General features: G+C 35.8%; 6 protein-coding genes across 6 annotated transcripts in view; 4 read left to right on the forward strand and 2 right to left on the reverse strand.

Moving 5' to 3' along the window:
* The first annotated feature begins 17161 nt into the window (after positions 1-17161).
* LOC117327849 (integumentary mucin C.1-like) lies at positions 17162-24001 on the forward strand. Its single transcript, XM_033885055.1, has 3 exons — positions 17162-18206; positions 20886-21035; positions 22003-24001. The coding sequence occupies exons 1-3, from the start codon at positions 18143-18145 to the stop codon at positions 22767-22769; spliced, it is 981 nt and encodes a 326-aa protein (XP_033740946.1). The 5' UTR covers positions 17162-18142; the 3' UTR covers positions 22770-24001.
* Positions 24002-35133: 11132 nt separating this feature from the next.
* LOC117328423 (pectinesterase inhibitor 10-like) lies at positions 35134-36782 on the forward strand. Its single transcript, XM_033885952.1, has 2 exons — positions 35134-35721; positions 36699-36782. The coding sequence occupies exons 1-2, from the start codon at positions 35134-35136 to the stop codon at positions 36780-36782; spliced, it is 672 nt and encodes a 223-aa protein (XP_033741843.1).
* A 283-nt stretch (positions 36783-37065) lies between these two features.
* Positions 37066-37977, reverse strand: LOC117328424 (loricrin-like). The gene has a single exon (XM_033885953.1). The coding sequence runs from the start codon at positions 37975-37977 to the stop codon at positions 37066-37068; it is 912 nt and encodes a 303-aa protein (XP_033741844.1).
* A 1075-nt stretch (positions 37978-39052) lies between these two features.
* Positions 39053-39622, reverse strand: LOC117328425 (loricrin-like). The gene has a single exon (XM_033885954.1). The coding sequence runs from the start codon at positions 39620-39622 to the stop codon at positions 39053-39055; it is 570 nt and encodes a 189-aa protein (XP_033741845.1).
* A 10882-nt stretch (positions 39623-50504) lies between these two features.
* Positions 50505-59529, forward strand: LOC117327850. Its single transcript, XM_033885056.1, has 4 exons — positions 50505-50597; positions 50935-51109; positions 58235-58613; positions 58903-59529. Exons 1-4 carry the CDS (start codon positions 50552-50554, stop codon positions 59494-59496), a joined length of 1194 nt encoding a protein of 397 aa, XP_033740947.1. The 5' UTR covers positions 50505-50551; the 3' UTR covers positions 59497-59529.
* An 11182-nt stretch (positions 59530-70711) lies between these two features.
* The window catches only part of LOC117328426 (uncharacterized protein YqhO-like), an 8507-nt gene continuing 7129 nt past the window's right edge, over positions 70712-72089 (forward strand). The window contains exons 1-2 of the mRNA XM_033885955.1: positions 70712-70766; positions 71971-72089. The exon at positions 71971-72089 is cut by the window's right edge and continues 24 nt beyond it. Of these exons, the coding sequence (XP_033741846.1) occupies positions 70712-70766; positions 71971-72089 (174 nt within the window). The remainder of the gene's footprint in view (positions 70767-71970) is intronic.

Here is a 72089-nt window from a genome sequence, read left to right on the forward strand (position 1 = left end):
TGATACATGGCATTTTAACATACTATCGGAAATATGATGATACCCACGGAATTCTACGCTATTTCATTTATACACATCAGTAATCCGTTAATCTCATAAACTTGCCGTGTTTGATTGATGCTCAATAATATCCGGCTGCCCTACTGTCAAACGACGAATTTACTATGTTTTTTGTCAAAAATACCTAATAATCGCGATCAAAACACGATGGACATAGTTTTGGTAATAAACATTGACTACAATAAACTATTAGTAATCAACAATTCGTTTGGATTACAGCTATAAAGTACATTAATTGGCTAATTATAATGGCACGAAAAATTCCGACGGGGAAAATCTCTCTCCAATACTTGAGTCCGACGGGGAAAATCAATACACAGGGTTTCATTTGATTTTCATTCAGATATCAACTATTTGTAATCCATATTCCACATGATTTATATTATTTCCAGAATAGAATGGATGCATATGATGTAGGTAATGTGGCGACAGAGGTCGAGGTGACATCAGAACAGTTATATACTTGTGCCATCTGCGAGAGAGTGTTTGGAACGAAACAAGGGCTGAAAAGACACCTGGCGTCTCATTCAGACAAATCAGAGTTTGAATGCCCAAAATGTGGGAAAGTGTTTAAGCACAAGTATTTGTTGAATCGCCATGAGAAAGTACATGGAACACTCGCAAACGTGATGTTATTAATCAAATTGATTAAATTAATTTTCTGCTGTGACATGACATCCGATTTCCAAAAATAGATACTAGAAAACAAGTTTAATACAGGAAAATTCTGGCTTCTCATAGGTGTACAATTCCTGTCATCATTTATACATTGTCAATTGGACATTTTCACTTGTACATACAACATATCAGTAATTCGTTACATACGTGATTAAATCAAAGTTTCACAGAATATCTGACAGTAAATTGTTTTGAAATGTATAATACGACGTTTAAGCGTCCGGGAGAGGCAGTAGCTCCTGGGAGTAGAACAGCCCAACAATGCATCTAACGTATGGAGTAATTGACGAGCACAATTGCAAATTCAAATGATTTCACTTAGCTTACGGAGGAGGTTAGAAACATTTTCTGTTAGATTCGCATGCTCCGTGGAGCTTTATTAATCAAATTGTTGTATACAGTTTTTCAGTTGATTAGCAGTTTCGTCAATTCTGAGCATTAGGATCAAAAGCAACTGGACCAATTCAGTTTTCAGTTAGACTTTTTTGGAAACTGAGCCCTGAACACGCGTGTGGCGCAATACACACACTGTATGATGCTTGACATACTTGTACATGTGTGTGTAAAAGGAGCGGCTTTTCATCTCAAAACGACACCTTTAAAATATTTATACCCAGGTTCGCTGATATTTGGTCCGTCAGAGTCTTACATTCTTGGTCATAATTTGTACGTGAAGTCTGGCAAATAAACACAAACTCAAGATATATTAAGTTCAGGTAGTTTTATTAAGACAACAATATGTAAAGGACAAATTATACAACTCTGCCACACACTCCAACACACATGCTATATGACCTGACAGTAGCGTTTAGTGAAATATCGGCCACATGGCCCTAGTCCTCCGAAATACTAACGGCTACACGGCCATACTCCTATATAATAGACGACGGTATAAAAACTTACAACTAATTCATAGTCTAAATATACTGACTTCTACATGACTGACATGAAACCTACACCTATGACTGTGACTGGTAAACTATTCTATCCTCTATAGCCTAACATTATCATTTCTAGCAGTACCCTACATAATCTACCTACAGCTATTCCTATCAAGTCCTATAAAGACTTTCCATCTGCATCTACAAAGGTGTACCAGGGCAACCGCACGTGCAATATTCGCGCCAAATTATGTGTACTCGGAACACTTCCACTGTCAAATGACTAAGGAGTTCCGAAAAGTATAAACAGCCGGTATATCGAACAATACAGTGTAACTTAAGAAATAATTAACGATGATTCGTGTATTTTTGCAGGATATACAACGAGGACGAGGATATTTTGCAATTGAATTAATAACGAAGGCCGCAGGCCTGAGTTATTAATTAAAATTGCAAAATATCCTCGTCCTCGTTGTATATCCTGCAACAATACACGAGTCAAAGTTGATTATTTCTATTCTACCATGTACTGTTTAGTTCTGAGATCGACCTCTTTGTAATAGAAAAACAGCAAAGAAACCCCGAGAAAACTTTGTAATTTATTTCTTGAGTATTGCATTATTTGTTGATGAAATATACAGGCAATACAGTATTACGATCAAGAGCATCTATCATATAGCATTGATTTTGAAAATTAAAAAAAAGATAAAAAAAGAAAGAAAAAAGAGGGGGGCCTCCGTAGGATTCGAACTCGCGTCGTGATAAAAAATTATTGACAGACTAACCCATTAGCCCACTCGGCTATGGTAACCTTTTATTATAGAGTGAATATTAGATATATAAAATTGTTACAGCCGTGACTCCCGACCGTGTATTATTAGCACGAGCGTGGGTTATTGGAAAATAATACATGGTTTTAAACCAATCAAAACTGGCGTTGCATAGCAAACATGGTAGAATTGTAAGTAAACAGTCACCATATAATCTACTCAATAAAGTTTATAATTTCCTCAACTTTTACATATGTATCACAGTCGCGACTTTGTGTATTGATTTTCCCCGTCGGACTCAAGTATTGGAGAGAGATTTTCCCCGTCGGAATTTTTCGTGCCATTATAATTAGCCAATTAATGTACTTTATAGCTGTAATCCAAACGAATTGTTGATTACTAATAGTTTATTGTAGTCAATGTTTATTACCAAAACTATGTCCATCGTGTTTTGATCGCGATTATTAGGTATTTTTGACAAAAAACATAGTAAATTCGTCGTTTGACAGTAGGGCAGCCGGATATTATTGAGTATCAATCAAACACGGCAAGTTTATGAGATTAACGGATTACTGATGTGTATAAATGAAATAGCGTAGAATTCCGTGGGTATCATCATATTTCCGATAGTATGTTAAAATGTCATGTATCACTATAAAACATACCCCAGCCATGTCTTCACGCCCTTCGGGTAGATACTCCCCGTCAGATTTGTATATACTCCCCGTCGGATTCGTAACTTCCGGTATCACCCGGTGAAAATTCAATCGCTCCTGAAACTATCCTCCGTCCTATCGACTTTTATAGGATTCTTACATTAACGAGATATATTCTGTTTATTTTGTTTGTCGACATGATAACCATGAGATATAGTACCATATAGTCAGCATAATATATCCGTTATGATATAAAATGTGAAAAGGACATCTGATCGAGAGGAGGTAAAATTATATGGAACAGAGATGTGGACGGGGACGGGGACGGGGACGGGGACTGGGACTGGGACTGGGACTGGGACTGGGACGGGGACGGGGACGGTACGGGTACGGGTACGGGTACGGGTACGGGGACGGGGGCTGGGACTGGGACGGGGACGGGGACGGGGACGGGGACAGGGCGGGACGGAACGGACATTGGTAACACTTTATGGCCCCAATTGCATAACAGGGAATGCTTAATTGGAAATGGGGTTAACATGCCTTTCATTATCTTAACGTTTGTTCAGGTCAATTTTAATTTTCATGACTTCTTTAATGATTTCCACGCGATTGGCTTCGCATCTCTGACAAGTCCTAGAAGGACCGGACTCATCGCTTACAAGTCCTAGAAGGACCGGACACATCGCTGACAAGTCCTAGAAGGACCGGACACATCGCTGGCGAGTCCTAAAAGGGTCGGAGACCTCGCTGACAAGAAAGACCGGACACATCGCTGATGAGAAAGACCGGACACATCGCTGACGGGTCCTAGAAGGGTCGGGCACATCGCCGACGGGTCCTAGAAGTGCCGAACACGTCGCTGACGAGACCTTGAAGGAACGAACACATCGCTGACAAATTGAAATTGACTGAATTTAGAAAACATTCTAAATGGCCCTTGTTCACAAAGAAAGAAAAAACCCTTCTTCTTCACGAAATGTTAAAAAATACAAATATTACAACCAAAATAAAAGATGATTTGAAGATTTGTTGTACTGACCGAAATTCAGGTGCCGTTGTTTGATTATTCTAATTTCATTTTTTAACGAAAAAGGAAGTGAAATCAATCAAACATTGATTTTTTGAATACTGATGTATTAATTATTAAGATTTACAATGTAGCAAATCGAAGACGATAGACACGTTTATCATGTATAAATAAATTTCGAATACGTACAAAGATGTATATCCTGATTTTTGTAATCGAGGTCAGTTAATTAATATGTGACAGTGGTTATAAACCTAGCAAGTAAAGTCGGACAAATGGGATACAACCATACATTTATTGATCGGCATCGCATATCAGATATGATAGGGATAATTAAGTTATCAGGATAAAATGTTATTAGTAAAGCGTAACTATGATTCAATCTGGATGGTATAATATACCAAATATCCACTGTGTAACTGTAAAATTACTATAAATGTAAATATTATAAACTGTCCGTTAGATAAACCATTTTCTATTCAACCTAAACATGGGCCTTGGAGACTTTCATGATGGCGAGTTTACTTTTGAATCACCATAATAGGATTGTGTATATTATGGAATAGGTTGGCTATAATTCATATTGAAACCTTACCTGACCCGTTTCTGAGTCTGATTGCCTCGTTTTGTGCATCGCAACTTCTGGAAACTGGACAGTAGTGCGACCACTGTGTTATTGCAATCAATAGCATCATTTTCAATCGTAACTGTAAAATTGGCTATTAAACGATATACATGTTTATGTAGAAAAAATGTTAAAGAACTATCAAGAAAAAATGTCCTTGAAAATATTAGTTCAAAGTGACTTGGCAGATGCAATGAGGGATATGATATACAGGTGTACATTTTACTTGCTTAACTAATCATGATGCTTCTTAGGATAAGTTAATAATTTCTATGTTTGTCATACCAGGTATATATATGAGCGAGATAGAATGTAAACAGTGTATCTTTAGCGTTGTGACAATAAGAACCTTGTTCGTCCAAAAGATTTGTTTTCCCATCCTCCTTGTACTATTTTATAATCACTACGACAAAGGTAATTTCTGATGGAAGATGTCGATGATAATACCTGGACGATCAATGTGATTATGTAAACTTTTTTTTTACAGTTTTGTAGCTATTTAGTATTGTGTTATTACAATATGGATGTTCAATATCATTTTAGTAGCATTAATTACTCAAAAAACTACTTTTTTTTTTACCTTTCTCGTCGATCTAAGCGGTAAGTTCATTTCATTAAAAAAGTAGGTTTTAACACCCGATTTTGCAGTGAAATTAACATGCTGTTTATATACACTGCCATGTTAGAGTCATAATGTGTTAACATTCCTTTCTTCAGTTTTCGCAGACCTTGCTTTTGTAATGTTATTTAATGTCCTTAACTGTTTGGCAATTATTTCAAAATAGCCTCTGCTGCTGATGAGGATAACATATTTACACAAAACAGCCATACATGCCGTTATGCTTAGAAGTGCATAGAGGATGTATAAGGAGCATTTTTTAACCAGCCGTATCTCAATAAAAGTAAGAAATGCATTTTTACCTCAAACTTGATTTAACTCTTTTTCATCAAAATAGCCTTCCTGCTAGGTTCAGAGTTCTTAGTAATGTCTAATAGGAACATTTATAACTAATATACAGCTTTTCATATTTGTATAACATAACACAACAGCCATTTGCATCTCAGAAACAAACAGAATCAATATATACGCTAAAATAAATGTCCCTATTGCATCTGATATGCACTTGTGTGCATAATGGAATGTTTGTTTTGTGCAACATTTATGATCCACACAAGCTGCACAGGTTCAGAAACATGCATTTTTCGCATGCTCAAGTTACATGTCAAAAACAAAGCCCATGGTGAGTCATGCTACAATCTAACACTTAGCTAAGGCTTGTTTAATACCACACGATATGCCTTCAACCTTCCATGTAATAGTGATAGGAGTCGGATAGTTTGTGTAAGTGTTCATTTAGGCATCGCATCAATGCTGTACAACCAGGGAGGACATCTAGCTTTCCTTCCCGACACTTAGTATACAATATTATCATAACACGGAATTGTGTTTCGTAGAAAAGAATAAGATTTGACTATTTTTGCAAAAGTGATATTCTTTGTTTATTTCAGTATTTGATATGTTAGGATATTATCGTTTCCCTTCCTTCTAAACAACGTTCTTCTTCCTATAGTCTCCATTGACTTGTGACTTTGCTTGTATAATATGAGCGTTTCCGCTCCCCCTACTCTTGTTGATATATATAAGACATTCCTAATTGAGGGTTTCGATAAAAATGTTTTGTTGTAGTTCATGCACTAATTACACGAAAGCTAGACACGTACTGGAAATTATTTTACACATTTATTATGCGGTGCGGTTCGTTCATATTTGTCTCCTTGTGAAAGTACGGAGCTAATGTCGACTTTATACTGATTCTTCACTGAAGCATACTGCCAAAGCCATCCTGCATGACACTCAACCCGTTCATATTATACGAGCAAAGTCATAAGCCAAAAGAGACTATAGGAAGAAGAACTTTGTTTAGCAAGAAGGGAAACGATTATATCCCAAAAGTTGGATCTTAAAAATCAGGCATTGGGTGTACTAACTGTCGAAAGTCAGGCATCCTTCATATTTCCTTTCCTGTTACTAAAATGAGGATTTCATCTTGTTGTTTTATATTACTTAGGACAGTACTCATAAGAGCATCAATGTCATTCACAAACCTCGCGTTAAACTTGTATGATTCCGATATTGATTACTCATTTGATTGTGTCTGTGAATTATCACCTATTTGACGTTACATTTCAGTGTTAATGTCCCGTGGGGCCGTTACTAATTTAAATGATGATTTTGTAAGCCAAGTATGCATGATAAAAAAATCGGTTAATAAACAGTTAAAACAACATATAGATTGAAACGCCGTATCATCAAGAGTTCTTTCAGTGTATACATTAATTTCCTTATCCCTACGGACAGCTTTGGAATTAATAATCTATGTCTGAAATTTATGTCATGAAGGGAATCGACACTCAGTACTCATTTTCTGTTAAAGAACTACAGTTTGTATTATGAAGGTTGCGAAGGTTTTTTGTCGAGTATATGTAAACACGGGTCCTTGAGGAGTAAACACAATAATGGTTAGCGGGATTCGACACATTCAGAGCACTGTGCATCATGTATTAAACATTAAAACGGCATTGGAATCACTCTTCCATATGTGTTGATATAAACATGTATATAATGTGAATTCCAGGCAATCCAACTCTTCATCAAGCCACAAATGTAATTTATTACACTGACATCATGGACATAGAAAACGAAACAAAGCGATATTTAGCATATATCCACGGACAATGTTTTCTTTTATTTTAGTATGCGTATTTTCAACTCGCCACAGCCCCTCCCCCTCCAATTCCAGTTAGTTATTACCCTTTATTCCTGCGGCAGTCGATAGGAAACATTCAGCAATTCGGTTTAGTGTTGTAAATCTGTTGTTATCGTCATCATTGTCATCGTCATCATCATCATCGTCGTCGTCGTCGTCATTTCATTATTACATATTTGATTGTGTTATCATTAGTATACTACATGAATGTTACTTCACCAATAGATTATTTTCATTTATCAATTTTTTTTTTATTAATTTCTATTAAAAAAATCCCGTAAAATATGATGGTAGAACCATACCAGACAATAGACACCGAATCATATGATGATTAAATCAAATTATATTTTACCGAAGCTGGACATTCGGTTGTTAGGAACATGCCCCCTCACAAATACTTATTGTATAAATGTCTTATAAATAAATAAATAATGCATCAACAATGTCCGGATAAGGAGTGGTATTGATTTAATTTAAATGTCTTAGGTGGAGAGAAGTAAATGTACACTCACTAATGAAATTAGTATCCTTATACAGAGGGTAATAGATGGCTTTGTTTCCTACATATTGTGTAAATTTTCATATATTCTACTATAATTATGGATGATTATGTCTATAATCCAAATACCCTTCCTATCGTGTGTAGATGTCAAACGATCCTTAGTAAGTTACCCACCTTTTCTAATTTAGTTATTGCTTCCATAAAATTTGCATGGATTGATACAGCATCTGTACTCGATATTTCGATAAAATTAACATTTATTAAGGGAAATCTATATACATTTGACCATACAGTTTTTGCATAGAGCCTCATTACCTGTCCTTTTCCCCCCGTCTCCTTGTTTTTCACTGTTTTACTGTTTCGTTTTTGTATTTTGGTTTACAGTGTACATTATATGTTTTCCTTGTATGTTAAGGCTGTTGTAATTTTTGTTTTATATCTTATTCAAGTTTAACTTGTTTTAAAATTAAGAAATATGAAACATAAAGAACCTATGTTGTAGTACTTTACAAAAACAGCATTAATTTAGGTATCAAAACCATAGTACAGCTGCAATGTCTTTCAAATTCAAGGTTTCCAATCTCTCCACTCGCGATGTATTCTCTGCATCCTTGGAACATGCTATGGAAAAATTAAACCGAATGTTAAGGTTTGAAAAAAAGAAAGGATGGAACAAAAAAGAAGACAAAACTGAATCGACATCAAACTAACATCACATTTGAAAATTCCTCAGACCTCACATATCGTCAATTATTGTTGAAATACTCATCTTAATTATCTTTTCATGATAATTAAACAATAAACTAATCTGTGAGACAAGGTTTTAGAAAGCATTAATATTTCACACAAAGATTGCTCGAAAACGTATTATCAAATCTAACATGAACTAGTGAAGGTCTTAACGTAAAATGATACAGTATTGAACTATTGATAAAGTAATCGTTAAGCTGTATAAAACTACCTAATGTCGCTGCTGTATTCAAGCAAACTCAATTTACGTGTTTGTATTATTGATAGCTCAACAGTATTTAGTATACCCAGCAACGTAATTACTAGGTCCTGTAAAGCAGTTCTACTACAATATAGATGAGTGAATTGGTAAAGAGGAAATTGAATATCAATTGTTTTAGCAAGAGAACATCACATATGTATACAATGATGATACAAAAACAAATTAGAAATACATTATAGCTAAGTATCAAAGTGGAAAACATACTTGCCTCTCAAATCAATACTAAAAATTACCACACGAAAGTTTATAGAATTGTGTTGTTATACTAAAAGGAGTACTGAATCAATTTGCAATACGTTTTATCGATTCATTGATTTTACAGCAATGAACAATTTTCCAATCATAAAGTCATAGTTTCAAAATTTATAGAAAGTTACTATGTCAACATAATTTGATAGCGGTAGTAGATACAACTCGATACTGGACAATTGTAGTAGATCCAACTCGATACCGGACAACTGTAGTAGATCCAACACGATACTGGACAACTGCAGTAGATACAACTCGATACTGGACAACTGTAGTAGATACAACTCGATACTGGACAACTGTAGTAGATACAAGTCGATACCGGACAACTGTAGTAGATCCAACTCGATACTGGACAACTGTACTAGATCTAACTCGATACTGGACAACTGCAGTAGATACAACTCGATACTGGACAACTGTAGTAGATACAACTCGATACTGGACAACTGAAGTAGATACAAGTCGATGCTGGACAACTGTAGTAGATACAACTCGATACCGGACAACTGTAGTAGATACAAGTCGATGTTGGACAACTGTAGTAGATAAAACTCGATACTGGACAACTGTAGTAGATACAACTGGATACTGGACAACTGTAGTAGATACAACTCGATACTGGACAACTGTAGTAGATACAACTCGATACTGGACAACTGTAGTAGATACAACTCGATACTGGACAACTGTAGTAGATACAACTCGATACTGGACAACTGTAGTGAAAATTTATATCCGGAATGAATGAATGAATGAATGAATGAAGTATGTCGAGTGAGAGCCCTCTTGTATGAGGACATTTTTGTAACTGTTTGTGTTTCTCAATAATAAAATATATTTTTGAAACTAAAAAAAAAAAATAATACAAGCGAATGTAGAATATGTATGGTTAACACAACTGGATGCGTCACTGAATCCGAGTCTTAGAACGACAAAAACAGCTAATAGATCAAAGTATTTTTCTGAAATGTATCTTTGTATCCATATAGACAACGAAGCATTTCTTATTCAGCATTTCAGTAAATGTACATCACCCCATATCTATAGATTCACTGAATCAATACCTCTGTAGCAATCAATTATGTACTGTTTATGGCTAAATACAGTTAATTGTGTGTACACTCATAACCTATCGCCGTATACGTAAACATACACTTTTAACACCAAATCGTCTTCATATCCAGAGAGGTTGAACACGGATCCTCAAAAATCAACAAATGACTTCAAGTTAGGGAAGACAAGGACTAATGTACAACCTTAAGGGTCATCTTAACAGCACATCCAGTAAAAATAATGCTATTTTACAAGCCTATAAATTCCTTCTCTGGTGCAAGAAGCAATATCATGAACTTTTAGCATGAATCATTAAATACCGTGGGACTTGTTTTTAACATGTAATTTGTTTAACAGTTTATAAATTTCAACAAAACATGCAAAAACTGCAAGTTTCGTGGGACCATGATTAGCTCATTTGCATCGCATGTATTGCATAAAACAGGAGCATTGGTTTGACAAGATTGGACTTTATGATCTGTATATATCATTGTTTTTATTTTGACCTTGAAATACAAATGGCGGTTGTGAATAATATCACACAAATATGGCACATAAGGAGGTATTTCAAACATCAAAAAATGTTCTTTGTTGACATTAAAAAAGAACCCTAGACTGCTTTTAGAAAAAAATGTTCAACAGTTTAGTTTGAGGCAAAATACGCATATTTCGGAAAAAGGCCCCAAACTCACCAGTTTAACAATTTGTCATAAAAATAGATATTTTCAAAATATGATATTGGAGCATTCTTATTTATTGAAATGCCTCCCTTAATGCCATATTTGTGTGATATTTTTCGCAACCGGCATATGCTTTTCAACAAAATAAGTGTTTATACGTACATAAATTCAACTCAGGTCAAACAAATGCTCCAACCATGTGCTATAGACACTTGTGAGCATAACAGCTTGGCTATTTTTCAGGTTTGGTTATTTGTGTGACTTAGAATTATTCCATGCTACCTCTTACCACGAAATTACCCTTTAGAAAACCCTATTAGCATCTACAGCAAAATATTGGTGATGCTAAGAAATTACATTTTTGGTACATAACATGACTATTTTTTTTAAAGATATTTATTTATGTGTGAAATTCATCATTATTTTCTTATATAGATGATCATTAACAATACCAACCTGGCTAAAGCAGAGTAATGTAAGCGAAAATCTGGCCCCGCATATTTAGTACCTCATACAAACAAAACATTGGTATGTGATTGTACAGACGACACAAAGGAATATTACCTTAACATGCATTCATAAATATTTAGGGTATAAGAAGAGTAGGTAATTAAGAGCTGCACTATGCAGCGAGCATAAATGTACTCATATTATGAAAATATATTTATGTAAGTATACTCAAAATTTAGCGCTTAACCGAATTAACAGATTAGCAAAATGGTGAATTAACGCATTAATCATTGTTGTCATTGAAAACAATGTAAGAAAATAAATTCAGTGTTATGATTTAAAGGAAGGTTTTCATGACGTAAAGCGGTAAAATAATGTTTTACTCTCGATTTACACAAAAGTAGAAAACTTAAAAAGTGATCTTGCAGACAGGGATTTTAATTTGTACCTACTGTCTCCATTGTATAATCCGTAAGATGGGACTAAATCTGGAATGTGGTCATGTTTTGTCTTCTTTTTGTATAATGTTTCGGGATTTGAATAGTATGGTTCAGTGAGATAGCACTATAAAGTCAGCATCAGCTCCTCTATATCTCAAGGAAATGTTTACAGAACATTGCACGTTAGTGTTGGGACAAATTAACGCCCCCCCCCCTTTTTCAATTGCTTTCATTTTGTTTCTCGAACGTTTCATGTATCATCAATTTGTATTTTTTTTTGCATTCACAACAGTGAGTTTTGTGAACAACCTATGACGAACATCAGACAGACAAGGAAATGTCATAAGACACGTTTGCAACTTCAACTAGCTCTCTTTATACAAAACACAACTAAATCACTTGGTAAAAAGCATAACTAACTATATTTGTACAAAACCAAAATAACTTTTTTTGTACAAAACATCTTTATCCAAATACAGCAAACTCTCTTCATACAAAACACAAACTCTCTTTGTACAAAATACTACTTATCATGATTGGACAGACACTACTAGCTCTTTTCTTACAAAAGACAACTAACTTTCTTTGCAAATGTAGGTCAAAACCGTGTTATGTCACATTCTCACAAAAAAAAATAATAAAGATAAAAAATAAGGAGGTAAGGACGGGACCACTGGGCATATCAACAATTATTTAATAAAATGCATTTCTATCATAGCAACAAAATATAACATTCACATTCTGAGTTGATCATGTGGTGTCAAATGCTGCAATATTACTTCTTAAACCCGAGTTGATTAAACAAAAAATGCTACATTTGACTCGCTACATTATACATGTATTCTCTAAAATGTATGGGCTTTCTGTTATCCGATTTGTCGATCAACTTTGCTTGCTTGTTTTATAATTTTACCTGTAATGTATAAAACATGCCTTTTACCGACATCGATACAATATATACGATCACCTATCAAGAACCGTTACATTCATTACGCTGTTGAATAATAGATGGATCAGTAAAGTTGGGCCCGAGACTAGATTGTGGTATGAACAAGGAGATCACATCCAATAAATCAAGCGTGCAAAACCAATCCAGTCCCAGACAACATTTTGACTGATCCAGGACATCACATCCTATAAATCAAGCAAGAATAATCCAACCTGGTCTAGAATCAAGCAAGGACTCCCTGTCCCCGACTAGATTTTAAACTAACAAGGACATTGCGTACAATCAATCAAGCAAGCAAAGCCCACCATGTCCTACATGGAATAAGCACAAACCAATGATATCATGCTTTATTAAGCAAAATTAAGCAAAATCAAGCAAAATCAATAAGGTAATGACGCCCCATCAACAATGTAGGCAAATCCAATCTCACCTGTTGTCCCATACGATAAAAGCTAAAAATTGCATTGCTCTACGTGCCCCACTTCGTTGCTTTTTCTTGATTTGTCTCTTTATTACTAGTTGCCAAGCCATCATTTGCATTATTAATCTTTTGGGACTGACTATGAAACATATTCCCTGATGTTGATTAATACAATAATAGCTCGTTTGCTGCATTGCTCCACGGCAGCAGCCATTTATGTTTTAATGTTAAATTTTTGAGCGAACATTTACAAATTTTACTTTTTCACTCAGCAAAAAATGTTTAAAGTAAGCACCCGTTGTTAGAAACTCGATAACAATAAACAATGTATGATGTTGAGGAATACCGTTATTGATGATATACGGGACAGACCTATTAAAATGGCTATATTTACAGTATGCACAACAGAAAAGGTAGTTGTAGATATTTAAAAGCACATAAAATGAAAACAAATATCGTTTGCTTGGATAGTCCCTTCTAAATATCAATTATTTTACTCTTTTCATATAATTAAAACAAAATGGCGTTAACAAATAGAACGATTGTTTCAAGTGGGATCTTCCCATGGTTGATCCAACAAAACATTCATTTGAAGGACACGTTAACTATATAAAGTAATTAAATTCATTTAGGTTTTTATCGAGTAAAATGTATATTTCCATTTTTTCAATACTGGCCTGGGAAACTACCACCTGTTGATAGGAAGTTAAACCTCTCTGTATCTTCAAGTTGTTGATATATGCGTTTAAAATAATTTAGATCTCGAAGATATTAGTGCAAATAACTATTGATTCGCATGAAAAATGGTCGGCTTTGATGAATTGACAAGCTAATTATATCAAACAGAAAGCATTTATTTTGACTTAATCACATTTATAGATCCTGATAACACAATGCCTGTTATAGATCCTGATAACACAATGACTGTTATAGATCCTGATAACACAATGCCTGTTATAGATCCTGATAACACAATCCTTGTTATAGATCCTGATAACACAATCCTTGTTATAGATCCTGATAACACAATCCTTGTTATAGATCCTGATAACACAATGACTGTTATAGATCCTGATAACACAATGCCTGTTATAGATCCTGATAACACAATCCTTGTTATAGATCCTGATAACACAATCCTTGTTATAGATCCTGATAACACAATCCTTGTTATAGATCCTGATAACACAATGACTGTTATAGATCCTGGTCACACAATGACTGTTATAGATCCCGATAACACAATGCCTGTTATAGATCCTGATAACACAACCCTTGTTATAGATCCTGATAACACCATGCCTGTTATAGATCCTGATAACACAATCCCTGTTATAGATCCTGATCACACAATGCCTGTTATAGATCCTGATAACACAACGACTGTTATAGATCCTGATAACGCTATCCCTGTTATAGATCCTGATAACACAATGCCTGTTATAGATCCTGATAACACAATGACTGTTATAGATCCTGATAACACAATACCTGTTATAGATCCTGATAACACAATACCTGTTATAGATCCTGATAACACAATGACTGTTATAGATCCTGGTCACACAATGACTGTTATAGATCCTGATAACACCATGCCTGTTATAGATCCTGATAACACAATACCTGTTATAGATCCTGACAACACAATCCCTGTTATAGATCCTGATAACACAATGACTGTTATAGATCCTGATAACGCTATCCCTGTTTTATATCCTATAACACCATGCCTGTTATAGATCCTGATAGCACAATCCTTGTTATAGATCCTGATAACACCATGCCTGTTATAGATCCTGGTCACACAATGCCTGTTATAGATCCTGATAGCACCATGACTGTTATATATCCTGACAACACCATGCCTGTTATAGATCCTGATAGCACAATCCTTGTTATAGATCCTGATCACAAAATCCTTGCTATAGATCCTGATAACACAATGACTGTTATAGATCCTGATCACAAAATCCTTGTTATAGATCCTGACAACACAATCCTTGTTATAGATCCTGATAACACAATGCCTGTTATAGATCCTGGTCACACCTTGCCTGTTATAGATCCTGATAACACCATGCCTGTTATCGATCCTGATAACCTAATCCCTGTTAAAGATCCTGACAACACAATGCCTGTTATAGATCCTGATAACACCTTGCCTGTTATAAATCCTGATAACACCATGCCTGTTTTAGATCCTGATAACACCATGCCTGCTATAGATCCTGATAACACAATCCTTGTTATAGATCCTGATAACACAATGCCTGTTATAGATCCTGATAACACAATGCCTGTTATAGATCCTGATAACACCATGCCTGTTTTAGATCCTCATAACACCATGCCTGTTATAGATCCTGTAACACCATGCCTGTTATAGATCCTGATAACACAATCCTTGTTATAGATCCTGATAACACCATGCCTGTTATAGATCCTGATAAAACAATCCCTGTTATAGATCCTGATAACACAATGCCTGTTATAGATCATGACAACACAATGCCTGTTATAGATCCTGATAACACCATGCCTGTTATAGATCCTGATAACACCATGCCTGTTATAGATCCTGATAACACAATCCCTGTTATAGATCCTGATAACACAATGACTGGTATAGATCCTGGTCACACAATGCCTGTTATAGATCCTGATAACACAATGACTGTTATAGATCCTGATAACACAATACCTGTTATAGATCCTGATAACACAATGCCTGTTATAGATCCTGATAACACAATGCCTGTTATAGATCCTGATAACACCATGCCTGTTATAGATCCTGATAACACCATGCCTGTTATAGATCCTGATAACCTAATCCCTGTTAAAGATCCTGACAACACAATGCCTGTTATAGATCCTGATCACACAATCCTTGTTATAGATCCTGACAACACCATGCCTGTTATATATCCTGATAACACAATCCCTGTTATAGATCCTGATCACACAATCCCTGTTATAGATCATGATAGCACAATCCCTGTTATAGATCCTGATAACACAATCCCGGTTATAGATCCTGGTCACACAATCCCTCTGTGTGTGTGTGTGGTTATATTCTAGTTATTTTCATAACTAGTACCAACGCTATGTCTACTTTCGTACAATTTAGCGATGCAAGGAATAGCCTCATTCAGATTCCGGTAGAGGTATAATCGGTAATAATCGCGGGTGATTTAATTTAGCTTTCTTCGCGGCCGTCATGTATAGCGAGTAACTAAATACACATCGGATATCATCATGTAAGTGGAAGCCGTTGTTGACCGAAATTTAATGCCCGCAAACTAGTTCCGACTGTGACACCAAGAAATTAAATTCAATAACTATACAATATCTAGACGAGAGAAAGTACTATCATGACGTCACACTACATTGGCAGGACTGTTCTGAATGGACAGTAGTGACAATTGAATGCTTTAACTTTGTGGAGTTATTACAAAGATGCTTGATTATTCATGAAGAGAGAGTGACTTCATTTCATTCAACTTCTTTCCTTCGATGGGAAAGTGTCTTTATAGTTATTGTAATGTTTGCCGTTGGTTGTTTCGAAACGCATCAGCAATATCGCACACGCGTCATCAGAACGAAACCCCGATAAAAACGTGTCACGTTCTCAGTTAGCTCTTCAATGGTTAATGATGCGTGACAGATTTTTGGCCATTACGTTGACAAGGCCAATTTACTCGCAAACTGCTGATTTGTGGAGTACATCAGAGGACGCATAACGTATATAACATTTTTTTTCATTTGTTCATGGTATTGTCTTTAGCTACAGAAATCACCTATTTGTGATACGCATGATTACCCAACCCGACATATCTGGAATCAATACCATCGTTTAATACAATCCATTGGACGTGGGTGGAACTCTCCTATTTGGTCCGCAAGCGTTTACCTGGCAATATGGATGGTCACGAACTCACAGAAGCCTATTGTTTTATACAGTGTTATATCTTGATTTCCCCAGGCCAACGACAAGCTTTCGTGATAGTTCGTTGAAGTATTCAAAGACTTTTTGACGTCATTCAATGAAGATGGAATTCCTGATACAATAAACATTTTCACATCAAATACGTACAGACGTCGCCCATGTTTTTAATCCACTGTGTATTCGTGAATGTAATATATGGAGCTAGTTGTTTCTACTGTAGACTGAATAAATGTCACTCGATTAGAAATGAGATTCATGCGTGGTTTCCAGACGATACTTAACTCTGGAAAACGTTTACCTACATCGCTAAAGTAATATGCTTCGAACATTTTGTTCGTATACTGAACAAATAACATTGCGGAGTAACTAGACGATATTTGAATATTTATCTTATGATGTTATTAGCTGTAAAGAAACGTGGTAGCCAACCCATATGAATATACGGAAGATAGAACTTTAGTTAATCTTATCATGTATCACATTATTGATTACTTAGTATTATTTGTTTATATCTGTTAACATTGACAGTTGTTTGGATATCATTGCAGCCTACTCCAGAAGGTAGATATACATTTTACTCTCATAGTGTGTTCCTTGTTATAACTTGTACACTGTACAATTTTGGGAAAATCTTGGACGGCAGACAAACATGACAACACAAGAGAATACGTGGACGTATATGAAGATACCGTAAAAGATATTGAATGATTCCTACTAATCGATATATGCATATCTACACAAATCAACAGCACCAAACCATTTTGTCTTTTGTCTAAGAGAGAAAGCTAAGGGGCTTACCTTCTGCGGTGATTTCCACAACAAACGAACTGATCTAATGGAGGGTTGATTAGTTCTGTGACAATAAGACAATTCCACATTTGGTACTGGTGTTTGTATGTTCTGTGGATAGATGAACCACTTGCTGATTCAAATCAAGATATCTAAAAGAAAGTGTTACAACATATGGACATGTCAAAACTACCCGGATTAGTGGTATTGTGGATATGGATGATGACGGATTTTATAGGTAAAATATATGTTTTGTTTTGTACATTTTCAGCTGTAGAAATGATTTAACAAATTGCATGGTCTAACATAGGGCATGTATTTGGTTCAAAGACGGTGACCTTGCAATTTTGAAGTAAAATATACCTTGATAACGTTTATTCAGATTCTTGTTGAAAATAGCATATCTTGATAAGTATTCTACCAACACATATATCAACAGAACATGTTGTTTATACCTTATTTGTGTAACGCAGTGCCATTTTCTAATAAATTAACAACATTTTGTGTTCACAATCGCAAAATTGAATTTAAATACTACAAATCGATCCTGAATCATGTAACAGAAAAAGTGAGTTTTAAAATAAAATCAAGCAAAACTAATATTTCTATTCCAGTGTATACCGATTATCATAAAGAAACATATGACACAATATATATGTATAAGTATTTTAATATCAATGAAAATGTCTCACTTTTTAAAAGTATTCGGCTACTTATCCATCCTCAGGTAAAGACAAACAAGTGGATGTGACTTAGCTGTGTCGTTTGATTTTCTTCCCCTTGGAGGATATGGATTTTGATATGATTATTTTGTTCAGCAGTAAATATTCGTAATCAAGCCTCATTATATTGACAACAATCAGTATTGTATTTATTGATCTATCATTATAAAAATAATGATAATATAAAGACTATAAACGCCTTACCATCACCGGTAAGTCCTGGAAGGACGGAACAGTATTATGGAGCAGTCTAATCAATTTTGGTTGTACTGTGTCTAACTCTCAATTTGATTATCTTGTTTGTTTTTTGTACAATCCTTAGAAAGTAGATTTGCTCCTCGTACACACTACTGGGTGTTTTAATCAATGATCTCTATCATTCTAGAAAAGATAATTCTAAGTGTTAATTATGTCCACAAAATGGTTGATAACAGTTCATAGATCTAAACACTTGATTTAAAAAATCGGAAAAAGAGGATCTTTCACGACTGTTAATTTCATGAATCCTTGCAAAATAGGTTATGAAAATATGTCATTTTCTTGCATCTTTAATTATCAACAGTTGTATCAAAGATGAACGAGCGAAAACCAACGATTCTAAATCTCTGAAACAAGTATTTATACAAGACACATACTTGTGAGTTGGTGTCCATTAAGTTAAATGTTTTTACGCGCTGGACGTGTTATCAGTTCATTCAACAGTTTCATACAGGGGTTAAGAAACCCTGATCACACAATCTATAAGTTTAAGTGAGTATTCAATAAAACCAATGAAATGATATCAAGAAAGCGATATCGAAAAGGTACGTGGTATCTGCTCCATTTAGGGTACGAATGTAATAGAAATTCAAATTCAATCCAAGAACATATTTAAATACTTGTGTTTGCCGTGGATACATTATTCAGAGTTAAAGAAATCAATTAACTAAAAAGAATATATGGAAACTATATTTGCACAGTTAAAGCAAAACTTTCAACGAAATGAGAATATATTTGTTAGGTAGTTATATCGTGATTTGTTAGGTAGTTATATCGTGATTTGTTAGGTAATTATATCGTGATTTGTGTGGTAGTTATATCGTGATTTGTTAGGTAGTTATGTCGTGATTTGTTAGGTAGTTATGTCGTAATTTGTTTGGTAGTTATATCGTGATTTGTTTGGTAGCTATATCGTGATTTGTTTGGTAGTTATATCGTGATTTTTTAGGTAGTTATATCGTGATTTGTTTGGTAGTTATATCGTGATTTGTTTCGTAGTTATATCGTGATTTGTTAGGTACATTGCAGTTATATCGTGATTTGTTAGGTAGTTATATCGTGATTTGTTAGGTAGTTATGTCGTGATTTGTTAGGTAGTTATATCGTGATATGTAAGGTAGTTATGTCGTGATTTGTTTGGTAGTTATATCGTGATTTGTTTGGTAGTTATATCGTGATTTGTTTGGTAGTTATATCGTGATTTGTTAGGTAGTTATATCGTGATTTGTTAGGTAGTTATATCGTGATTTGTTAGGTAGTTATATCGTGATTTGTTTGGTAGTTATATCGTGATTTGTTAGGTAGTTATATCGTGATTTGTTTGGTAGTTATATCGTGATTTGTTAGGTAGTTATATCGTGATTTGTTAGGTAGTTATATCGTGATTTGTTAGGTAGTTATATCGTGATTTGTTTGGTAGTTATATCGTGATTTGTTAGGTAGTTATATCGTGATTTGTTTGGTAGTTATATCGTGATTTGTTAGGTAGTTATATCGTGATTTGTTTGGTAGTTATATCGTGATTTGTTTGGTAGTTATATCGTGATTTGTTTGGTAGCTATGTCGTGATATGTAAGGTAGTTATATTGTGATTTGTTAGGTACATTGCAGTTATATCGTGTACAGAATCACACACGGTATTAGCACCTTTCAAACTGAGCGTTAGATACAGTAGGGAGATAAACCCATTATGACTGTTTCTTCCTTCTAGGACTCATCTGTGAGTGACGGTCCTAAAATGTTGAATAATTGAAGGCGACGAAAAACTCGATACAGGGAGGTGTAAAGACTGATAATTTAGATAAAATGGTTATCGTTCTGGAAATATTTGATATAGTTTACAAAAATATAGGTAAACTGTAAGTAGGATTCGCATTACTGCATTGTTATTAATACTCTTAACATAGTTATTTTAACATAGTTACACTTGTTTACAGGAAGTTCTCCATCAGGTCCGCGAGGCTATCGCTGGAGTGATTGGCAGCCGTGCAGTACGGGATGTACGAGTGCCAACATGCGATTCCGAATCTGTGAATATCAAAACAACAACGGCCAATCACAATGCACTCCTGGTGTAAGAGAGGAAGGTAATGTGTGTTCAACATAGACAGATTGGTTTTCAAATCACCAATCTTCCCATTTGTCGATAATTTGTCAGAGTAGACACTCAATCTACATGTTCAGTACCATAGACATAATCGTTTTGAATGTGATACTCAATAGGATATTTGTATCACAGATTACATCTTTGGTATATTATGGAAATGACATTGTATACCACACATCCAATGTGGAGGTTTGCAAATGTAGCAATATAATTGATGTTCAAAAATATCTATGTTTATTAATGATTTGCAATACAAATGTTTCGATTTGTGCAACACCTTGTAATACTTTGATTATTAGGTATGGTGCTGGTATTGCAAATCTAATATCTGTGAAATTCTGATAATAAATTCTACATTATGTAAGCATACATTTTAGCGCTAAACTGTAACCGCCGCCTAAACCTATTAAAAGGCTAGTTGCATCATCATATTGTGACTGCAACAGCGTTACTGGAAAATCACGTTTTAATTACGTAAGAGAAACATTGATGTACAAACGCTATCTACAGAAATCAAGTAAAATTTCTTTCACGATCTCTAAATAAACTAAAACAATATAAAGAGACCTCCTAGTGTATACCAATCTTGTGGCAAACTAAGGATCTTATAACATGTGTATGAGTTCAATTAAAAAGTCGTAATTTCAGTCCTTGGTTAGACCCATCCCGTTTTGGTAAATAGTTTTAACATGCTAAATTCAAAATATTATACCATGGAATTATATCTGAAATTATGTTATTTTATCTCAAAATGGCAGGACAGATAAAAAAGTTGTTCAATTTGCCATTGTTTCTACTAAAAAATACAAGCAAGTAGCGTTGTCAACGTCAAGAGGTATTAAAACTAAATATAGATTAAGAAACTTAATTTTCCGTGATTACTGATTAAAATATGATCTGTGAACGTGAAAGGCGCTTATTACTACATGTTTTATCTCTACTTGTAGATATCGATCCAAATGTTCCACTAGTTGCTGATGAAATCACCACAACAACTGAAACAACTACCACAACAGAAGTATCAACTACCACAACGGTAAGTGAAACAACTACCACAACAGAAGTAGCAACTACCACAACAGAAGTACCAACAACCACAACAGTAAGTGAAACAACAACCACAACACCAAGTGAAACAACTACTACAACAGCAAGTGAAACAACTACCACAACAGAAGTACCAACTACCACAACAGAAGTAGCAACAACCACAACACCAAGTGAAACAACTACCACAACAGCAAGTGAAACAACTACCACAACAGAAGTACCAACTACCACAACAGTAAGTGAAACAACAACCGCAACAACAAGTGAAACAATGACCCCAACAATGAGCATACTAAGTGTTGATACCACAACCAAAACAGGCAATGCAACAACAGCTTTAAGCACAGTAACCGTTTATGATGTAACTCTGGTTGGGAGTAGTCCAAATACAAGTTGTATGTGTGAATGTTACCAAATAATGTGGTCGGCGGGCGGTTTAAATCTGACTGATGAGGAGGCTGAGAAATTAATTGCTGAACTACGACAACAGCTAGCCGTTAACGTTTCACAACTGTCCTCAACGATCAGAAAGAAAATAAGTGTACCCGACGATCGCATGTCATCAGCCGCCATGGGTTATATCAGTGGAATAGTTTTGGCATTGATAGCTTTCGTTGTGATTGGTGGTGACGTGATTGTCTTAATTAGACGGCTAGGAGGATAGCTGTGACAATTTCATGATTCACATGATCATCGTAGAGATGTTTTAATTTACTCCGTCATCGTCAGATATAATTACAATTAACGCTTTACGTAAATGCAAGATCATGATTACAACTATTACCCTGTAGTTTTGCATTAGCAATAAAAGTAATGTTTTGAGTAACCAACGTATATGTGCAACGTATTATGTTGGTGATAATTTCTACATCATTTGATGTTTAATCGACGTCAATATATATCAAATATGTCTCTTGAACATTCTTGAAAGAAAACCGTTTATTTTACAACAATTACGAAACGAAACAAGCTATATAAACTATATAAATCACTCTTGTTGGTCCGGAACAATCCCATACCTTTTCATGTCCATTCGATGAATTAAACTCCGGCCGCCTAAAGACAAGTATGTAATTACTGTACCCCCAGACTACCCTATATTATGTGCTAATCGGCTGATTTTTAGATAAATCATTGTTTTATCGCGGGAGAGCTCGTCGTGAGAGAAGGAACATTGCAATATATAAATATTCATCTGGACATGGATGGTTATGCCTGAGGCATCTTCCAGTACATTCACATTCTGTGTTGCATTTGCTTATATGCCGCGATTAAACCAAATTGTTGCTATGAGATTATATACTACAATTGACAATTATTCGGTCAGTGTGGGAATACAGTTCCAGGGGTTGTAGATTAATAAACCAGTTGATGGTTGCCAGTTACTTTCAGCATCAACATGCCTAGAGAGCTTTTGAAATTTGTTAGCATTTAGTCACATAAGTCACCACAAATATAAAGCTTGTTAATGATTTAATGAAATTCGTTTAAACTAAAATTTGTATTAACGTTACTGGCAGAATAAATTCAGCTATAGGCGATGTTAAATCGGGCATTCTGATTTTGATAATGGATGAAAGAATCAGATGGCAAAAATTGAACTTAATGTATGTTATAACAGTTTGATTCTGAAAACGTATTTTATCCATTGTTATACTGAACACAATAAGTCGGAATTAATAATATTGTAGATGAAATAAGAAAAGATATATTTTATAAACTATGTTCATCCAGTTAATGTCAGTCTGAAGCCAGACGTTCAATGGTTGCGGATGAGTTTTGTACTGTTATCACCACCCTGATTCTCTTTTTAGGCTGCCCTGCAGGTAGGGCGTAAGAATTGTACCTGCTGCTCCCATTGCATGATCGTAAGAGGCGACTAAATTTGGGATCTTATCTTTTCTCTTCTTTCTGAACAACTTTCTTCTTCCTAATGTCTCCCTTGACAATGCCTCACTTTTAGCCTTTAGTTGAGCGTTCGCCCCTGTGAGGAAGGCTTTGGGTTTTGTCCCCTAGTCGAGACATACCAAAGTCTTCAAAATTGTAGTTGCTGCTCCTGCTTAGCGCTCAGCATATTAGGAGTGTGACGACTGGTGCTCCCGTTGTCAGTATAATGTGACCGGGTGTGGTGTGCTGCTGGGTGTCTTCGGAAGTATGCTTCAGTGAGGTAGCACTATAAATCGGCAAACGTTCCGGCCTATCACAAGGAGCTTAACACGAACATACCGCAGCCTCCCAAAAACACATACGCACTCACCACACGCAGGCATGTCGCACGCACGGGAGGCTGTCCTTAAATGACCTTAGCTGTTAATAGGACGTTAAACAAAATAAACCAAACCAAACTCTTTTTAGGCTTGGTCAATATATATATTGTGCTTATCTCTTTATGGTTACTGTGGGAATCCTACCTGTCACTATTTATGGATACTGTGGTACTGTCGTGTGTTACTGTTTATGGGTACTGTGTGACTGTTTAATGTTACTATTTATGAGTACTGTGTGACGACTATCGTGTGGTACTATTTATGGGTGCTGTTGGACTATCGTGCGTTACTATTTATGGGTACAGTGTGACGACTGTCGTGTGTTGCTATTTATTGGGTACAGTGTGACGACTGTCGTATGTTGCTATATATGGGTACAGTGTGACGACTGTCGTATGTTACTATTGATTGGTACTGTTGGACTGGCGTGTGTTACTATGGATGGTTACTGTCGATTCCGGTGTGTTAGTGTTTATGGGTACTGTGGGACTGACATGTGCTTTTATTGATGGTTACTGTCCGGCTGTCGTGTGTTACTATTCATGGGTACAGTGTGACGACTGTCGTGTGTTACTACTGAGGGTACAGTGTGACGACTGTCGTGTGTTACTATTTATGGGTACAGTTTGACGACTGTCGTGTGTTACTATTTATGGGTACAGTGTGACGACTGTCGTGTGTTACTACTGAGGGTATAGTGTGACGATTGTCGTGTGTTACTATTTATGGATACAGTGTGACGACTGTCGTGGGTTACTACTGAGGGTACAGTGTGACGACTGTCGTGTGTTACTATTTATGGGTACAGTGTGAGGACTGTCGTGTGTTGCTATGTATAGGTACAGTGTGAGGACTGTCGTGTGTTACTACTGAGGGTACAGTGTGAGGACTGTCGTGTGTTACTACTGAGGGTACAGTGTGAGGACTGTCGTGTGTTACTACTGAGGGTACAGTGTGACGACTGTCGTGTGTTACTATTTATGGGTACAGTGTGACGACTGTCGTGTGTTACTACTGAGGGAACAGTGTGACGACTGTCGTGTGTTACTCCTGAGGGTACAGTGTGAGGACTGTCGTGTGTTACTATTTATGGGTACAGTGTGAGGACTGTCGTGTGTTGCTATGTATAGGTACAGTGTGAGGACTGTCGTGTGTTGCTATGTATAGGTACAGTGTGAGGACTGTCGTGTGTTGCTATGTATAGGTACAGTGTGAGGACTGTCGTGTGTTACTACTGAGGGTACAGTGTGAGGACTGCCGTGTGTTACTACTGAGGGTACAGTGTGACGACTGTCGTGTGTTACTACTGAGGGTACAGTGTGACGACTGTCGTGTGTTACTATTTATGGGTACAGTGTGACGACTGTCGTGTGTTACTACTGAGGGAACAGTGTGACGACTGTCGTGTGTTACTCCTGAGGGTACAGTGTGACGACTGTCGTGTGTTACTATTTATGGGTACAGTGTGAGGACTGTCGTGTGTTGCTATGTATAGGTACAGTGTGAGGACTGTCGTGTGTTGCTATGTATAGGTACAGTGTGAGGACTGTCGTGTGTTACTACTGAGGGTACAGTGTGAGGACTGTCATGTGTTACTACTGAGGGTACAGTGTGACGACTGTCGTGTGTTACTATTTATTGGTACAGTGTGACACTGTCGTGTGTTACTATTTATAGATACAGTGTGACGACTACCGTGTGTTGCTATTTATAGATACAGTGTGACGACTGTCGTGTGTTACTATTTTTATATTGTCTGTCTTCCGTTGCTATTTATGTGTGGTATGGAAATGTCCACTTAAACTTATATGTATCGTGGAACTGCAATATCCTGTTAAATGCTTATGACTAATATGCTCTTCATGTGAACATTGAATATTGTTATGATTGATGAGTGGAAATCTTATACCACGTAGCGAGTGTTTTGACCCGCGAACAGCGATAGTTCTTTTAGCTTTTATCCGAGTGACGCTTGAGGCTGTCTCACTAAAACATATAGAGGGTGGCCAAACGTGTTAGAAAGACACACGGCTCAGGGTAGATATTGATACATACCTTACTGATCTACACACGGTGTTGTGGGAGTCCAAGGCATGACCAATGAAGAAATCACGGCCCCTTCCTTTTCAATAATTGCTAGGCTAGTGTAATATATGTTCGCCACAGTTAAACTATTTGTCCGCTTTCGCTTTACTGTAAGAGCGAATGTATCTTGTCGGTGAAAATGCTTATAAATACAATACTTTAGTTTGAAAATGACTGTTTACCTTGTATTAATGGAATATATATAATTTAAGAATTCAACAATATATTGCAAGCGAAAGGTTTTCTGGCATATTAGTATATTTTAGCATTTGATATATTTCATTGTACATGTACATGTATATTATATATTTCATCAAATAATATTGATGTTATTAATGGTATATTTCAGAATTCGAGATATTTCAGTATATGGCATAACTCAATATTAGAACAAATATTTATACCTTGCCTACACTGCTCTGACGACGACCATCTGTCAGAAGTTGTCCGTCTGTCGTCCAGAGCTACGTTATCGCAGCTAAGCTTGATATATAATATATTTTACGGCAGTGAATACAATTATGTACATGTATGATAGTTTTACACGCCCGTTTTATGAATAAATCGTTGAAATTTGGACCTATATTTCTGAGTGGTACTTGTATTTTATTCAACCAGACAACGTTAGCGCCGGATTGATTCCCATGTTTTTGGACATTTAGAGCCAAACCTATTTGAATCATCAATCCACTAGGTTTGTGCCAGTTTTAGATTAATCAATACGAGAATGCTTCAAATATATTTAGTTTACTTTATTTGAAAGCGTTTAATTTCCATATCACTCATTGAATACAGTATATCTGGTACATATTTAGTCGAATACGAGGGCTGATTGATATGTTGTGAACCTCATATTGAAGGATTTGAATATTGCCGGAAGTACATATTGTATTATTTTTCAACATAATCCCCTTCGGTATCTATACACTTTTGCCAGCGGTGTTTAAGGGCCTCAATGTCACTTTTATATAACTCCTTTTTGGCTGTTCAATAAGTCATCCATTGCATATACATGTATATGACGTCATCATCGGACTGAAAGTGGGTGCCTGAAATAGCTGTTTTCAGTTTTGGAAACAGATGAAAGTCTGATGGAGCGAGATCAGGTGAATAAGGTGGATGCTCAATCAATTTAAAGTCATAATCCTGAATGGCAGCCATCGCAATGACAGACTTGTGGGCAGGAGTATTGTCCTGATGGAATAACACACATTTGGTGAGCTTTCCGTGGTGATTAAGTTTAATCTTTTCCCGTAACTGCCTCAGAAGTGAAGCATAGTATGTGTCATTGATTGTTTGTACCTTTTGGAGATAGTTTATCAGCAGAATACCATCTGCATCCCTGAAAACTGAGGCCATAACCTTCCCAGCTGATGGAACAGTCTTTGCCTCCTTTGACAGGGAGAGCCAGGGTGCTTCCATTGTTTCGATTGTTGTTTTGGCCTCTGGTGTAAAATGATGGACCCATGTTTCACCATAGTGACAACTCTCTGAAGAAAGTTGGCAGGATCTTCCTCAAAAAGGTTAAGATTAGCACGCGATAATGTGCGCCTGGTGTGCTTCTGATCAACTGTCAGAAGTCTTGGTACCCATGGGGCCGAAAGCTCTCTCATTGCAAGATCCTCGTTCAGGATGGAATGTATTCTTTCCTGTGAAATGCCAAGTCTACTGGCTAAATATCTTTCTGTGACTCGTCTGTCAGTCATAACAATATCACGAACTTTATTGGCCATTTCTGGGGTTGCAATATTGACAGGTCTTCTAGGACGGGGGTCATCCTCAAGGCTCTTTCGGCAGCGCTTACATTACGCCATCCACCTTTTCACTGTAGCATTTGAAGTGACATCTTTCCCTAGTGTTGCTACCATATCATTATGGATATTTTTATGTGTTAAATATTTTTTTATGAAAATATTGGATCACTGCTCTTTCACCGATTTTGTCCATTTTGCAAAAACCGCTTGTCTTGTTTACTTTAGATTGCTACCTTGTCGATATAAACTAATCAAATGATACCAATCCTTGGGTACACGGCCCTATGTAGTCAGAGAATAGTAGGACTTAAAAAGAACATCCTTGAGTACCTCCTTCAATACGAGGCTCACAACATATAAATCATCCCTCGCATTTTCCATATAAATACTATTTCGCTTGTAGGAGTGATATAATACAATACCATTGTAATTGGATATATATCATCGGTGTGTTATACTTTTAAACCGTTTGGATGTTTTGTGTTCCCTCATGTTAAGGTAAGCATATTTTTAAAAAACCCATTGTATACAGCGCATTCAAACCTACAGTACAGTATTCAGAATTTGTAGTCCGAGAAAATATTGATGATACAGCTTTATATTCCTTATTAGGTATTAATTATTAATAGGACTTAATCTATATTCACTTTTGTAGATTCTTTACAATTGTCTTAACCTAAAAAATATGTAAACAACTATAACATTAATTTATCATTCAAACGATTGAAATGGCGGTGAAAGTTTTGGTAATTTACAAACTCTTCCAAGAAAAAACCTTTACCATTCATTTTGAAAACTACTTTTTATTCTATATCAAAATGTGTTTCCTTAACATTGTATTAAATCAGAACGTAATATCTATTTAATACGAGACTGGTGACATTGTAATAAATTAATAAGCAGGTTGAGTAGGCTTTTAGGTTTTCATTATTCTATGAAAATATGTGCCTCTCTGAGTGTGACACCATAATAGGCAATTTAATTTGATATGCAGCAGAAATGTCTATAAAATAATCAATATAACTATATAATAATCGAAAATGTCAATAACAGTGAAGATACGCTAATGCTGATGTACTTATTTGCATTTCGTTTTCATATACTGAATGGGGGTTTCATTGTCTATTTAAGCGTGTGTATAAGGATATTTCAAGAAAAAAAAATTCATTGACAACACCATAAACAAGTTTAGTAACGATTTGCATATTGGTAATGGCAGTTGTTCACATCAATATCAACTGAACAATATTAGAAGCTGTCCGGTATGAAGATTGATAGTATTTTTCAATTTGTCTGACAGCTACTTTATTAACCGTGTCGTTTGTCTTGGCAGTACATGGAAATCATGTACAGCATTGTAAAGGCTAGACAACGGCTAGAATCATGGTTCAGTACAAGAGTGTAAAGGCTAGACAACAACTAGTACCATGGTTCAGTACAGCATTGTAAAGGCTAGACAACGGCTAGAAATATGGTCCAGTACAGCATTGTGAAGGCTAGACAACAACTAGTACCATGGTTCAGTACAGCATTGTAAAGGATAGACAACGGCTAGAAATATGGTTCAGTACAAGAGTGTAAAGGTTAGACAACAACTAGTAACATGGTTTAGTACAGCATTGTAAAGGCTAGACAACAGCTAGTAACATGGTTCAGTACAGCATTGTAAAGGCTAGACAACAGCTAGTAACATGGTTTAGTACAGCATTGTAAAGGCTAGACAACAACTAGTAACATGGTTCAGTACAGCATTGTAAAGGCTATACAACAACTAGTAACATGGTTCAGTACAGCATTGTAAAGGTTAGACATCAACTAGTAACATCAACTACAGACATATGCCACCCACAGGCATGCCACCTACAGACATGTCAGCTACAGACATATCAGATACAGACATGCCACCTACAGACATGTCACCTACAGACATGTCACCTACAGACAATGTCACCTATATACATGTCAGCTACAGACATGTCACCTACACACAATGTCACCTACATACATGTCAGCTACAGGCATGTCACCTACAGACATATCACCCACAGACATGTCACCCACAGACATGTTACCCACAGATATGTCACCTACAGACATGTCACCCACAGACATGTCACATACAGACATGTCACCAACAGACATGTTACCCACAGACATGTTACCCACAGACATGTCACCCACAGACATGTCACCTACAGACATGTCACCCACAGGCATGTCACCTACAGACATGTCACCCACAGACATGTCACCTACAGACATGTCAACTACAGACATGTGACCCACAGACATGTCACCTACAACATGTGACCTACAGACATGTCACCCACAGACATGTCACCAACAAGCATGTCACCCACAGACATGTCACCTACAGACATGTCACCTACTGACGTGTCACCTACAGACATGTCACCCACAGACATATCACCTACAGACATGTCACCCACAGACATACACCTACAGACATGTCACCCACAGACATACACCTTCAGAAATGTCACCTTCAGACATGCCACATACAGACATGTCATCTACAGACATGTCACCCACAGACATGTGACCTACAGACATGTGACCTACAGACATGTGACCTACAGACATGTGACCTACAGACATGTGACCTACAGACATGTGACCTACAGACATGTGACCTACAGACATGTCACCTACAGACATGTCAGTTACAGACCTGTCGCCTACAGACATGTGACCTACAGACATGTCAGCTACAGACATGTCAGCTACATACATGTCACCTACAGACATGTCACCTACAGAGATGTCAGCTACAGACATGTCACCCACAGACAAGTCACCCTCAGACAAGTTACCCATCGGGTACGATGCTCTCTCTCTCTCTCTCTCTCTCTCTCTCTCTCTCTCTCGTAAACAATTCATGGTACGGCATAGACGACAAGATAGATTCAGAGGAAGATAAACAGTACGATAGCCGACATAAAGGCTTCCTGTTAATAATTAATGCATTGATATTAATTACCTAGGCACGTCAAATATTGACAAGATACATCAATAGAAATTGATCATTTAAATATATTTGCACTGGATCATTCCAATTTTGATAGAAAGGCTTGATGCTATCTGTTTAAATTATCTACTAGGTACTCAAATATGTTCCATCGAGCTTACATTCGATACATCAAGCAGTTCCCTGGAGCTATTGTTTCCAAAACAAAGATTGATGTCTTCTATAATTCATGCTGCGGCTGTATTGATACAAAATTGTCACACGAGACCTACAGTATTTATTAATAGTAATTAATAGCAATTAATAACACCATGTAGTCTACATATATCAAACGAACGCCTGTAAATAGTAAATGACAAAACCTTTTCAAATAAATTTGATAATTAGATTTTATCATGATTTCTATCTGAATGGTTGGATGAAGGCGAAGTGTGTAATTGAGTATGTACTACGTACATTATTGTCGGACGATTAGGACTTTTAATTAAAAATCTGGTGTAAGAATAGATGATAACCTGCCAAATTGAACAAAATAAAACATTTGCGCCCTACAGACGTTAAGTTTAAATTTTCTTTCATTCTTTATTATTTAAGATTTCCAAACTTTTGGTCCCTAGCATCATTGAAAGGTCCAGAGGAACGAATAAAACAGCAGTGTAACAAAGGTTTGTGATTATAATAAATGTTTACAGTGCATATTTTACTAATTCACATCTAAATATACACTTAACTCTGGTTTTACTACTGTTAGTCTAATTTTTGTCTCTTTCCACAATCTTGATAAACAGCATTTCATATCTGTTTAGTATAAGGTATATGTACAGATCATTTAAAAGCAGTTAGTAATTAGTAATATCGCAATCAGAGTAAAATCAGTAGGAATGGAAAATATAAATAAAAATGTACATGAAATATCAGTAAACTGTGGTATACACAATAAAATGTACATAAAATATATCAGTTAACTGCGGTATACCGCGCACAGTAAAAGTGAAATGAAGTATTCGTTAACTGTGATACAATTTCATTACCGAATTTTTTAGTATTGCTTGTGAAAAAACAAAGAAAAAATGATTTTAACATCATCTAAACCTATCGAATGGTGTGCAAATACATGTTTATCTCTCACGATGAATTAATAAAAATGAATTTATTTCATTCGCTTAGTACAATTTACGGGCTAAAAGTATAAGGTCCCCTTGTGACATCCAGTACACCCGTACTGCTGACACTATTACTGATGAGTCAGTCGATCAATGATATAGTCAAATGGATTTGTGTTATTGATGAGCAATTACCATTCTGCCAAACGCCTCAATCATCAGTGGACCTATTCCTAGTTTTTTTTCAATACGTACTGCAGGTGATATACAATTTTTACGAAAAACGAGTCTTTATGTATTTCTTCACTGTCGCAGGCGTGAAAAATACACAATTATCAAAGGTACACCATAGTTCTACCCATTCTTAACAAGCGAAATAATCGTTATTTCAATCCTTGACATCGCAATGATATAAGTAATGATCATAGAAACGTTTTTTAAGATTAATGACTTCTGATATTTACGGAAGAGCATTAGGGCCATGAAGCAAAAAAAATAAATTCATTTTTTCGTGTTAATAACTCGAAATTTCGACTTAATAACTCGAAATTTCGAGATAATAACTCGAAATTTCGACTTAGTAACTCGAAATTTCGAGATAATAACTCGAAATTTCGACTTAATAACTCGAAATTTCGACTTAATAACTCGAAATTTCGACTTAATAACTCGAAATTTCCAGATAATAACTCGAAATTTCGACTTAATAACTCGAAATTTCGAGATAATAACTCGAAATTTCGACTTAATAACTCGAAATTTCGAGATAATAATATTAGTTATGGAGATTGGTAATGCACTAGATTTAGTGTCTTTATTCATCATTTGTGTTTCTATGTTAATCATAAGTATATTCAACACAATCTATCATATTCACTTAAAGGGGGATCTCACGAAAGCAAACTAATTTTACTTTTGGTTATTAAGACGAATTGGCTATAAATCATCCTGACCTAAACTGATAGAGAAGATGAAGTTGATTTCCCATTCTTGTGTGTATATATGTATGTGGGAGGCCACTTAAAAGGGGCCAAGAACTAAGAAGGCTTATAGTAAATTGATAGTGGAGGTAATAATGACTATAAGGAGGGGCCTTTCATCTATGTTTTCAGTCTTAAACAAATCACGGAATTACAAGTACAGATGCTATCGAAGACTTTGATTAAATGAATTTAACAATTCTGCTTAAAACTTCATAAAAGTTGAAAGATGGTCACACATGTACCTGCATATACACGTCATAATGTGGTAACCTAGACGTTGAATAAATGAATCGCCTGAAGATGGCCGTTAGGCCTGAAAACGTTAACAAAACACAACAGTTGTCATGTTGAATTTATATTTTTCAACTATATATACATAAACATACAGTGCATTCCTCTTAATATCATGTCCTATTTGTCAGACAAAAACATGATATTTACAGTAGTGTGAAATTAAGAGAAACATGTTTTTTCACTAAATCTAGTGCATTACCAATCTCCATAACTAAAATTATTATCTCGAAATTAATTTCGAGTCATTATCTCGAAATTTCGAGTTATTAAGTCGAAATTTCGAGTTATTATCTCGAAATTTCGAGTTAGTAAGTCGAAATTTCGAGTTATTATCTCGAAATTTCGAGCTAGTAAGTCGCAATTTTGAGTTATTATCTCGAAATTTCGAGTTAGTAAGTCGAAATTTCAAGTTATTATCTCGAAATTTCGAGTTATTATCTATTATCTTTCGAGTTAGTAAGTCGAAATTTCGAGTTATTATCTCGAAATTTCGAGTTATTAAGTCGAAATTTCGAGTTATTAAGTCGAAATTTCGAGTTATTAACACGAAAAAATGAATTTATTTTTTTTGCTTCATGGCCCTAATGCTCTTCCGTAGATATTTACCAGTGAAAGCAATGGATATATCACCCACAGACATGTGACCTACAGACATGTCACCCACAGTCATGTCACTTACAGACATGTCACCTACAGACATGTCACCCACAGACATGTCATCTACAGACATGTCACCCACAGACATGTGACCTACATACATGTCACCTACAGACATGTCACCCATAGACATGTCACCTACAGACATGTCACCTACAGACATGTGACCTACAGACATGTCAGCTACAGACATGTCACCTACAGACATGTCACCTACAGACATGTCAGCTACAGACATGTCACCTACAGACATGTCAGCTACATACATGTCACCTACAGACATGTCACCCAAAAACATGTCAACTACAGACATGTGACCTACAGACATGTGACCTACAGACATGTCACCTACAGACATGTCACCTACAGACGTGTCACCTACAGACATGTCAGCTACAGACATGTCAGCTACAGACATGTCACCCACAGATATGTCACCTACAGACTTGTCACCCACAGACATGTCAACTACAGACATGTGACCCACAGACATGTCACCTACAACGTGTGACCTACAGACATGTCACCTACAGACATGTCACCAACAAGCATGTCACCCACAGACATGTCACCTACAGACATGTCACCTACTGACGTGTCACCTACAGACATGTCACCTACAGACATGCCACCTACAGACATGTCACCCACAGACATGTCACCCACAGACCTGTCACCTACAGACATGCCACCTACAGACATGTCACTTACAGACATGTCACCCACAGACCTGTCACCTACATACATGCCACCTACAGACATGTCACTTACAGACATGTCACCCACAGACATGTCAACCACAGACATGTCACCAACAGACATATCACCAACAGACATGTTACCCACAGACATGTTACCCACAGACATGTCACCTACACACAATGTCACCTACAGGCATGTCACCTACAGACATGTCACCTACAGACCTGTCACCTACAGACATGCCACCTACAGACATCTCACCCACAGACATGTCACCAACAGACATGTCACCCACAGACATGTCACCTACAGACATGTCACCCACAGACATGTCACCTACAGACATGTCACCCACAGACATGTCACCTACAGATATGTTACCAACAGACATGTCACCTACAGACATGTCAGCTACAGACATTTTACACACAGATATGTTACCTACAGACATGTCACCCACAGACCTGTCACCTACAGACATGTCACCCACAGACCGGTCACCTACAGACATGTCACCTACAGACATGTCACCTACAGACATGCCACCTACAGACATGTCACCCACAGACATGTCACCTACATACATGTCACCTACAGACATGTCACCCACAGACATGTTACCCTCAGACATGTCACGAACAGGCATGTCACCTACAGGCATGTCACGAACAGGCATGTCACCTACAGGCATGTCACGAACAGGCATGTCACCTACAGGCATGTCACGAACAGGCATGTCACCTACAGACATGTCACCTACACACAATGTCACCTACAGGCATGTCAGCTACAGACAGGTCTCCTACAGACATGTCACCTACAGACATGTCACCTACAGACATGTCACCTACAGACATGTCACCCACAGACATGTCACCTACAGACATGTCACGTACAGACATGTCAGCTACAGACATGTCACCTACAGACATGTCACCCACATACATGTCACGAACAGACATGTCACCTACAGACATGTCACCTACAGACATGTCACCTACAGACATGTCACCCACAGACATGTCACCTACATACATGTCACCTACACACAATGTCACCTACAAACATGTCAGCTACAGACATGTCGCCCACATACATGTCATCAACATGCATGTCACCAACAGGCATGTCACCTAGACATGTCACCCACAGACATGTCACCTACATACATGTCACATACACACAATGTCACCTACAGACATGTCACCTACAGATATGTCACCCACGGACATTTCATCCACAGACATGTCACCTACAGACATGTCACCTACAGAAATGTCACCCACAGACATGTCACCTACAGACATGTCAGCTACAGACATGTCACCTACAGACATGTCACCTACAGACATGTCACCCACAGACATGTCACCTACAGACATGTCACCTACAGTCATGTCGGCCATATGATAAAATGATTGACAGAATTGCATTTTCTCACTGTTTTTAATCCATGATCTCGCTCTATCTCTCATATGGAAGTGTGTTATTATAAGTGTAAGTGTTTAACCAGTCAGCACGAGGCTTGCCGAGTTACAGACCGATTTTTGATTATTTTTCTCACATAATTGCAGGCAAATGTAAGTTTTTATGTAAGTAAAACGGTGGCGTTACGTTACTGTGAGCAGCGTCCTATAACGCGTGCCAGCTGTCTTGACCCCCTGTGTGAGATCATTTTTCATTTGCAACCGCGAAATAGTCATGCGAGATGTATGAGCAATAGAGAATATCAACAATATCTGTTTATTACATTTTATAGCAAAATATACTGAAGCTTCTCAATCCCTCCCAGAATTCATTACGGTCATCTGTCAACGGATCACAAATGTACCCCAAATCATGACGTTATGTATACTATCTTCCATTATGAGGACGTATTACATGGCGGAGAGCTATATGAAAATCTTAATTTTCCCAATTGTCGTTTGTAAGCAGTGTTCTGATCGGTCAAATAAAAAAAAGTGATATTCTGCTAGTAAAAAAAAATTTACTTTTATAGAATGAATAATTTTCGATGTTTAACCGGTAAAGATAAAATAAATCCTCACCCCACTTAGTCCTCTACTACACATGGAATTGTCGTCATCATCCCCACTTAGTCCTCCACTAAACATGGAAGTGTTATATTAATCCCCACTTAGTCCTCCACTACACATGGAAGTGTTATCATCATCCCCACTTAGTCCTCCACTACACATGGAATTGTTATCATCACCCCCACTTAGTCCTCCACTACACATGGACGTGTCATCATCACCCCCACTTAGTCCTCCACTACACATGGAATTGTCATCATCACCCCCACTTAGTCCTCCACTACACATGGACGTGTCATCATCACCCCCACTTAGTCCTCCACTACACATGGAATTGTTATCATCACCCCCACTTAGTCCTCCACTACACATGGACGTGTCATCATCACCCCCACTTAGTCCTCCACTACACATGGACGTGTCATCATCACCCCCACTTAGTCCTCCACTACACATGGACGTGTCATCATCACCCCCACTTAGTCCTCCACTACACATGGACGTGTCATCATCACCCCCACTTAGTCCTCCACTACACATGGAATTGTTATCATCACCCCCACTTAGTCCTCCACTACACATGGACGTGTCATCATCACCCCCACTTAGTCCTCCACTACACATGGAATTGTTATCATCACCCCCACTTAGTCCTCCACTACACATGGACGTGTCATCATCACCCCCACTTAGTCCTCCACTACACATGGACGTGTCATCATCACCCCCACTTAGTCCTCCACTACACATGGAATTGTTATCATCACCCCCACTTAGTCCTCCACTACACATGGACGTGTTATCATCACCCCCACTTAGTCCTCCACTACACATGGAAGTGTTATCATCACCCCCACTTAGTCCTCCACTACACATGGACGTGTCATCATCACCCCCACTTAGTCCTCCACTACACATGGACGTGTCATCATCACCCCCACTTAGTCCTCCACTACACATGGAATTGTCATCATCACCCCCACTTAGTCCTCCACTACACATGGACGTGTCATCATCACCCCCACTTAGTCCTCCACTACACATGAAGTGTTATCATCATCCCCACTTAGTCCTCCACTACACATGGAATTGTCATCATCATCCCCACTTAGTCCTCCACTACACATGGACGTGTCATCATCATCCCCACTTAGTCCTCCACTACACATGGACGTGTCATCATCACCCCCACTTAGTCCTCCACTACACATGGACGTGTCATCATCACCCCCACTTAGTCCTCCACTACACATGGACGTGTCATCATCACCCCCACTTAGTCCTCCACTACACATGGACGTGTCATCATCACCCCCACTTAGTCCTCCACTACACATGGACGTGTCATCATCACCCCCACTTAGTCCTCCACTACACATGGACGTGTCATCATCACCCCCACTTAGTCCTCCACTACACATGGACGTGTCATCATCACCCCCACCACAGTAAGACAGCCTGGCCATGGCAATTTTTTTGTTAAGCAAATAACTACTGTATTATGATATGCATAAAAAATGAAAAAATAAATGTACACTATAATTGGTATATTCAGTATGAAGTAGTACATACAGGCTTCACATTTATTAAAACAAAAATCAATAAATTGGTTCCGGATTTTAAATATCCGGATTTTCCGAACGTGTGTTTACACAGGAAATTTAGTTTTGCCTACAGCGCAAAATGGCAGCCCACAGAAAAGGTAAGATAGCGGAAAAACTTAATTTACAACATATGTCCAAACAAGATTAATTCTGTCTTTGGGATAGAGATATTTAATTTTAAATAGGTTTCAGAAAAAAAATTGTGTAGAGAATTGTGCCATTTTGGGTCAAATATCATAATATTTTGCAATTTTTGAGAATTTTTTAAGCTGTTACCATGGTATTCACAGCTCTAAAAATCACAGAAAATATCAGTTTACTTATCCTTCAGAGCTCTATTAAAATTGCAAATGTTGTACAGATTTCAAATATATATACTTTATTGGAGGTTATATGTAAGGTTAACTGGCAATGTTTACATATCTAAAACATGTGCCATATTTTTCAGAATTTGGCATTTTTACTGTACACTGCTACCTTAGTCCTCCACTACACATGGACGTGTCTTCGTCACCCCCACTTAGTCCTCCACTACACATGGAAGTGTTATCATCATCCCCACTTAGTCCTCCACTACACATGGACGTGTCATCATCATCCCCACTTAGTCCTCCACTACACATGGACGTGTCATCATCACCCCCACTTAGTCCTCCACTACACATGGACGTGTCATCATCACCCCCACTTAGTCCTCCACTACACATGGACGTGTCATCATCACCCCCACTTAGTCCTCCACTACACATGGAAGTGTTATCATCATCCCCACTTAGTCCTCCACTACACATGGACGTGTCATCATCACCCCCACTTAGTCCTCCACTACACATGGACTTGTCATCATCACCCCCACTTAGTCCTCCACTACACATGGACGTGTCATCATCACCCCCACTTAGTCCTCCACTACACATGGAAGTGTTATCATCATCCCCACTTAGTCCTCCACTACACATGGACGTGTCATCGTCACCCCCACTTAGTCCTCCACTACACATGGACGTGTCATCGTCACCCCCACTTAGTCCTCCACTACACATGGACGTGTCATCATCACCCCCACTTTTTTTTTTTTTTTTTTTTTCGTACTCAGAGTTGGCTCATATATTCACATCTTTGGTAACTCCATCAATACAAATAATAAATAATAATACTTTTTTTTTTAAATAGATAAACCTTGCGAGGTGCGTGTTAGTATTTATTAGTTCGTGACGTTAATTGTCTAAAATGTCTGTAACTGCATAGGTGCTATATTTTTTCATCTGACATCTAAGTATCTGGTGCTATTTAGAGCACCGAGCCATTTCATCATCGTACAATAATTATTAATAATATTATTATTTCTTCTTCTTTTTTTTCATTCATCATATTCTTTTTCTTTTAATATTTCTTGATTTAATTTACACTCTTAACTAGTATACTCTGCCGCTCTCTTTCATACACACATGTTTTATATATATAAACAACAGTAAAGTGTCACTTTCTTTTCTCTCTTTCAGGACATCTTCATGCGTTCTCTTTCACACTCACTCGGTTAAATTTACGTGTTGTTAATTTTGATGATTTTGTTAGTAATAATTTTAATAATATTGAAATCTAGAAACAAACAAAAAAGAAGAAAGGCGAACAAAGATTTTTCAAGCGGTTGGGGAGCCCTCCACTACACATGGACGTGTCATCATCACCCCCACTTAGTCCTTCACTACACATGGAAGTGTTATCATCATCCCCACTTAGTCCTCCACTACACATGGAAGTGTTATATTAATCCCCACTTAGTCCTCCACTACACATGGGCGTGTCATCGTCACCCCCACTTAGTCCTCCACTACACATGGACGTGTTATCATCACCTCCACTTAGTCCTCCACTACACATGAAGTGTTATCATCCCCACTTAGTCTCCCACCACACATGAAGTGTTATCATCCCAACTTAGTCCTCCACTACACATGGAATTGTTATCATCACCCCCACTTAGTCCTCCACTACACATGGAATCATCACCCCCACTTAGTCCTCCACTACACATGGAATCATCACCCCCACTTAGTCCTCTACTACACATGGAATCATCACCCCCACTTAGTCCTCCACTACACATGGAATCATCACCCCCACTTAGTCCTCCACTACACATGGAATCATCACCCCCACTTAGTCCTCCACTACACATGAAGTGTTATCATCCCCACTTAGTCTTCCACCACACATGGACGTGTTATCATCCCAACTTAGTCTTCCACCACACATGGACGTGTTATCATCCTCACTAAGTACTCCGCTACACACTGATTTTATACTTGTTAACTATAATTTGCGTTTATTAGCTTTTGAGGGTATAAGCGTTAAAACCATTCAAGCCTAATCATAGAAATTTAGAGATAAAAGATATATGTATGGAAATAAATTGATGTGCATGGAATGCCTAGGCATCACGGAATTAAATTTGAAAGTTGACACGGATAAGATTTATCAGGAAACGGTTTTGTTCTGCATTGCACAATTGATACACAATATCATTTTTATCACAAAACTATGATAAACAACGTATTGTACATGTACGTTAGACTCACAATATCATTTCTATCACTTATCACTATAAAACTATTATAATTTTACCTAGTTTACATATTCTACGAATAGTGTAGCACTTTTTGTAGATATATAAATGTAAGGTGTCATCTAAATTGAATTCTTTTGTCAAACCGTGCAGGTGAGACAATGCAACGTTCCTATGATATAAACCAAAATGTTACCGTTCATATACTACAGTATCTACGACCTCGTTAGATTGAACTTTTGTAAAAACAATTGATACGGTAATACTTATTTTCAAAAATGATGTATTTTCCAGAATATGTCATTCCATAACGAAAGAAAATTAAACGTTGTTGATGATAATCATACATCTTTGTTGACAGAATAGATATACTTTTTTTTTTACTGCAAATCATAAAAAACCTACTGGTACAGCCGGACCATGTCGCACGTAATTTGTCTCAGGAAAAATGTAATGACAAGGTGTAATGTTATTGAATCTTAAGGTGTGCTGGTCGGTTTGATGACGTATTGTACGCATCTCAAACAATTCTTGGTACACTCCTGTAATCTAACCGCTTTCAGTTCTGCATTTTAACGTTGTTATTGTAATTTGATTACATCTATTCACTAAAGATAAGACAGAATAGTGGGGAATTACTGAGAATACATTCTACTCACATCTTCACTGTCCAAGCTATTGAGAGATTCAATGGCTGCTGACGATCTTGGTCACTATATAGAAATTATGATTGTGCAATGTTATATTTTCTTTTCTAAATACAAAATGTATGACTTTTTCTGTCGTTTTGAAAGACAATACATAAATTTTCATCTCATACAAACGTCTGCTTGCATTATATTCTTTACAGTTTATTTTGTATCGCATACTAAAATATCAAAATATTATAAAACGTATGCATGTACATTTACATCCATTCTAAATAGGTAACAAAACGCAAAAAACACAAAATGTTATGTATAAGCCTAAATACTTTCAGTTTAAAAATTTTATCAAAAAATAACATTCTAAATAAAGGAACTAGAAATCAAAATTCTCTAACACAATTAAAAAATAAAACATCGGTGATTTTATTGTTCATCTGTTGGAATAACACGAGACTGCGTTAATGATATTAACGTCAACCTTGCCGGAATGTAACAGTTATTACGATGACCTAATTCTGATGACTACAGTGTGCCTTGTTGTGTATCACCCACATACACAAGACATGCTACAGACCATGACTTACGTCATATCAACGTCCAGACTCGTTCAGCCAATACACGACCAGCAGAGAACAAACAATTTACTTGTGTGGTTCAAATGACCAGGTATTTGATGATAATACATGTTATATATATTATACTATGATATACAGGCATTGCCATCAGGTTTGTCCAGTTATAGGAGTGAAGTGACACGAGGGAAAAGAATATGATTGAAACCCTCGCAATGTTTTGTGTGTGTGTTGTTATCAGTAAGAAAGTTTAATGTGATTTATGTATAAAAACTAAGGTCGTTTATAGGGAACAACCAACCAATTGAAAAAAAATACTTTTGAACGTCTGTCAGCCAATATGTTATGAACAAACAAAATATATATGTAGCCTGATAGGTAACTATCCATAAGAAATGTTGATATAAATTTCGTAAGTCCGATTGGATTTTTTTCCCAAAAGTTCAGGTAATAATAATTAACAGGTAAACATTTAAGATTTTTGAGAATTTTCCTGCGAAATTCACCCATTTTCAAATGGAAAAAAATTGGAGCTCAAGGACCCAACCTTTTTTTTTGATAACGTGTTATATGAGACCCTAAACTTTTGTTATAAACCATAATTGCCCTCTTAACACTAAAGTTTATGGAAAAAGAATTGGTTGGTTGGTCTCTATATACAGTAGTAGTTTACTTGTTTGTACTTGGGAACCTCTGCTACTACCTAATTCTTATTTTCCATCTGTTGGAGATATCAATATATATAAAGACCGGTCCTACAGAAGGTTACAGGTTTGTCGGGGATAACGATATCTTAATGACGTACTAGATGTATGTAGGTATGAAATGGAGCAAATTTTGGTTCCGCGGAATCAAATGTGCATGTTTTGTTTTGATATAAGCCCAAACAATATGCGCGTATGAATTAATATGTTTCGTAAATCTAAATCAAGTTTGTGATTGTCTTGGGGATAGATATTCACTTTTACTTATTAAGGTAAAAACTGATATACAATCAGTTATACGCGGTTTATATACAATAAACTTCATAAAAGATATCACAGAAGTAAGAAGCTTGAAGAAATTTATATATATATGTTCAATCAGTACATATATTTCGGTTTATTTAACGATTATTTAACTTTTTCAACCAATTAAATAGAAAAAACAGTTATCAATTTCAAGCAAACGGACATGCTATGTTTATCATCAGAGTAGCGTCATGTACTATTTTGACGTTGTATATGTTGGAAACGTGGAGGAAACAAAGACATGCATGGCAGTGAGTTTTATAATTTAGAAATAAATGAAAAACTCGTCAGGTATTGTTCATCATTAATACATAAACATATTGAATATTGATAGAAACTCAATCTGTCTAATAACAAGCAAATCTTTATGAAAGTATTCATTAAAGCTACACGTGTCTTATGACAGGTAAATCTTTATAAAAGTGTTGATTAGATCTCAACGTGTCTTATAACAGGCGAATATTTATGAAAAGTATTGATTAGAGATACACGCGTCTTATGACAGGTAAACAAATATGAAAAGTGTTGTTTAGACCACAACGTTCCTTTGACAGGTAAATCTTTTAAAACATATTGATAAGAACTCCGCGTGCCCTAAGACAACGCCGACAAAACCGCGATGTGGTACTGTCATACATCATAGAGACATCCAAGAGATGGAGTCGTATGACTATCAGTGTAGCATGTGAAAATAATATAACACCGATAGTTTGTCGATATATGTATTATTATTACATATTACCTGATGATGCATGACATGCTAGCAAGAATTGTATGACTTTATTTATTTCAGATCATAGGTAATGTATAGCTGTATGGTTTAAATATTTCAAATCAATATATACATATATTGTATTTTCAGCAGCAAACCACATGTAAACATCTATTCCATATATATATCACATAGTAAACTGTGTACAAATTGTGCTACATTCTTATCAATCTAATTGATATTATATTACATGACAAAATATCATTATATAATACTGATACCGTCATACGTTAATAAACATTTTTATCATAGTGAACAGTTAAATTAGTTATATGAATGCTATCTTAATTATTAATTAGATAATTACATATTTATCATATTGTTTTGCATTATAATACATCTGTTGTACTATTATGATATAAACCTGTACCAATAAAAAGTCTACTCGCCAATGTGTCTTGTGACATAATGATAATAAAGATGTGACTCTGATGTGACAGGTAAATCTTTATAAAAAGTGTTGACTAGATTTCCACGTGATTTATAACAGGTAAATCTCTATAAAGTGCTGATTAGATCTCCACGTGATTTATAACAGGTAAACATGTATAAAAGTGTTGATTACTTATAACATGTACACATGTATAAAAGTGTTGATTATTTATAACATGTTAACATGTATAATTAATTTTCCATTGTTTGTACGCAGAATGCGGCTTTCTGATTGGTTGAGATTTTTTTTTTCATACCACTATGAAAAAAATTCCGAGAATGGCGCGAAAAATGTGACGTCCGAATACGACAATTGACGTTGCGTATTGATTTGAGAAAAAGAATCACATATAAAACCAGTAAAATTGTACATAAAACATGTTTTAAATTAAAAATTATTTTCAAAAATTAATTTTAAGCATAGATGTCAATTATCTTTTAGTTCCATAGGGGTATGAAAAAAAATTTGTTTGCAAACTTCTGTAAGAATCCGCTACGCGGATTCATACAGTTTACAAACAATTTTTTTTCCTACCCCGATGAAACTAAAAAAATTGACATCAATGCTTAAATAAAAGTGTTAATTACTTATAACATGTAAAGATGTATAAAAGTGTTGATTACTTATAACATGTAAACATGTATAAAAGAGTTGATTACTTATAACATGTAAACCTGTATAAAAGTGTTGATTACTTATAACATGTAAACCTGTATAAAAGTATTGATTACTTATAACATGTAAACCTGTATAAAAGTGTTGATTACTTATAACATGTAAACCTGTATAAAAGTATTGATTACTTATTACATGTAAACATGTATAAAAGTATTGATTACTTATAACATATAAACCTGTATAAAAGTATTGATTACTTATAACATATAAACCTGTATAAAAGTGTTGATTACTTATTACATGTAAACATGTATAAAAGTATTGATTACTTATAACATATAAACCTGTATAAAAGAGTTGATTACTTATAACATGTAAACCTGTATAAAAGTATTGATTACTTATAACATATAAACCTGTATAAAAGTGTTGATTACTTATTACATGTAAACATGTATAAAAGAGTTGATTACTTATAACATATAAACCTGTATAAAAGTATTGATTACTTATAACATGTAAACCTGTATAAAAGTGTTGATTACTTATAACATATAGACCTGTATAAAAGTGTTGATTACGTATAACATATAAACCTGTATAAAAGTGTTGATTACTTATAACATATAGACCTGTATAAAAGTGTTGATTACGTATAACATATAAACCTGTATAAAAGTGTTGATTACTTATAACATATAGACCTGTATAAAAGTGTTGATTACTTATAACATGTACACATGTATAAAAGTGCTGATTACTTATAACATGTACACATGTATAAAAGTGTTGATTACTTATAACATATAGACCTGTATAAAAGTGTTGATTACGTATAACATATAAACCTGTATAAAAGTGTTGATTACTTATAACATATAGACCTGTATAAAAGTGTTCATTACTTATAACATGTAAACATGTATAAAAGTGCTGATTAGATCTCAGCTTGTCTTATAAGAGGTATAACTGTATAAAAGCAGGTTTTCCATGTTAACTCATTGTGGTTTAAGGTGAGGTGAGGATTCCCTGTGAGTCAGCTTTATTAAATCCTGAATTGTGAGGACGTTTAGTGTGAAGATACCAGTACCGGACACACAATGATAAAAATGAATAAATACCGATTTTATTAATGTATATGTATAATGTATCATCGTGACAAAACTATCCGAGTCTATATTAACCTACACTTGTTTAACCCCATTGTGAGTGATCTTATTTGGTTATATTTCCGTATGAGATGTGAAATCAGAATGGTCGATGCTTGTTGATATGTTCCATAGTTACTAACCTTGTTCACATTTGGAGAATGTTTGACAACCTACCGGAACACCCGGTATTAATCACCTTGGACTTTTCAGCGACTTACGTACAATTACATATTGTATTCGTATTTTGCTTCCGTGTTAGGAATTTTAAGCTAGACTTATCCTCTATTGTTTTGAACACTGGATATTCAAATATGTCTTTTTTTCTATTCCTCTCAAGAAAAAATACTGTATGTCTTACTTTTCGGATTAAAAAAACAACGTTGTTCAATTTTAAAGAGATGCACGTATAATGTATTTCACATAATATAAAATCTTTTAACGTAGAAGGCCCATTAGGCATCCACGATTCAGCACTGCAATGGTGTGGAACATCCTAGCATAAATGATTAATAACCACTTTTATATATAAAAAAACCCCTTTTACTGGGGCTTGTTCTGTTGCTTAACTAAGCCTTTATACAGACGACTTCTTATGCTTCTTAGTACCATGATCTATGAACTATACCCCAGAGTATATCGTACAACACACGAGTAAAGACAAAATTAACCATAGCTAGGATTAAATCGTGAGAATGGTTAAATATCTGATTGCGGAGTCTTTTCAGCCAGATCTTCTTTCAAGCAGGCATACCCATGGGGATAAACTGCGCCCCTTTCTTGGTCGACCCTTTATAGGTGAAAAAATGTGATGTTCTAATTTCTACCTATAACGTGATAGGTTTTGTTTCCATATGGGGACTGTTTGTATCGAAGTGATTATCATCACTACATTATCACCTGAAGATATATTTTTTATAACTTATATTTTTATTCAGTTTTAAAAAAACATACACATGACACAATTTGACAATTCAATCGTTCCTTTTTCCTACATCCATCTTTTCATATCACAAACTCAAACACTCTTGAATTTCCTTTCAAACTACATTTCCTTTCATACGTATTCAAGAAGTCATGTCTGAATATTTGTATAGTATGGAAGTATATATATACACACATCATTATGACTGACATTTACATAATGCTTATGTACCTGAAGATATATTAATAAAATGTTATTTATACACAATTATTGACGTTGCTGATTGGATAATTCCTATAGAGCTTGGCATCAAAGACATTACATGTTCTTCGACATTAGCCGCTTACCTCGATCTTCCACCTAACGGCCGACAGGGATATTTTAGTGATAATGTATGATAAGAACCAACTTCGAAACATGTTCGACGATTACAGCGCTCACCTCGATCTTTCACCTAACCGACATGTTACAGTTAAACTGTATGATAGGTATTCTGCTTTAAATTGTCCCATTATTAATTTTCCATTTCTAAGTAGTAACTTACATGAATCCTTGTTTTCATTACACATGTTGACACGGTAAAAAAAACAATACAGCACTTGGTACATAATAAAAGGTTTCGTGTAAGTCTATATTGTGTTATATGTTGCTCTACTTTACGGACATTGTAAAAGGTGATTACTCACTTTCTATATTGGTGTTCAAGCCACTTATTTGTAAAGAAAATAAATCTCAGAGACCATTTACTACACAAAATACTTATATAATATGCAAGATCTTCTTAAATCATGTATATGGAATAAAATGATGACAGCGAACGAAACGTTAAGTGGCAGGGAAGGAACCTGTTTAAAGCTCTCTGTCACTACTGTTAATGGGGCGTTACATCACCTTACAGGCTACACGTGTCACAGAGAGGTGTGGAAACAGGCATCAATGTTTGCATTGTTACATTAAAATGATACAAGGCTACACCTTATATATTCATACTTATTAAAACTCTAACCTTCTCTCATATCACTCTCTGTTTTATTTATCCCGATACTTAAATAATATATTTGATTTAAGTAGGTGTATGAATAAATAAATAAATAAATAAATAAATAAATAAGATATATAAAAATACTTCACCAAACGTACCAACATCAACACTCCATTAATAGCTCTCTATTAAAGTAAGATAACAATTATAATTTAAAACACGATTGTCAAGTATGGAGGTCGTCACTAATTGTTATAGTAATTGCAATGCACACACATGGTAAATCGCCTTAGATGATTGGTTAATATGACAGGATGTTCCATGCCACACCACATGCGGTGCAGTTGACGTATGCTCATCCGCTACTATTATTTTTTATATCGTATTATAATTGTTTGATTGCCTCTGTCTGTTGTTTTCTACTTTGACATTGGTTTTAAATGAAACTCGATAACAAGTGTATTATGACACTGCATTGTTTGTCTACACGTAGATATATCTTGCTTAATGGCTAAATAAGTGAGATTTGGAAGAATATTTCAGCATTAGATACAACTCGGAAGTACAGATGTAATAAGGAAAGCGTGTAAAAATAAAATCAGCAATGACAAATGAAGTCATACACCGTTTTACTGTCGAAGTTTTCATAGTGATAACTCTGCACCTGCTACCGATCGATCGGGTTGGGGTAAACGTGGAGCTCCTCAGGGAGAATGTTCGGTTACCGATTTTGGGAACCGGTTCGGGTCTAACTGGTTAACAGTTGATAACCCTAAAAACTAGCTTGATGTTTTAAAGTATGTATTGTGACTGCATACTAAGATAAGTAATTCCGACAAATGGTATTATCTATGAAAAGTATAATTATATTAGTTTGAGCACACTGTTATATTGGATCGTTCGATCACAACAGGTGTGGTAATTATTTTACGTCACCAGTCTGACCTTTGTACAAGTAAAAGTACGTAGAAGTGCTCTCGCAAAATGTGTAGCCCCTTTACGTATAGAAACGGGGCGGTATGAGAGATTACCTATTGAGGAGATATTGTGTTTTAATTGTACAGACCAAGTAGAATGTGAGCAGCATGTTTTATTTGAATATCCGGTGCATGCTACATATTATATTGATAATTTTAACTATATGAATAATAAGGATAAAATGTCAGTGCTCCTCAGTAATCCTAGTGTATTACGTTTTATTGCCAACACCTGCTATAATATTTTTATGTTGACGGAGACAAATTCTATATAAATAGTAATTTATTGTGATTTATTATTGAAATTGTTTTAACTCATAGTGTCTCATAATTCCAATGTGGAATGGACGTCAGATCAAGGGGGTGTGGATATGAATTTTAAAAAGAAAAGAAGAGAATGTGTTGTTTTTACATTAGCTCTTATATTACTGTATACATTGTAATTGTATTGTGCATCTGATGTGTGACACTTTAATAAAAATATTTGAATTGAATTGAATTGAATTGAATTGAATTGAATTGAATTGAATTGAAAAATAGAGAACTCGTGTAAGCAATGACGTTGTAAGTCACTCAGATATGACATAATTATTATAGGTATGCTTGCTAGATGATTTATTTTTCAGGTTTTGTGATACACTGGACGGATTCCTGGGGATATTTTGTTCTGTAAATTGAATCTATTATTATATGACCATTACGCATAACCGTTTTCATCGCATAGGTAGAATTAACAAAAAAAAAAAAAAAAAAAAAAAAAATAAAAATAAAAAAAACAGACAACGATTCTGTCATTCCTTTCATAGGGAAAACTATATCCAACGTTCAAAATTGCCCGACCTCTATACTTTCATCTTGGCTTATCAAGGATTACGATCCAGCACTTGCAGATAGGGGAAGGGAAACAACCCATACATCAAAAGTTACAATAACAATATAATAAGGAGAGAAACAAATCACCAATACATCACTACTGTTTGCTATATAAACCAGTATTGTAACACTCTGTAAATAAAGTGTAACTCCAGACAAACACACTTATACACGAACAATGTGTTGCTTCTTATGATCTAATACTTATAGTAATATGTACTAAATATAATTTTAGATTCTAATTTCTACCTTGCTGTGCTAAATAATCATGTATTGTCCTTATTCGACTTCCCAATATTACGATAAAGTAAGTATTTTTAATGTACTTATTTAACCTCTACATTTCACCGCAAGGTGGCACCACCAGTCTTATCTTATCTGATATCTCTGTGATTATCACGATCGTAGACAGTCAATGTTATTGTACTTGGCTGAACGAAGAACGAGAGATGTATCGGCTATTGCTGTTGATTTGTGGAATTACTGCGTATTCTGGTAAATCCTATCATGGTGTCTGTATTATATATAACTTCCTCACTATACGGATAGCTGATAATTAGCCGACACATTATATGTAATGGTGTAACAATTGCAACTGAGGCAAGGTGAACTTAATATGTTTGACGTTTACCCTAATCCTTTAAGATGTTTGACGTTTACCCTAATCCTTTAAGATGTTTGACGTTTACCCTAATCCTTTAAGATGTTTGACGTTTACCCTAATCCTTTAAGATGTTTGACGTTTACCCTAATCCTATATTTTTGAGGCTATTGTTGGATCAGATACCATTTACGATATACTGATTCTATACTTAGTGATTATTTTCTGTAGATGCTGTGGACCTGGCGTCACCCGAAGTCTTTGATGCCCAGTTTTACCTTAACAACTACCCAGATATCCACAGCAGCCACACACCAGAGGCGGCTAAAGCTCACTGGCTGTCTCTCGGTATAGCAGAAGGAAGGCAAGGATGTGGCAGTTTTCACTCTAAGCAGTATGTTACCAGGTATATACATGTGGTTGGAGCATTGTCAGACATTATTCCTTCAGATGAAACTTCAACTGCCTTTTTATGGTTATTCCTCAGTATGTTTTGCTTTTCACTTTATCACTCGATAATTGTTCTGAAATTCCTAGATGTCAAGGTCAAATGTCAACAGAAATCGCTAGTTAAACACAAATGATTTAATATATGTCCTTACATAAGATCTACAATATATTCTGACAGATAATCTATGATATGCCCTCACAGATAATCTATGGTATGCCATCACAGATAATCTACAATATACCCTCACAGATACGTAATCTATGATATACCCTCACAGATAATCTACGATATACCCTCAAAGATAAGCTTGATATAACCTCACAGATAATCTACGATATACCCTCAAAGATAAGCTTGATATACCCTCACAGATAATCTACGATATACCCTCAAAGGTAAGCTTGATATACCCTCACAAATAATCTATGATATACCCTCACAGATAATCTACGATATACCATCACAGATAATCTACAATATACACTCAAAGATAATATACGATATACCCTCACAGATGATATATGATATACCCTCATAGATAATCTACAATATACCCTCACAGATAATCTACAATATTTCTCACAAATAATCAATGATATATACTCAAAGATAATGTATGATATACCATCACAGATAATCTACGATATACCATCACAGATAATCTACGATATACCATCACAGATAATCTACGATATACCATCACAGATAATCTACGATATACCATCACAGATAGTCTACAATATACCATCACAGATAGTCTACAATATATTCCCATAGATAATCTATATACTCTAAGATAATCTACGATAAACCATCACAGATAGTCTACAATATATTCTCATAGATAATCTATATACTCTAAGATAATATACGATATACTCTAAGATAATCTACGATATACTCACAGATAATCTACGATATAGTCTCACATATAATCTTCGTTATACCCTCACTTATAATCTAAGATATATTCTCACAAAAACCTCGCCTGTTTTCATTACTATAATCATGTAATTTGTAATGAAAAATGCGTGAATGTTTCTTTTACATTGAATATTACCCAGGAAATGTTGAATATCGGTAGGTAATTGTCTCCGGACGATGATAACGTGTTGGCTGTAAACAACCGTTAAGATATCTTTAATCATGATTATGAAATATTCAAAATTAAAGTAGTTTTCCCGAAAATACATGAATATGATAGATCCTAGCTATATATAGTCTTTGAATAAAAATTAATTGAACTTATATGTAGTACGCAATATTTCACTATATGAGGCTATTCCAAAGTTGTCCTTTCTTAGATCTATTTTAATGTTATTTATCTTAATAGACACCCAGTTTTGATATTTATCGTAAATTTGATGTATACATCGGAGGAAAGGGCGTTGATGATGCTAGCACAAATTGTGTCCAATACTCTTGTCTATTCTTGGCAGATTAATATCTTTAATCTAACTAAGTTATCGAACAGTCTACAAATGAGCTTTTGTGAGATTTTTTTGTTGATGGAATATTTGAAGTGAATCACTTGGGCTTCGGAGGAGGCTCCTGGAAAGGGTATATGGAGGTAATTACCCTAATTTTTAGAATCTTGGAGAAGTAAATTATGCTTATTTCTATCAATTCCAGAGCACCTGTTATTTTGTACTTATTTTTAAATCGCTGTAAATTTGATATTCTAGTTTTTGTTTGGTCGCGTGTTTAGCTGGAGTCAGTTTTGTTGACACCACGTAACTATTTGTCAGGAGTAACTTGACTCACTCTACTTACTAGACACCGTGTTACTATTTGTCAGGAGTATCCTGACTCACTGTACTTACTAGACACCGTGTTACTATTTGTCAGGAGTAACCTGACTCACTGTACTAACTAGAAACCATGTAACTATTTGTCAGGAGTAACCTGACTCGCTGTACTTACTAGAAACCTTGTAACTATTTCTCAGGAGTAACTCGACTCACTGTTCTTACTAGAAACCATGTAACGATTTGTTAGAAGTTACTTGACTCACTGTACTTACTAGACACCATGTAACTATTTGTCAGGAGTAACTTGACTCACTGTACTTACCGTAATTTCTTGCGTATTGCCCGCGGGCTATACGATTTTAAACGTTGAAAATTGCCTTCTGCGGGCTATCTGATGAAGCGGGCTATCTGACGAAATGTTTTCAAAAACCATTGAAAACTGCGGGCTATACGACATATATTAAAAGCATGATATGAACACATACAGATTTTCACAAAATTTAATCAAAAAATGAACATACATTGTAATTGTCCGTCATCACAGTACATCCACCGGAATATCAAATCACGTTTATGTTTATGTTATCTCTCTTGCGTACAGCTTTTGGTGTAGAAGGTGCCGACATGGCTATCCAGTTAATAATGGACGTAATTTGAGATTCTGACCAGTACAAATCATGTAAAAACAGCTCACAACTAGACCCCGAGCCCGAATTACGTTTATTAACACTGTTCACCAAATCCTTAGCTAAAGGTAATGTATAACGCATCGGTACTAACGGGATTCCCTAAATCGTGTACAAGGTAAACGTTTACATGTTTTACGATTGATATACATTTTATATAGCTACCCGGTATATATAGGTAAAATATATAGTATGTCCTTGTAATTGGTTGAAAATATTAAAAATAAAAACAGTAAAACATTTCTGCTATGTCACGAGCGCTTTCGCAGCTCTTGTTGTTTATTTGCATATATATATATATATATATATATATATAGCAGATAACCCGCGGGCAATGCGACGGAGCGGGCTATCTGCAGAATTAAAAACATAAATACCAAATTTTGGTCAGTGCGGGCTATCTAACGGAGCGGGCAATACGCAAGAAATTACGGTACTAGACAACATGTAACTATTTGTCAGGAGTAACTTGACTCACTGTACTTACTAGACAACGTGTAACTATTTGTCAGGAGTAACTTGACTCACTGTACTTACTAGACAACATGCAACTATTTGTCAGAAGTAACTTGACTCACTGTACTTAATAGACACCATGTAACTATTTGTCAGGAGTAACTTGACTCACTGTACTTACTAGACACCATGTAACTATTTGTCAGAAGTAACTTGACTCACTGTACTTACTAGACACCATGTAACTATTTGTCAGGAGTAACCTGACTCACTGTACTTACTAGACACCATGTAACTATTTGTCAGGAGTAACCTGACTCACTGTACTTACTAGACACCATGTTAACATTTGTCAGGAGTAACTTGACTCACTGTACTTACTAGACACCATGTTACTATTTGTCATGGGTAACCTGACTCACTGTACTTACTAGACACCATGTTACTATTTGTCAGGGGTAACCTGACTCACTGTACTAACTAGAAACCATGTTACTATTTGTCAGGGGTAACCTGACTCACTGTACTTACTAGACACCATGTAACTATTTGTCAGGAGTAATTTGACTCACTGTACTTACTATACACCATGTAACTATTTGTAATGGGTAACTTAACTCACTGTACTTACTAGAAACCATGTAACTATTTGTCAGAAGTAACTTGACTCACTGTACTTACTAGACAACATGTTACTATTTGTCAGGAGTATCCTGACTCACTGTACTAACTAGAAACCATGTAACTATTTCTCAGAAGTAACTTGACTCACTGTACTTACTATACACCATGTAACTATTTGTAATGGGTAACTTAACTCACTGTACTTACTAGAAACCATGTAACTATTTGTCAGAAGTAACTTGACTCACTGTACTTACTATACACCATGTTACTATTTGTCAGGAGTAGCTTGACTCACTGTACTTACTATACACCATGTTACTATTTGTCAGGAGTAACTTGACTCACTGTACTTACTAGACACCATGTAACTATTTGTCAGGAGTAACTCGACTCACTGTACTTACTAGACAACATGTAACTATTTGTCAATAGTAACCTGACTCACTGTACTTACTATACACCATGTTACTCTTTGTCAGGAGTAACTTGACTCACTGTACTTACTAGAAACCATGTAACTATTTGTCAGGAGTAACCTAACTCACTGTACTTACTAGAAACCATGTAACTATTTGTCAGGGGTAACCTGACTCACTGTACTTACTAGACACCATGTAACTATTTGTCAGGAGTAACTTGACTCGCTGTACTTACTAGACAACATGTTACTATTTGTCAGGAGTATCCTGACTCACTGTACTTACTAGAAACCTTGTTAACATTTGTCAGGAGTAACTTAACTCACTGTACTAACTAGACACCGTGTTACTATTTGTCAGGAGTAACTTGACTCACTGTACTTACTAGAAACCATGTAACTATTTGTCAGGAGTAACTTGACTCACTGTACTTACTAGAAACCATGTAACTATTTGTCAGGAGTAACTTGACTCACTGTACTTACTAGAAACCATGTAACTATTTGTCAGGAGTAACTTAACTCACTGTACTTACTAGACACCGTGTTACTATTTGTCAGGAGTATCCTGACTCACTGTACTAACTAGAAACCATGTTACTATTTGTCAGGGGTAACCTGACTCACTGTACTAACTAGAAACCATGTAACTATTTGTCAGGAGTAACTTAACTCACTGTACTTACTAGACACCGTGTTTACTATTTGTCAGGAGTATCCTGACTCACTGTACTAACTAGAAACCATGTAACTATTTGTCAGGGGTAACCTGACTCACTGTACTTACTAGACAACATGTAACTATTTGTCAGGAGTAACTTAACTCACTGTACTTACTAGACACCGTGTTACTATTTGTCAGGAGTATCCTGACTCACTGTACTAACTAGAAACCATGTAACTATTTATCAGGGGTAACCTGACTCACTGTACTAACTAGAAACCATGTAACGATTTGTCAGAAGTAACTTAACTCACTGTACTTACTAGACACCATGTTAACATTTGTCAGGAGTAACCTGACTCACTGTACTTACTAGACACCATGTAACTATTTGTCAGGAGTAACCTGACTCACTGTACTTACTAGACAACATGTTACTATTTGTCAGGAGTATCCTGACTCACTGTACTAACTACAAACCATGTAACTATTTGTCAGGGGTAACTTGACTCACTGTACTTACTATACACCGTGTTATTATTTGTCAGGAGTATCCTGACTCACTGTACTTACTAGAAACCATGTAACTATTTGTCAGGAGTAACTTGACTCGCTGTACTTACTAGACACCGTGTTACTATTTGTCAGGGGTAACCTGACTCACTGTACTTACTAGAAACCATGTAACTATTTGTCAGGAGTAACTTGACTCACTGTACTTACTATACACCATGTAACTATTTGTCAGGAGTAACTTGACTCACTTATACTTACTAGACAACATGTTAACATTTGTCAGGAGTAACTTGACTCACTGTACTTACTAGACACCATGTAACTATTTGTCAGGAGTAACTTGACTCACTGTACTTACTAGACAACATGTAGCTATTTGTCAGGAGTATCTTGACTCACTGTACTAACTAGACACCATGTTAACATTTGTCAGGAGTAACTCGACTCACTGTACTTACTAGACAACATGTAACTATTTGTCAGGAGTAACTTGACTCACTGTACTTACTAGACACCGTGTTACTATTTGTCAGGGGTAACCTGATTCACTGTACTTACTATACACCATGTTACTATTTGTCAGGGGTAACCTGATTCACTGTACTTACTAGAAACTCAATTAACATTACATGACTGAATGCTTACAAATCAGACGACACTGGTTACATTCTTTAGACGACAAATACCAAATAAATTATCTATTATGTAAATGATCGGATGCTAGTACGTGTAGTACCTTAACTCTTACTTACATGTCTATATCTTATAGAAATCTTACTCACATGTCGATATCTGATAGAAATCTAACTCACATGTCTATATCTTATAGAAATCCTACTCACATGTCTATATCTTATAGAAATCTTACTCACATGTCGATATCTTATAGAAATCTTACTCACATGTCTATATCTTATCGAAATCTTACTCACATGTCTATATCTGATAGAAATCTTTAACAGCATGGTCGACATTCTTAAGAGTGAATAAACTAACAGATATGACAAAACTGTAAAGAGAAGACATTTTTGACCATCATTTGATTCTTTTTAACAGGAAGCCTCTGTTCTTTAACTCTTTTACAAAAAATGGAATCCACATAATAGAAGACTTATGGGATTCGACGCAGAGACATTTTAAAAACGATCCAGTTATATAGGAAAGATACATAAATAAGAGGGAATTGTATATCTGAATTGGCAAACTTAAAGCTGATATACCGGCAAAATATAAAAGATTATTAAGAGAGGAAGAAATGATTAATGAGGATAACATCTATCCACGCTTAGATTCTGTCTTAAATATTCTAGATCGAACTAATAGACACATCGAGCATAATAAACTTAAGCTAAAGACAATAAGCGTTAAATAATAATGAACCGAAAGTTCAAAATAAATGGGAAAACATTTACGGAAACCAATTTCTGCGGAATGATATCTGACTAAACTGTTTTAACATATTGATGGATACAAAAATTAAGGAATTTCAATGCAAGTGTTTATATCAATCATTATATACAGACATAAAAAATCAAACTTGGAAGTACTGACGGAAAATGCTATTCCTGCAAAACTGACAATGAAGATACTCAACATTTATTTTTTAGATGTGAATTCACTAAAATTATATTGAAATATGGAGAAACTATAATGAAGGACACTTTACCAGATTATACCACTGAATTTACTCAATAAGGAGGAAAATGTAACTCTTGGCTACCGGGGTGAAATCATTTTACCATTCTGGTAAATACTGTCATCTGTACCATTAAATGGATAATATGGAAAGGAAGAAAAGATAAACATAACAACACACATCCAAACATAGAGGTTACAAAACTAAAATTTAGGAGACAACTGAAAATGCCCCTTTTTTGCGTGCAATTGACTTGTGTTCTCAAGGCAGGCAATGAATGTCTTCATTAAAGATATTTTGATATCACAGACTAAACTGTGTTTCAGATACCCAGATTTAACCAATGCATTCCACGCAAACTATAACTCGGTGATAGCACACTACCTCACAAACGGTATCCACGAACACCGACTAGGGTACATCGACGGTGGGTATGACGGCAGATGGACGATCTCAAACGGGAAGGACCTGTTCATCAGTGCTTCCAAGCGTATGGGAGGCGCTATAGACAGCCTCGTTTGGAACAACAAACAAATGATCAACATGTACGACCATGGGCGGGAGTTACAAATGGCGTGTAATTCCGACACGTACACGGAGTGTTATAACCCTACAGAAGCCGGGGGTAGGGACGACTCCAGGCACGAAACAACTCACACCCACATTCAGTGGGTGAGAGCACATGGCGACACTTTGGAATCAGAGGTAAGTCATGACTAAAAAACAGAAGTTGAGACCTAATATTTCGTATCCACCTTTGCCCCTTTTGTAACGATACAGTTGACGTTACCTGAACTATTTAGTTAATCTATCGGGCCTACAATCTATGTTTTGTTTAGATGTGTCAAAAACTTGACTGGAACAGCAAGTTTTATACAATTTGTAACGGTATCAATTCAGTTATAAATACACTATGTCCAAATAAAGACAAACGGAAAGCATGTTGTATAAAGTATTCAATGACACAGTCCCTCACATTGTATGGTGATTACAGGTACACCCGGCCTTTTGGTTACGGCCAGGAACACACGAGAAAAGAGCAGTACAATCAGGCTGTCACAGAGGAAGCCCTTCATTGACCCATCAGTCAACATATGCCTATCCATTTTGGAAGCAGGTACGCATCGGTGTCCATGGAATGTCCCATGCAATTGAGTTCATGTCAAACTTCACCCTTGCAGGGGATTGGCCGCATGACTTGCGGTACATTCAGATGGAAGCACCTACCGGCTACATGCCCGGTGAATTCACTACTGCATATAGATTCAATACTAAAACATTATCCCTGGAGAATCATGGATCTAGCTTGGAGCCTCCGGTAGTGTCCACAGACGACGGACAGTACGCGATGGGGGTGTACTCGCCACCTGGACAGGACAGTGACGTGTTTATGTACTATGGTGTTTCTTTGCGACTTGGCGGGACATCATTTACTGGAAGTACCAATAAATGGAACGTCGTGTACCGGAAGAGTCGGTTCACTTCCGGTGTGCATCATCAGGTGTATAAAACCTACATATGCGTAGGAACACTTAATATGGTGACAGGCTGTCTTCATACACTCATCCAAGACGTACCACATATCTGATTACAATTATGACAATAAATCTGTAAAGCCTGGTGAAATCTTTGGTTATCTTTGATCATCGACAATACGTTTTATTTACTGCAATGTCAACATGGTAATCCTATGTGACAGAACTAGTTGTTCAACAATTTTAATTAGTATATCATTACAGAACAATAAACCCACAACAAAATCTAACGCATGAAAAAAAGGCAAACACAACACAATCGCACATACAGCGAGGAATAACTTTCCCTACATCGATATTAAACTAGGTAATTTGGAATGATTCCCCCAAACCAGTATTAAACTATGGAATTAGGGATAACTTCCCCTACATAAGTATTGAACTAGTCAATTAATTTTTACTTTTCCTACATCAGTAGGGATTACTCACCCTACATCAATATTGAACTTAATAATTAGGGATTACTTTCCCTACATCAGTACTGAACCAATGCTTAAGGATTTACTTTCCCTACACCAGCATTGAACTAGTAATTACTATTCTACAATTCAGTTATAATGATGTTTTGTAGATTGAAATAAGTATATTTTGTTTACTGACAGGATGTTGCGATGGAAAAATTAAAACACGAATTTAGGGTAATATGTAGAAAAGCAAATCACGCGTTATTTTTATCTTAAACACACAATTTTCCACAGAAACACACCTTCCTGATAACGATACAATAACAACATCAACATCTTTAAGTTGCAAGTCATATGCAGTATATCCGGATTTGAGGTTTTTCCTTTATATTGCATATTAAGCAATTTTATTTCAAAATTATTGATCGTTTTTGACGAGACATTGAAGTATATTTTGTTTACTGACAGGATGTTGCGATGGAAAAATTAAAACACGAATTTAGGGTAATATGTAGAAAAGCAAATCACGCGTTATTTTTATCTTAAACACACAATTTTCCACAGAAACACACCTTCCTGATAACGATACAATAACAACATCAACATCTTTAAGTTGCAAGTCATATGCAGTATATCCGGATTTGAGGTTTTTCCTTTATATTGCATATTAAGCAATTTTATTTCAAAATTATTGATCGTTTTTGACGAGACATTGAAGAATGAAATAACTTTAAGGTGTTCCTATCACTACCGATGAGTCCTAGTAGAATGAAACAGCTGCATGCTGTTCCTATCATCACTGACGAGTCCTAGAAGATTGAAAGAGTTATATGTTGTCTCCACCAACACTGAAAAACGTAGAAGAATGAACTAGGTGATTACCTTTCCATAGTGAAGGAGCTGTTAAATTAGAAAAAAATTAGACTTTCAAAAATCAGACATGGACGCTTTTATGAAACAAGAGGCCCATGAGCATTACAGTCAGCTGAGCTTTGATACACTTTGATTCCCCTAACCTTGAATTTGAGGTAAAAATCGTTCACCCCATCATGCTACAGGCCAAATATCAGGTTTCTAAGGGTGTTGGTTCTTGATAAGACATGTAAAAATAGCATATTTGACCATAATAATCTTAAATGATGACCAAGGTCATTCGTTTGACAATCTGGATAGCTCTTCACCCCAGGATGCTACAGGCCCATTATGTGGTTTGTGGGCCTCTTACTTAGTGAGAAGTCATTAGATAATCTAGTATATTTGATCCATGTGACCTTGAATGAAGGTCAAGGTCATTCATGTATACAGTCTTGATGTCCTTTCAACCCGACATGCAAAAGGCCCAATACCACGTCCTTGTACATATTGCTTAAAGAGAAGTCATTAAAAGAATTTAGCATATTTGACCCCTGTGGCAATGAATGAAGGTCAAATTCATTCATATGAACAATGTTTACCCCATTATGCTATATGTCCAATATACGATCTCTTGTCTTCTTGGTTATTGAGAAAAAGTCGAAAATATAGATCGTTTTCGAACGGACGACGAACAACGCAGGATGCATGAAGTGTGACGGACGACGATGGACAAAAGGTGATTAGAATAGGTCACTTGGAATTTTGTTGTCAGGTGACCTAAAAACAAGATGTGTATTTGTCCGTTTACCATTGACCATGAGTAGCACATATATGGCATACTTTGGTGGCGGCCCCTATGACGGGTATCTCCAAAATATGTTTCACGCAAAAGAGTTAATACGGTATCGTTTGATTGGTTGCTTTTTGTAGAGCGGAAGCGAGAATCTCCGTACCAATCGTCCCACGGTTTCTGTCCGTAAGCGTCAGGATCGTGGATTACCGACGCTGGTCGAAGCGTCGTTCTGATCCAAATTGTCGACATAAAAAGGATGGCTGCAACAGGACAGTTTGAGGATATAAAATTATTTGCTTGAAAGATGCTACATTCCCTACAAAAGTAATTGTATGTATGATCGATTTAAAACAAGAATAGGCTGTAGTATATATTTTTACCATGCGCAAAATTAAATACTTGATGCTTTTACCACCCTCCAAAAATTTGAGCGCCTTATTATGTTTTTTAATATATCTGGAAAAAAATAATCAATTGCACTTTGAAGAAATACTATCGTGCAACGCCTCTACCAAACTATCGCAAAGTAGGCGATCCAATTTGTGCGTAGGTATTTTTTTTCTTTGAACATAATTTATTGTATCATAAATATACAAAGGGATCGGTCACAAGTTTTCCAACTTATATAAAGCCCTTTCTCAAAAACAAAGTGATTTTAATTTTTGACACTGTGAGATTAAGAAGAGTAGAGATGGGGTGATACTTACTGGGAGTTGGAGAGAGAGAATGTAGAAGTCTGCTTCATTTACAATTTATTTTCAATTTTTGAAGAATAATTAGGAAATTTTTGACATGAAAGTTTAAAAATTTGTTTTTAGACAGAGTGATAGATCTCGACGCAGCTGACATTTGTTAACATTGCGTTATTCTATACTTTCAGCTGTTCAATGTTCATCATATCTCATGCAATGTTTTGCTTTCACCGTTGTTTTTCCTTTCCTTCTGATATATCCGTTTGTGAGTAGGTACAATGTACATGCATATGTGTTTCGTTGTATCGAGTACGTAAGGTACATTTGAATAAGGTATTAATGTACACGTTGCGGAGTAACTGACTGATATTAAGTAATTTGGGAAGATCCAGTCGTTTTGATGTAAACAAGTACATTTTATGTACGTCCATTTTATAAGTAATTTGAACAAGTTTAGATTATACACCATGTTTACCTATTTTGATTCTTTACCTTTATATACTGTAAATCACTTATATTTCGCAGGTATTTAATTTCGCGAACTCACCTAATTTGACTTATTCGCGAATACATAATTTCGCGAATTCTGATCTCAAAATGACTTTAAATTCGCACACACACACACACACACACACACACAATTGGAAAATAGGGAGGAGGGGGGGGGGGGGGGGGGGGGGATAGACAAAGAAGATAGACAAAGAAGGATGGGACCATTTAATACATAAAATTAAAATAATATACCTTGATAGGAGATGGAAAGTAATTATTATCTGCTTATTTAATGAGTATCAGCAACACAGCACTGGAGAAAAAAAGGAGATATGGTAATTATAAGTCGGAGATTTTCCCCCAGTTTTTCCACTCTTTTTCAAACTTTTCCCTACAGGCTTCTCCTTTACTATATGCAATAAATTTTTGCGTCTCATGATATTGTTTAAGAGCACTTATCAGACCATTGATGTTTAAAGACTTGTGAAAACATCGCATTTTATAAATATATTGTTTGATAACAAGGAGAATTTCATTGTCAACTTTACAGTTATTAGGATTTTGAGATAGTAGTCCAAAAATAAAAGATTGCTTATTGAAATTAAATGGGATAAAAAGAGCATCTAATAAAATTCTAAGACTTTCTAATAAGTTCTGAACTTCACAACATTCCCACAAGATATGTATGATAGTTTCAATTTCAGAATTGCATAAAGTACAAAGAGGAGAAATTACTAGCTGTGATTTGAAAAGAAAAGAGTTTGTGGTAACCTTACATAACTTACAACAGCGTGGGTAATAAAGTAGGACGTATTCCGGGTGGTCATCCGGGATCCGCGGGACCGTACCTATTGTACTTAAATTAACTACATGTAAAACGTCGTCTAGAAGTTAGAATCTATTTAAGTCCGAGTTCAACCACAATATCAGTGTTCAGTGGCGGTTTTTTGTGTGTGAAATTTTAGTGTTTTGTATTAGAATGTCCTTTGTAGTTGGAGTATCTCGTTGAAAGTTGTCTGTGTCAATACTCGAGAAATTCAATTTGACAGCAATGATGACACCAATAAAACACATTGTCGGAGAGAAGGAAAAATAAAAAAAGAGAATCAAAACCGATACAACAATACTCACATAAACAACACACGAACTTACCGGTTAGACCTGTACTCAACGACGAGACCACTTAGCACTCAAGACAGATTTGTCAATATAAAAATCTCATGTGTGCAATTTTATGTACTTTTGTGCCAGGCAGTGCATAGGTTGTCGGCTGTTGTATCTTAAAAACAAAAAAAATGTTATTTCAAAAATTTACCTACACCTGATTATTTTGGGTTGTTCTGAAAACAAAACATGATTTGAATATCAGTCAGCAGTAAAAACTATTTCCATTCGGTGTTTGGACCCACTCGACGAACGGTTTCCCTCGACCTGCGATCTCGGCAAGCTGTTGATCGGATTTCGATTGTGACTAAGAAGACACGAAACAGCATTATATTTATTAATACAAAAAGGTGCTACACATTGGTGGGCCTTTTGACCAGTTCCTGCAGGAAGTCTTCGTTGTCTTGGGTAATAACAATATAACATGAACTCGGTAGGTCTATTTCTAAGACAATACATATTTCATCTGCAATGCTGTTTATGTCCATGCTACATTTTTCATAAAAATGTACCTGATTATGGAGAGAATGTTGACTGTGATAACTAGCGTCCATTTTTTTTTTATATCATATTGATGCGTTCGTTTATATTCAAATCAATAAAATGAGAACAGGTAATTATGGGCCTCTCCCTGCTATCTGTGTGTGTGTATGGCCTTTACGTTGTATAATTGAAAAGTTGATAAACACACATTGGCACATTAATAGATCGAATTTGTTCTAAAAGGACATGCTTTATGGTATGATCAATACCAATCCCTTTTTTGTTCCACACCTCTTTTAAATACAACCAACACAACTCCAGACTTGACAAACTGAATGGGTTTGGAATTTCCTGTCGACAATGGGCTAAGTCTATTTACCCCAAACCTCATACTTTATGTGTCACCTTATGAATCCCTCCTTTGTAATTAGGTTACCACATAACTAAGGGAATAACATTAAGGATTGATGGTATTCAGCACTAACCCAACCTTATGTCATAACTTAAACATACAAATTGTTATAAAGCAAACCACGTTTTTTTTACAACGATCGGGAAACATTATGATCCAACATAGCTTTGTAGCTTCGAGTTCCTTTGGTTTTACCGTAAGAGGAAAACCGGAATAACCAGAAAAACTCCACGTGGTCCGGCAGGTGACATCCGTGCTGTTCTTGTTAATATATTTGCTGGCTTTGTTGAAATAATAAACCGCAGGTATTCTTTAGGATTGGTTTGGCTTAGTTACGTATTTTTTAAGGTTCTATCAACAGGTAAGTTCATTAAAAGACATCTTCCCCTGTGTGGTGCAGTTTGGAAGGGTGCAGTATGTTCGTATTTGTCTCCTTGTGACAACGTGGAACTGATGCTGACTTCATACGGCTCTATTTTTTAATGTGACGTAACCTGGATTTGACCTAGATTTTTATGGCGGGTTTCGTCGATGAAGCAGAAAACGTGTATTCTATCGCAGAATCTCGTCTTGTTTCTTGTTCTATTTCAATATGCTCAATACAAATCTAAACTTTTGTCAATAATTTGCCATTGTCTTACCGATCTTGAGTTGAAATCATGGTTTCGTCAATATGTCGGTATTCTCCGTTGAGTTTGTCTTTATAACATGATTTTGAAACTCTACCTTCAATGTTTGTTAACTTTATTTTGATGATTAAATGTAATTATTTTTTTTTGTATTTTGCCCACCGTTTGAAAATTTTGTAGTCGAATGATGTTTGTTTTGATAGCGGTATTCTCAGTGGTTTGGCTTATTCTTTCTAGACTACAATGATAAGATGATAAATTGGATTTTCCCTGTGTCTTTGTGCTTGTTCCTTCTAAACTACAATGATAATATAGTAAATTGGATTTTCTCTATAATTTGACTTATTCCTTCTAGACTATCATGGTCAGTTATAGATAAGATTTTACAACGCTTGCTCATTGCTGTTGAACATCACCTTATAAAACTGGTCAACATTTACTTGACAAACGCAAAGAAGTAGCAAGTATGACTAATAATTGAAACAACCATACATTCGTGACTAACACCAGGACGTTAGACAAACACCCCTTTTCACCCCCCTATCGCCTCAAATGTTTGTTTTCTTTGCGAGTTTCTTCGCATCGTGAACAGCCACTTTCACTTTAGCTGTCTTTTTAGAGTCTCTTTCTAGTAGTTGGTGACAAAGAGAGCAAAGAGGATTGAATGTCTTGTCATAGGATACAGCCACGACATCACAAACTGGCTATTAATCTTCCCAATAAACACAAGTGTAAGGAGCGTCAAACAACACATTTCAGTACTCTACTCCTTCTCCGCCTCTTAACTTGTTAAAGAGGCTTGCCCGCAGAGAGATCAGAAAAATTGGCTAATAGAAAAAGATTTTTTTACACATGACAGATTGTTGGAATTGTTGAGTTTTTCATTTTATTTTCCTTATAAAACGCTGAAAAGTGATATTAAAACCTCATTTTTTAAATATTATTAATTTAATCGCAACCCGCAAAAAGTCCCCGCTATAAAGTGGAGTCTAATTTGATTGACACATCAAAGAAACAAGCACGTGCACAGTGCCGCACAGTGCCGCACAGTGATAACTTCAAAGGCAGCGGCGATTTACAAAGAAGATTTGCCGTTATATTCCATACATTTCCCTCTCAGGTTGAGTTTTAAAACGTCTTTTAAATACATATTCTGTAATTGTTTTCAAGAAATAAAGTCGGAAAGCCTCTAATTTTGTCACATAGAAACGTGTACTGAAGTTTATTTAGTGATCGGAGATGTGCCGTTTACCGGTCCGTCTGCGGGTAAGCCTCTTTAACCTAGTTACAAAGAAGCTTAATTAACAAGAGCTCTTTAAGAACAACACATAAGTAACAGATATCCAACGTAATGAAAAATGTGATATCCAGGTTATCCCTTGTATCCATATAACAATATAAAAATACCTTCGTGTTAAACGTGAACAGAGTAACAATTACCTGTTTTCGGCCCTTTTGATCAGCCTAGAACACATATTAATTATGTGACAAAGCAAATGTACATTACCTTAAAGGTTATTCAACATCACAAGATCAATAATTCCCACAAAATGATGCATGACCTCCTCCTTCAGTATCTACAAGAAATCCTTACGAAAAGGGGCCAGTTGGAGAGGGGTCATGGTGGTCAATACAATAAAATAGACCTCTGAAGTCTTCTCTAACTTGAAATGCTAAAAGTCACTCATGAACTTGGTGCGTCCCTCACACAATATTTTCTCTGCTCTAACATAAGCTATTTATCTGCCAAAAAATAATCGTGTGGAATAAAATAAGTCATACCAATTCCATTCACATATGCACGTGTTGACTTTCGTTGATATATGGTATTTCAATATTCAGGTGTTCAATAATTGAGTACCAGCATCATTAGGATACATTTTAAGTATAAGATGTAGAAATTATGAAATATTTATTGACAAGTAGTATTTAAATGCTGGAAAAAAACACTAAAAATATTTGATTAAAAAGAAAGAAAAAAAAAAACAAAAAAAAAACAAAACAAAACAACAACAACATTTTGTTGAGTAGGATACCTAAAAGGGTTTGTGCATTATTGATTGCAATTTTAGGTGTCTCTAGTAAGGTAGATGATAAATAACAAAATTAATATTGGTACTTGTTGTGCCCTGCTTGATAATCATCATTACGTTGATGGTATGTAAGGTGGGGTTTCCTCCCGCAGTAAAACCCTCGCGTGCTTCCATGCAGGACAACAATGGTGGTTAATGTAAATATTGTCAAATAAATAACGTTGATAATTACAAGGGCTGCCCCATTGAACATTTCATAATAGGACGACTGTAACTGATATATAATATGGTAGTTACAGACGTACTTTGAAATATGTGTGTGTGTGTGTGCCTTTTTATGTGGGTGGGGTGGGGGTGAGGAAGGGCATGCCTTTCTCACACAAGAGGCTGTCCTTGAATGACTAAAGCAATCAATTGGACGTTAGATAATATAAAGCAAACCTTATACGTTAACATTTTTTGGTACGAAAAACAACTGTGTCGGTGATATAACGCATGCGCTGTTCTTTGATATATTTACTCTCTTCAAATCCAGTCCGATAACAGATACAAGATATTAAGTACGAGTAACGTGGCGTGTTTTACACCGGAGTTAAGGTAGGTCATGTTGTAAGGACATTGTTCACGACAAATAATACTCTTTTAGATGTCAATCCAACTTTATTTATATACTTCATATTTTAAAACATATTTATAGTATATTGCTATTTCATAGTCCGCATATGTTTGGAGGTGTAATTCTTTGATAATCATTTTAATGATGATCGATATCAGGGTTATGGCAAATACATGACAATGAATACACGGCAAAACATGTAAAGATCAGCCAACTTGTACTTGTATGTTATATAGCCATGTACAATGTATTGTATTAATTTACTATTAATACGGTTTACCCGCTTTTCTACGCTAACTCTCTTAGGGCAATTCTCTTAGATATGATAATTTCAGGCTAAATTAAATCAGTATTTTAGTGAAACATCATATGGAATACATAATACAGTACGATATATTACATGTACATTTATTTTTTGTAAATTGATCTAAATCAAATATATCAGGAACCTAACTTGAATCCCCCCCCCCCCCCCCCCCCCCCCGGATTTTATGAGGCTAGCCTTACTTATAGGTCATACATAATGTTAATGCTTGGTATGATATAGCATTAATCTACTGATTTGATATTTGTTTCAACTTAAACTTATGTTTCATTATCATGTTTGAATCAGTATTTCATTGTTTGTTTTTTGGCTAAATAAAAATCAGTAATATAACTAAAACTCAGGGGAAAAATCGGTATGCAAAATATATATATTTATTATATTTCCCAAACAATGTATCCTCTTATTCCTTTATTTTACACAAAAAAAAAAAACAAAAAAAAACCCAATAAATAAAAAATAGGTAAATGAAATAAAATAAAATAAATATATATGCTAGGTACCCTACACCGAACCCTACACTATGTCTGAACAAATTCTTTTAAAGAATACTTTCTGTTATAAATTGTTATAAACAAAAGAGATAAAACACTTAATATTTTTATTGAATCAATTACAATTACATGAAAATGCATCCTAAATATAAGGGTGTGTCTGGAATGCACCGCAGAATTAAACTGTTCGTAAGAATAAGAAAAATAATCAAAACGAAACTATATCTATAATGGAAAACTTTAACTTAGTGGAAATATGGAGGGAACGAAATCCTGATAATAACATATAAAGTATTTTGTATGTAATTCCGGTTTTAGTGCAAGTTATTGGTCGGATCATTACTCAATTTCAGCCAAAGGGAAAGGAACCATAAAAACAAATTAACAGTTATACCTTCAGAAGAGACAAGTAAATTGTCGAATTTTCAAATCAGTCTGTCCCTTTATCAAGAAACATGTAAAATAAAAACGACCACATATAGACAAAGAACATGGAACATTCACAGAAGCTCATTAGATAAACAAAGAACAATATCATTATGCTTATGTTAATGATCCTCTCGGTCGATCGTTAATTTGCCAAATGCCTATTGTAATCAATTAATTAACATCTTAGGTGGTTTACAGATAGTATAAATAAATTGTCAAAATAAAAGGTTTTTAAAAAAAATAGCAGTGCAATTTGAATCGATGTGATGACAGCGCGCGCTTCATAGCAAATGCTTTTGTTTTTGCTTATTTTCGCAATACACTGCACAGCTGAAAGAAGACATGCAGTTGAAGGCTATTGTAGATGCAAACATAAATGACTACAGCTGATTAGAGTCAGTAAAATTAAAAGACAGAAACTGGAGATAAATAACAGATATAAAGACATTTTAGGAAAACGTGGGAAAAATCTATCAGAAACTCGTTACTAGTTGATACACAAATTATAATATAGCAAGTGATGTTTGCTTTGGTATTGAAAGAAACAAAGTTACCAGTTAGAAGAAACAATAATCTATCAGGATTAGGAGAGTTTATTTTAGATTTGATTTTATATTAAAGCTGTTTTGGACAGATATCAATAGATTTAAAATAAATGCACCTAATCAGCATATAAGAGGATTTTTATTTACAACACGAGGTCAAGGTATGGTTACATGAATTCTGAAAGAAGATGAATATCAATTACAGTGAAATCTCACATAACATCAACCTCATACTTACGATCACCCCGCCGTAACGGACACTTTTTTCAGTCACGTTATATTTCTCTTATGTCTTTGTACATAACCAATGGTCGCTTTAGTAATACAACCACCTCGCTATATACTGTGCAGCGAAATAAAATCTTTTGATGGAGAATATGATGGCAACATTTACGTTTAATGCTCAACAAATTAATAACCTTTCGGTGGTGTTATATTTTTGTTCGTCCGAGTCGGATTACCTCTCTCAGAATTCATTATCTAAATAAATCATGATATTCAGACCAAGCCTTTCACTATAGGATGTTTTAAACGGTAATTCGTCTCTATCTGTAAATGAAGATCGTTGTGACCGTTTACTTCACGTCAATGATAAACATTTTTCTTCTTATCGGGGATCGATTCAGTATGACTCATACTAACTTGAATTATCTATAAATCTATGTTACAAAGCAGAATTTTAAGCCGGACATACATTTGTATGCTCGTGTTCAGGGCTAAATTGCTTTTAGGACTCACAAATTAATGCAAAAACATGTGCAAGATTATTTTGTCATTATGGGGCGCGAGATATTTTCCATTATATGCACGTCATTTGACGTAGAAGGATATTGTAAACATTGTAAACATATGTATACTAACACAAATTTTAAAGTACTGTTATTTGTTGTAGAACTTCTAAAATGGGGAACAAAGTCAGCCACCAAGTCTTCGAGCCGGATGCAGACTTCGATGATTGTAAAAGGGTTCTATTTAAATAATTCAAATTTATATAGTTAACATGTCTTAGTAACTTACAATGTCAAAAATGGTAAATTCCAATTATGTTCCATATATAAGATAAAATAATAATGTAATTAGCTTTAAATGTTTTCCAAGCAATAACACATTTCTGTTACTAATTGAATAACAGTTGAACAATTTAATCATGTCGCGTCAACATGTATTGCCTAGATGTAATCTCAATGTTAGATGCATAAAAAGGACATGGGGTAAAGATTGTTCATCTCCTTTTGGAGTGAGACATGGGGATCTCAAACTTCGGGTTAGAGTTATTACGCGGTCACGTGCACATTAATAATTTCATACATTGCATCAAATTAGGATTAAAAACAACAACATTGAATGACTTGCTGGCATTGACACGATCAGTATTTGAATAACTGGACCCTGTCTAAATAAAACAGTTTGATGAGAGGATACTAATCATAACAATCGCCAGAGCCTTGGGTTTGTGTGACAGAGACAAAAAAGACTATCACTGGAGATTTCTTAAGCTAGGGGAATAGCTATTAATCTCCATTAGAGGTCTCTGATTCAGCCAATCAGCGGGTGTTTCACCTGAACCAAGCCCATTTAGAAAATGTGTTTCTTAGGTTTGTAGCTTTTTCCTGACTAAAAAATACATGAAATGGGAACTTTCTATATACGAGAAAGAGTAGGGTATGGAGATTTTTAAAATCAAAAATATGCATTCCGGGTGTAAATAGAAAAACGTAGGATTCCAGGTGTTAAAAAGGCGAGAATACCCCAGGTTGAGGTTCACCAGTCCACTGTGAAATATCAGGGTTACTGTCTTCCAAGTACTGGCGTGTTCTTATATGCTATTAAACCAAACCAATAACGTTTTCTGGTAGGGAAATCTTCCAACTTTAATTTGACATAAATTTTACTACATTTGATCTTCAAATGAGCGATTGAGGCGATGGAGTCTTTGGCAATAACATATATTGAAATAATAAGTTGTGTGAGAACTAAGGTTTTCATGCTTCCTTACACTTGACAAGCCTCTTTTTTGTGTTTAACCTAATAACCTTTCCTCACAGGTTGAGCTCAAACTGTCCCACCCATGGAATGAAAGAGTATATTAGTCTTTACCAAAAATGACCCCTAACTTTATTAATATAAGTTGCAGATCATTTCACCTTTTGTTTGTATTCAGTTGATGTTCCACCACCAGCGCCCCCTACAGAGTTAGAACTTCGTGCTAGACAGATCAATCCCGCCGAGCATGTCTATCCATTTGAAAACATTGTGTTTGAAGGAGGCGGCAGCAAGGGA

This window comes from Pecten maximus, chromosome 5 (assembly GCF_902652985.1).
Source record: "Pecten maximus chromosome 5, xPecMax1.1, whole genome shotgun sequence".
Classification (NCBI taxonomy): Eukaryota; Metazoa; Mollusca; class Bivalvia; order Pectinida; family Pectinidae; genus Pecten; species Pecten maximus.

What these genes read in the sequence shown, in the direction of transcription:
- LOC117327849 (XM_033885055.1), top strand. Translation starts at nt 18,143, where the DNA reads ATGGACATGTCAAAACTACCCGGATTAGTGGTATTGTGGATATGGATG. An exon ending in GATGATGACGGATTTTATAG is followed by an intron (nt 18,207 to 20,885) that starts GTAAAATATATG and finishes ACTTGTTTACAG; the next exon opens with GAAGTTCTCCATCAGGTCCG. An exon ending in TCCTGGTGTAAGAGAGGAAG is followed by an intron (nt 21,036 to 22,002) that starts GTAATGTGTGTT and finishes CTCTACTTGTAG; the next exon opens with ATATCGATCCAAATGTTCCA.
- LOC117328423 (XM_033885952.1), top strand. Translation starts at nt 35,134, where the DNA reads ATGTCACCTACAGACATGTCACCTACAGACCTGTCACCTACAGACATG. An exon ending in ACAATGTCACCTACAGGCAT is followed by an intron (nt 35,722 to 36,698) that starts GTCAGCTACAGA and finishes TACATTTTATAG; the next exon opens with CAAAATATACTGAAGCTTCT.
- LOC117328424 (XM_033885953.1), bottom strand. Translation starts at nt 37,977, where the DNA reads ATGTGTAGTGGAGGACTAAGTGGGGGTGATGATGACAATTCCATGTGT.
- LOC117328425 (XM_033885954.1), bottom strand. Translation starts at nt 39,622, where the DNA reads ATGTGTAGTGGAGGACTAAGTGGGGGTGACGATGACACGTCCATGTGT.
- LOC117327850 (XM_033885056.1), top strand. Translation starts at nt 50,552, where the DNA reads ATGTATCGGCTATTGCTGTTGATTTGTGGAATTACTGCGTATTCTG. An exon ending in TGGAATTACTGCGTATTCTG is followed by an intron (nt 50,598 to 50,934) that starts GTAAATCCTATC and finishes TATTTTCTGTAG; the next exon opens with ATGCTGTGGACCTGGCGTCA. An exon ending in TCTAAGCAGTATGTTACCAG is followed by an intron (nt 51,110 to 58,234) that starts GTATATACATGT and finishes ACTGTGTTTCAG; the next exon opens with ATACCCAGATTTAACCAATG.